The sequence below is a fragment of the Schistosoma haematobium genome, chromosome 1 (genome assembly GCF_000699445.3).
Source record: "Schistosoma haematobium chromosome 1, whole genome shotgun sequence".
Classification (NCBI taxonomy): domain Eukaryota; kingdom Metazoa; phylum Platyhelminthes; class Trematoda; order Strigeidida; family Schistosomatidae; genus Schistosoma; species Schistosoma haematobium.
The window spans coordinates 40,343,187-40,415,275 of NC_067196.1; the positions used below are offsets into that span (position 1 = coordinate 40,343,187).

At 38.4% G+C, this 72,089-nt stretch overlaps 1 protein-coding gene across 2 annotated transcripts; it reads right to left on the reverse strand.

The window, feature by feature from the left end:
- Window positions 1–23,993: 23,993 nt before the first annotated feature.
- Window positions 23,994–52,506, reverse strand: ANAPC10 (Anaphase-promoting complex subunit 10). Of its 2 annotated transcripts, XM_051218201.1 has the most exons (13): window positions 52,305–52,506; window positions 52,222–52,268; window positions 52,072–52,185; window positions 51,964–52,035; window positions 51,654–51,928; window positions 48,849–48,937; window positions 47,985–48,342; window positions 47,358–47,794; window positions 44,560–44,796; window positions 36,440–36,735; window positions 33,115–33,329; window positions 27,746–32,070; window positions 23,994–24,504 (listed from the first exon to the last, which is right to left on the reverse strand). In XM_051218201.1, exons 10-12 carry the CDS (start codon window positions 36,500–36,502, stop codon window positions 31,791–31,793), a joined length of 558 nt encoding a protein of 185 aa, XP_051074042.1. In that variant the 5' UTR covers window positions 36,503–36,735; window positions 44,560–44,796; window positions 47,358–47,794; window positions 47,985–48,342; window positions 48,849–48,937; window positions 51,654–51,928; window positions 51,964–52,035; window positions 52,072–52,185; window positions 52,222–52,268; window positions 52,305–52,506; the 3' UTR covers window positions 23,994–24,504; window positions 27,746–31,790. The 2 variants fall into 2 exon arrangements, with proteins under 2 accessions (XP_051074042.1, XP_051074043.1); XM_051218202.1 differs by lacking the exons at window positions 23,994–24,504; window positions 27,746–32,070; window positions 33,115–33,329; ... (3 more) ...; window positions 47,985–48,342; window positions 48,849–48,937 and adding an exon at window positions 51,411–51,607.
- Between the last annotated feature and the right edge of the window lie 19,583 nt (window positions 52,507–72,089).

The following is a 72,089-nucleotide window of genomic DNA, read 5'->3' on the forward strand; positions in this document are numbered from 1 at the left end:
CTCAAAAGAAACACCGATCGTTTTACTCATGAAGATTTTGTTCCTACTTGATGTGGTGTTATACACTATTACTGCAGACGTTCAGAAAGCCGCTGGACAACACTAAACGTCAATTGTTACTCACATAATTTTTCTCTGATACGTTAAATAATTATGTCACTTCAGTACAAAACAATGGTACCTCTAATGGATATAACTTTTTATGGCTAAATACAAACAAGTTATATAATATTCACAATTAGGTTAACGCTTGATTGCTTCTACTTACATTTTATAAACAACTACCGACATCCATGTTCACCGTCACCGCAATCAAGGAGGTGAAGCATATGTAAAAGATTTTACGGCTCATTTTCGTGAAAACTCAATCTGTGATGTATTTTTTGACTAGAAACACGGTGAACTTTACTTGCTTGAGTTTGTATTGTTACAAATAACTATATTAAGCTAACTTCAGATTTACTTACGTGGTGAGCAAGAAATACGTCAAACTGCCAATAAATTGGAATAAAAACTATGTTACAAGCACTAGCAATACAGAAATTGATGTGTGATGGAAAAAGCCTGTTAATAGCTGATAAATAACGACACAAAAATCCACGACAATATGTAACGTGTGCGCGAAAATCCCTGGCTTACCCGCCAGTCCGTGCCAGGTAAAAACGGTAATCCCTTTCAAATCTGTCCGCCGTTTCGTTTCAACGGCCTTGAACGCGCTGACTGGAAGCGGGCATTCCGTATTTCAATTGCCGTGTGTGTGTTGGGTCCTATGAGTATTAAATTTTTCCATATATAAGTCATCTTTTGATGCATAATAAACACTAAATAACTGCTAAGAGCATTAATTGAGTATTTTCTGTTTTGTAGTGCACACTTTAGCTCTGTTGTTCCTTCAAAACTTGATCTGTGGTCCTAAGTGCTGTAGTGAAAGTCAACAGCTATATATAATTTGTTGATAAGGTCCGGAAAACAACGTAAGAAAGATAAAATAACGTAAAAGGTTATAGATACGCATAGTTTTTGTGAGTTAAGACGAAATGTCAACTGAAGGGTAAGTCCTAAATATTTGTTGTTCTTCCTTCAGTTAATTTTTTCAAGGAATAACCTTTTTTAATAACTATTGCGTGTTGTCTCTAGTGCTTCATGCTCAAGTGAAATTTCAGTGGAAGTAAGCGACGCGTTCCAACGTATTATGCTGAACAAGAGATTCGGAAGCTGGATTGAATTTGATAATGCGCTAAGGGATTTCCATGAAGTGCCTATAAGTCTTTTACAAGTAGTGACATTCATTCATAACTTCCTAAGTAACACAACAACTGTATTACCGAGACGGAGTGAAGAGTATATAATAACTCATTTGTGAACCCTATAACAGACACGTCACAAATCAGTATCAAATAAAAAACATGGTTGTGTCACCATGCTCAAAAGAAACACCGATCGTTTTACTCATGAAGATTTTGTTCCTACTTGATGTGGTGTTATACACTATTACTGCAGACGTTCAGAAAGCCGCTGGACAACACTAAACGTCAATTGTTACTCACATAATTTTTCTCTGATACGTTAAATAATTATGTCACTTCAGTACAAAACAATGGTACCTCTAATGGATATAACTTTTTATGGCTAAATACAAACAAGTTATATAATATTCACAATTAGGTTAACGCTTGATTGCTTCTACTTACATTTTATAAACAACTACCGACATCCATGTTCACCGTCACCGCAATCAAGGAGGTGAAGCATATGTAAAAGATTTTACGGCTCATTTTCGTGAAAACTCAATCTGTGATGTATTTTTGACTAGAAACACGGTGAACTTTACTTGCTTGAGTTTGTATTGTTACAAATAACTATATTAAGCTAACTTCAGATTTACTTACGTGGTGAGCAAGAAATACGTCAAACTGCCAATAAATTGGAATAAAAACTATGTTACAAGCACTAGCAATACAGAAATTGATGTGTGATGGAAAGAAGCCTGTTAATAGCTGATAAATAACGACACAAAAATCCACGACAATATGTAACGTGTGCGCGAAAATCCCTGGCTTACCCGCCAGTCCGTGCCAGGTAAAAACGGTAATCCCTTTCAAATCTGTCCGCCGTTTCGTTTCAACGGCCTTGAACGCGCTGACTGGAAGCGGGCATTCCGTATTTCAATTGCCGTGTGTGTTGGGTCCTATGAGTATTAAATTTTTCCATATATAAGTCATCTTTTGATGCATAATAAACACTAAATAACTGCTAAGAGCATTAATTGAGTATTTTCTGTTTTGTAGTGCACACTTTAGCTCTGTTGTTCCTTCAAAACTTGATCTGTGGTCCTAAGTGCTGTAGTGAAAGTCAACAGCTATATATAATTTGTTGATAAGGTCCGGAAAACAACGTAAGAAAGATAAAATAACGTAAAAGGTTATAGATACGCATAGTTTTTGTGAGTTAAGACGAAATGTCAACTGAAGGGTAAGTCCTAAATATTTGTTGTTCTTCCTTCAGTTAATTTTTTCAAGGAATAACCTTTTTTAATAACTATTGCGTGTTGTCTCTAGTGCTTCATGCTCAAGTGAAATTTCAGTGGAAGTAAGCGACGCGTTCCAACGTATTATGCTGAACAAGAGATTCGGAAGCTGGATTGAATTTGATAATGCGCTAAGGGATTTCCATGAAGTGCCTATAAGTCTTTTACAAGTAGTGACATTCATTCATAACTTCCTAAGTAACACAACAACTGTATTACCGAGACGGAGTGAAGAGTATATAATAACTCATTTGTGAACCCTATAACAGACACGTCACAAATCAGTATCAAATAAAAAACATGGTTGTGTCACCATGCTCAAAAGAAACACCGATCGTTTTACTCATGAAGATTTTGTTCCTACTTGATGTGGTGTTATACACTATTACTGCAGACGTTCAGAAAGCCGCTGGACAACACTAAACGTCAATTGTTACTCACATAATTTTTCTCTGATACGTTAAATAATTATGTCACTTCAGTACAAAACAATGGTACCTCTAATGGATATAACTTTTTATGGCTAAATACAAACAAGTTATATAATATTCACAATTAGGTTAACGCTTGATTGCTTCTACTTACATTTTATAAACAACTACCGACATCCATGTTCACCGTCACCGCAATCAAGGAGGTGAAGCATATGTAAAAGATTTTACGGCTCATTTTCGTGAAAACTCAATCTGTGATGTATTTTTTGACTAGAAACACGGTGAACTTTACTTGCTTGAGTTTGTATTGTTACAAATAACTATATTAAGCTAACTTCAGATTTACTTACGTGGTGAGCAAGAAATACGTCAAACTGCCAATAAATTGGAATAAAAACTATGTTACAAGCACTAGCAATACAGAAATTGATGTGTGATGGAAAAAAGCCTGTTAATAGCTGATAAATAACGACACAAAAAATCCACGACAATATGTAACGTGTGCGCGAAAATCCCTGGCTTACCCGCCAGTCCGTGCCAGGTAAAAACGGTAATCCCTTTCAAATCTGTCCGCCGTTTCGTTTCAACGGCCTTGAACGCGCTGACTGGAAGCGGGCATTCCGTATTTCAATTGCCGTGTGTGTGTTGGGTCCTATGAGTATTAAATTTTTCCATATATAAGTCATCTTTTGATGCATAATAAACACTAAATAACTGCTAAGAGCATTAATTGAGTATTTTCTGTTTTGTAGTGCACACTTTAGCTCTGTTGTTCCTTCAAAACTTGATCTGTGGTCCTAAGTGCTGTAGTGAAAGTCAACAGCTATATATAATTTGTTGATAAGGTCCGGAAAACAACGTAAGAAAGATAAAATAACGTAAAAGGTTATAGATACGCATAGTTTTTGTGAGTTAAGACGAAATGTCAACTGAAGGGTAAGTCCTAAATATTTGTTGTTCTTCCTTCAGTTAATTTTTTCAAGGAATAACCTTTTTTAATAACTATTGCGTGTTGTCTCTAGTGCTTCATGCTCAAGTGAAATTTCAGTGGAAGTAAGCGACGCGTTCCAACGTATTATGCTGAACAAGAGATTCGGAAGCTGGATTGAATTTGATAATGCGCTAAGGGATTTCCATGAAGTGCCTATAAGTCTTTTACAAGTAGTGACATTCATTCATAACTTCCTAAGTAACACAACAACTGTATTACCGAGACGGAGTGAAGAGTATATAATAACTCATTTGTGAACCCTATAACAGACACGTCACAAATCAGTATCAAATAAAAACATGGTTGTGTCACCATGCTCAAAAGAAACACCGATCGTTTTACTCATGAAGATTTTGTTCCTACTTGATGTGGTGTTATACACTATTACTGCAGACGTTCAGAAAGCCGCTGGACAACACTAAACGTCAATTGTTACTCACATAATTTTTCTCTGATACGTTAAATAATTATGTCACTTCAGTACAAAACAATGGTACCTCTAATGGATATAACTTTTTATGGCTAAATACAAACAAGTTATATAATATTCACAATTAGGTTAACGCTTGATTGCTTCTACTTACATTTTATAAACAACTACCGACATCCATGTTCACCGTCACCGCAATCAAGGAGGTGAAGCATATGTAAAAGATTTTACGGCTCATTTTCGTGAAAACTCAATCTGTGATGTATTTTTTGACTAGAAACACGGTGAACTTTACTTGCTTGAGTTTGTATTGTTACAAATAACTATATTAAGCTAACTTCAGATTTACTTACGTGGTGAGCAAGAAATACGTCAAACTGCCAATAAATTGGAATAAAAACTATGTTACAAGCACTAGCAATACAGAAATTGATGTGTGATGGAAAAAGCCTGTTAATAGCTGATAAATAACGACACAAAAATCCACGACAATATGTAACGTGTGCGCGAAAATCCCTGGCTTACCCGCCAGTCCGTGCCAGGTAAAAACGGTAATCCCTTTCAAATCTGTCCGCCGTTTCGTTTCAACGGCCTTGAACGCGCTGACTGGAAGCGGGCATTCCGTATTTCAATTGCCGTGTGTGTGTTGGGTCCTATGAGTATTAAATTTTTCCATATATAAGTCATCTTTTGATGCATAATAAACACTAAATAACTGCTAAGAGCATTAATTGAGTATTTTCTGTTTTGTAGTGCACACTTTAGCTCTGTTGTTCCTTCAAAACTTGATCTGTGGTCCTAAGTGCTGTAGTGAAAGTCAACAGCTATATATAATTTGTTGATAAGGTCCGGAAAACAACGTAAGAAAGATAAAATAACGTAAAAGGTTATAGATACGCATAGTTTTTGTGAGTTAAGACGAAATGTCAACTGAAGGGTAAGTCCTAAATATTTGTTGTTCTTCCTTCAGTTAATTTTTTCAAGGAATAACCTTTTTTAATAACTATTGCGTGTTGTCTCTAGTGCTTCATGCTCAAGTGAAATTTCAGTGGAAGTAAGCGACGCGTTCCAACGTATTATGCTGAACAAGAGATTCGGAAGCTGGATTGAATTTGATAATGCGCTAAGGGATTTCCATGAAGTGCCTATAAGTCTTTTACAAGTAGTGACATTCATTCATAACTTCCTAAGTAACACAACAACTGTATTACCGAGACGGAGTGAAGAGTATATAATAACTCATTTGTGAACCCTATAACAGACACGTCACAAATCAGTATCAAATAAAAACATGGTTGTGTCACCATGCTCAAAAGAAACACCGATCGTTTTACTCATGAAGATTTTGTTCCTACTTGATGTGGTGTTATACACTATTACTGCAGACGTTCAGAAAGCCGCTGGACAACACTAAACGTCAATTGTTACTCACATAATTTTTCTCTGATACGTTAAATAATTATGTCACTTCAGTACAAAACAATGGTACCTCTAATGGATATAACTTTTTATGGCTAAATACAAACAAGTTATATAATATTCACAATTAGGTTAACGCTTGATTGCTTCTACTTACATTTTATAAACAACTACCGACATCCATGTTCACCGTCACCGCAATCAAGGAGGTGAAGCATATGTAAAAGATTTTACGGCTCATTTTCGTGAAAACTCAATCTGTGATGTATTTTTTGACTAGAAACACGGTGAACTTTACTTGCTTGAGTTTGTATTGTTACAAATAACTATATTAAGCTAACTTCAGATTTACTTACGTGGTGAGCAAGAAATACGTCAAACTGCCAATAAATTGGAATAAAAACTATGTTACAAGCACTAGCAATACAGAAATTGATGTGTGATGGAAAGAAGCCTGTTAATAGCTGATAAATAACGACACAAAAATCCACGACAATATGTAACGTGTGCGCGAAAATCCCTGGCTTACCCGCCAGTCCGTGCCAGGTAAAAACGGTAATCCCTTTCAAATCTGTCCGCCGTTTCGTTTCAACGGCCTTGAACGCGCTGACTGGAAGCGGGCATTCCGTATTTCAATTGCCGTGTGTGTGTTGGGTCCTATGAGTATTAAATTTTTCCATATATAAGTCATCTTTTGATGCATAATAAACACTAAATAACTGCTAAGAGCATTAATTGAGTATTTTCTGTTTTGTAGTGCACACTTTAGCTCTGTTGTTCCTTCAAAACTTGATCTGTGGTCCTAAGTGCTGTAGTGAAAGTCAACAGCTATATATAATTTGTTGATAAGGTCCGGAAAACAACGTAAGAAAGATAAAATAACGTAAAAGGTTATAGATACGCATAGTTTTTGTGAGTTAAGACGAAATGTCAACTGAAGGGTAAGTCCTAAATATTTGTTGTTCTTCCTTCAGTTAATTTTTTTCAAGGAATAACCTTTTTTTAATAACTATTGCGTGTTGTCTCTAGTGCTTCATGCTCAAGTGAAATTTCAGTGGAAGTAAGCGACGCGTTCCAACGTATTATGCTGAACAAGAGATTCGGAAGCTGGATTGAATTTGATAATGCGCTAAGGGATTTCCATGAAGTGCCTATAAGTCTTTTACAAGTAGTGACATTCATTCATAACTTCCTAAGTAACACAACAACTGTATTACCGAGACGGAGTGAAGAGTATATAATAACTCATTTGTGAACCCTATAACAGACACGTCACAAATCAGTATCAAATAAAAAACATGGTTGTGTCACCATGCTCAAAAGAAACACCGATCGTTTTACTCATGAAGATTTTGTTCCTACTTGATGTGGTGTTATACACTATTACTGCAGACGTTCAGAAAGCCGCTGGACAACACTAAACGTCAATTGTTACTCACATAATTTTTCTCTGATACGTTAAATAATTATGTCACTTCAGTACAAAACAATGGTACCTCTAATGGATATAACTTTTTATGGCTAAATACAAACAAGTTATATAATATTCACAATTAGGTTAACGCTTGATTGCTTCTACTTACATTTTATAAACAACTACCGACATCCATGTTCACCGTCACCGCAATCAAGGAGGTGAAGCATATGTAAAAGATTTTACGGCTCATTTTCGTGAAAACTCAATCTGTGATGTATTTTTGACTAGAAACACGGTGAACTTTACTTGCTTGAGTTTGTATTGTTACAAATAACTATATTAAGCTAACTTCAGATTTACTTACGTGGTGAGCAAGAAATACGTCAAACTGCCAATAAATTGGAATAAAAACTATGTTACAAGCACTAGCAATACAGAAATTGATGTGTGATGGAAAAAGCCTGTTAATAGCTGATAAATAACGACACAAAAATCCACGACAATATGTAACGTGTGCGCGAAAATCCCTGGCTTACCCGCCAGTCCGTGCCAGGTAAAAACGGTAATCCCTTTCAAATCTGTCCGCCGTTTCGTTTCAACGGCCTTGAACGCGCTGACTGGAAGCGGGCATTCCGTATTTCAATTGCCGTGTGTGTGTTGGGTCCTATGAGTATTAAATTTTTCCATATATAAGTCATCTTTTGATGCATAATAAACACTAAATAACTGCTAAGAGCATTAATTGAGTATTTTCTGTTTTGTAGTGCACACTTTAGCTCTGTTGTTCCTTCAAAACTTGATCTGTGGTCCTAAGTGCTGTAGTGAAAGTCAACAGCTATATATAATTTGTTGATAAGGTCCGGAAAACAACGTAAGAAAGATAAAATAACGTAAAAGGTTATAGATACGCATAGTTTTTGTGAGTTAAGACGAAATGTCAACTGAAGGGTAAGTCCTAAATATTTGTTGTTCTTCCTTCAGTTAATTTTTTCAAGGAATAACCTTTTTTAATAACTATTGCGTGTTGTCTCTAGTGCTTCATGCTCAAGTGAAATTTCAGTGGAAGTAAGCGACGCGTTCCAACGTATTATGCTGAACAAGAGATTCGGAAGCTGGATTGAATTTGATAATGCGCTAAGGGATTTCCATGAAGTGCCTATAAGTCTTTTACAAGTAGTGACATTCATTCATAACTTCCTAAGTAACACAACAACTGTATTACCGAGACGGAGTGAAGAGTATATAATAACTCATTTGTGAACCCTATAACAGACACGTCACAAATCAGTATCAAATAAAAAACATGGTTGTGTCACCATGCTCAAAAGAAACACCGATCGTTTTACTCATGAAGATTTTGTTCCTACTTGATGTGGTGTTATACACTATTACTGCAGACGTTCAGAAAGCCGCTGGACAACACTAAACGTCAATTGTTACTCACATAATTTTTCTCTGATACGTTAAATAATTATGTCACTTCAGTACAAAACAATGGTACCTCTAATGGATATAACTTTTTATGGCTAAATACAAACAAGTTATATAATATTCACAATTAGGTTAACGCTTGATTGCTTCTACTTACATTTTATAAACAACTACCGACATCCATGTTCACCGTCACCGCAATCAAGGAGGTGAAGCATATGTAAAAGATTTTACGGCTCATTTTCGTGAAAACTCAATCTGTGATGTATTTTTTGACTAGAAACACGGTGAACTTTACTTGCTTGAGTTTGTATTGTTACAAATAACTATATTAAGCTAACTTCAGATTTACTTACGTGGTGAGCAAGAAATACGTCAAACTGCCAATAAATTGGAATAAAAACTATGTTACAAGCACTAGCAATACAGAAATTGATGTGTGATGGAAAAAGCCTGTTAATAGCTGATAAATAACGACACAAAAATCCACGACAATATGTAACGTGTGCGCGAAAATCCCTGGCTTACCCGCCAGTCCGTGCCAGGTAAAAACGGTAATCCCTTTCAAATCTGTCCGCCGTTTCGTTTCAACGGCCTTGAACGCGCTGACTGGAAGCGGGCATTCCGTATTTCAATTGCCGTGTGTGTGTTGGGTCCTATGAGTATTAAATTTTTCCATATATAAGTCATCTTTTGATGCATAATAAACACTAAATAACTGCTAAGAGCATTAATTGAGTATTTTCTGTTTTGTAGTGCACACTTTAGCTCTGTTGTTCCTTCAAAACTTGATCTGTGGTCCTAAGTGCTGTAGTGAAAGTCAACAGCTATATATAATTTGTTGATAAGGTCCGGAAAACAACGTAAGAAAGATAAAATAACGTAAAAGGTTATAGATACGCATAGTTTTTGTGAGTTAAGACGAAATGTCAACTGAAGGGTAAGTCCTAAATATTTGTTGTTCTTCCTTCAGTTAATTTTTTTCAAGGAATAACCTTTTTTTAATAACTATTGCGTGTTGTCTCTAGTGCTTCATGCTCAAGTGAAATTTCAGTGGAAGTAAGCGACGCGTTCCAACGTATTATGCTGAACAAGAGATTCGGAAGCTGGATTGAATTTGATAATGCGCTAAGGGATTTCCATGAAGTGCCTATAAGTCTTTTACAAGTAGTGACATTCATTCATAACTTCCTAAGTAACACAACAACTGTATTACCGAGACGGAGTGAAGAGTATATAATAACTCATTTGTGAACCCTATAACAGACACGTCACAAATCAGTATCAAATAAAAACATGGTTGTGTCACCATGCTCAAAAGAAACACCGATCGTTTTACTCATGAAGATTTTGTTCCTACTTGATGTGGTGTTATACACTATTACTGCAGACGTTCAGAAAGCCGCTGGACAACACTAAACGTCAATTGTTACTCACATAATTTTTCTCTGATACGTTAAATAATTATGTCACTTCAGTACAAAACAATGGTACCTCTAATGGATATAACTTTTTATGGCTAAATACAAACAAGTTATATAATATTCACAATTAGGTTAACGCTTGATTGCTTCTACTTACATTTTATAAACAACTACCGACATCCATGTTCACCGTCACCGCAATCAAGGAGGTGAAGCATATGTAAAAGATTTTACGGCTCATTTTCGTGAAAACTCAATCTGTGATGTATTTTTTGACTAGAAACACGGTGAACTTTACTTGCTTGAGTTTGTATTGTTACAAATAACTATATTAAGCTAACTTCAGATTTACTTACGTGGTGAGCAAGAAATACGTCAAACTGCCAATAAATTGGAATAAAAACTATGTTACAAGCACTAGCAATACAGAAATTGATGTGTGATGGAAAGAAGCCTGTTAATAGCTGATAAATAACGACACAAAAATCCACGACAATATGTAACGTGTGCGCGAAAATCCCTGGCTTACCCGCCAGTCCGTGCCAGGTAAAAACGGTAATCCCTTTCAAATCTGTCCGCCGTTTCGTTTCAACGGCCTTGAACGCGCTGACTGGAAGCGGGCATTCCGTATTTCAATTGCCGTGTGTGTGTTGGGTCCTATGAGTATTAAATTTTTCCATATATAAGTCATCTTTTGATGCATAATAAACACTAAATAACTGCTAAGAGCATTAATTGAGTATTTTCTGTTTTGTAGTGCACACTTTAGCTCTGTTGTTCCTTCAAAACTTGATCTGTGGTCCTAAGTGCTGTAGTGAAAGTCAACAGCTATATATAATTTGTTGATAAGGTCCGGAAAACAACGTAAGAAAGATAAAATAACGTAAAAGGTTATAGATACGCATAGTTTTTGTGAGTTAAGACGAAATGTCAACTGAAGGGTAAGTCCTAAATATTTGTTGTTCTTCCTTCAGTTAATTTTTTTCAAGGAATAACCTTTTTTTAATAACTATTGCGTGTTGTCTCTAGTGCTTCATGCTCAAGTGAAATTTCAGTGGAAGTAAGCGACGCGTTCCAACGTATTATGCTGAACAAGAGATTCGGAAGCTGGATTGAATTTGATAATGCGCTAAGGGATTTCCATGAAGTGCCTATAAGTCTTTTACAAGTAGTGACATTCATTCATAACTTCCTAAGTAACACAACAACTGTATTACCGAGACGGAGTGAAGAGTATATAATAACTCATTTGTGAACCCTATAACAGACACGTCACAAATCAGTATCAAATAAAAAACATGGTTGTGTCACCATGCTCAAAAGAAACACCGATCGTTTTACTCATGAAGATTTTGTTCCTACTTGATGTGGTGTTATACACTATTACTGCAGACGTTCAGAAAGCCGCTGGACAACACTAAACGTCAATTGTTACTCACATAATTTTTCTCTGATACGTTAAATAATTATGTCACTTCAGTACAAAACAATGGTACCTCTAATGGATATAACTTTTTATGGCTAAATACAAACAAGTTATATAATATTCACAATTAGGTTAACGCTTGATTGCTTCTACTTACATTTTATAAACAACTACCGACATCCATGTTCACCGTCACCGCAATCAAGGAGGTGAAGCATATGTAAAAGATTTTACGGCTCATTTTCGTGAAAACTCAATCTGTGATGTATTTTTTGACTAGAAACACGGTGAACTTTACTTGCTTGAGTTTGTATTGTTACAAATAACTATATTAAGCTAACTTCAGATTTACTTACGTGGTGAGCAAGAAATACGTCAAACTGCCAATAAATTGGAATAAAAACTATGTTACAAGCACTAGCAATACAGAAATTGATGTGTGATGGAAAAAGCCTGTTAATAGCTGATAAATAACGACACAAAAATCCACGACAATATGTAACGTGTGCGCGAAAATCCCTGGCTTACCCGCTAGTCCGTGCCAGGTAAAAACGGTAATCCCTTTCAAATCTGTCCGCCGTTTCGTTTCAACGGCCTTGAACGCGCTGACTGGAAGCGGGCATTCCGTATTTCAATTGCCGTGTGTGTGTTGGGTCCTATGAGTATTAAATTTTTCCATATATAAGTCATCTTTTGATGCATAATAAACACTAAATAACTGCTAAGAGCATTAATTGAGTATTTTCTGTTTTGTAGTGCACACTTTAGCTCTGTTGTTCCTTCAAAACTTGATCTGTGGTCCTAAGTGCTGTAGTGAAAGTCAACAGCTATATATAATTTGTTGATAAGGTCCGGAAAACAACGTAAGAAAGATAAAATAACGTAAAAGGTTATAGATACGCATAGTTTTTGTGAGTTAAGACGAAATGTCAACTGAAGGGTAAGTCCTAAATATTTGTTGTTCTTCCTTCAGTTAATTTTTTCAAGGAATAACCTTTTTTAATAACTATTGCGTGTTGTCTCTAGTGCTTCATGCTCAAGTGAAATTTCAGTGGAAGTAAGCGACGCGTTCCAACGTATTATGCTGAACAAGAGATTCGAAAGCTGGATTGAATTTGATAATGCGCTAAGGGATTTCCATGAAGTGCCTATAAGTCTTTTACAAGTAGTGACATTCATTCATAACTTCCTAAGTAACACAACAACTGTATTACCGAGACGGAGTGAAGAGTATATAATAACTCATTTGTGAACCCTATAACAGACACGTCACAAATCAGTATCAAATAAAAACATGGTTGTGTCACCATGCTCAAAAGAAACACCGATCGTTTTACTCATGAAGATTTTGTTCCTACTTGATGTGGTGTTATACACTATTACTGCAGACGTTCAGAAAGCCGCTGGACAACACTAAACGTCAATTGTTACTCACATAATTTTTCTCTGATACGTTAAATAATTATGTCACTTCAGTACAAAACAATGGTACCTCTAATGGATATAACTTTTTATGGCTAAATACAAACAAGTTATATAATATTCACAATTAGGTTAACGCTTGATTGCTTCTACTTACATTTTATAAACAACTACCGACATCCATGTTCACCGTCACCGCAATCAAGGAGGTGAAGCATATGTAAAAGATTTTACGGCTCATTTTCGTGAAAACTCAATCTGTGATGTATTTTTTGACTAGAAACACGGTGAACTTTACTTGCTTGAGTTTGTATTGTTACAAATAACTATATTAAGCTAACTTCAGATTAACTTACGTGGTGAGCAAGAAATACGTCAAACTGCCAATAAATTGGGATAAAAACTATGTTACAAGCACTAGCAATACAGAAATTGATGTGTGATGGAAAAAAGCCTTTTAATAGCTGATAAATAACGACACAAAAAATCCACGACAATATGTAACGTGTGCGCGAAAATCCCTGGCTTACCCGCTAGTCCGTGCCAGGTAAAAACGGTAATCCCTTTCAAATCTGTCCGCCGTTTCGTTTCAACGGCCTTGAACGCGCTGACTGGAAGCGGGCATTCCGTATTTCAATTGCCGTGTGTGTGTTGGGTCCTATGAGTATTAAATTTTTCCATATATAAGTCATCTTTTGATGCATAATAAACACTAAATAACTGCTAAGAGCATTGATTGAGTATTTTCTGTTTTGTAGTGCACACTTTAGCTCTGTTGTTCCTTCAAAACTTGATCTGTGGTCCTAAGTGCTGTAGTGAAAGTCAACAGCTATATATAATTTGTTGATAAGGTCCGGAAAACAACGTAAGAAAGATAAAATAACGTAAAAGGTTATAGATACGCATAGTTTTTGTGAGTTAAGACGAAATGTCAACTGAAGGGTAAGTCCTAAATATTTGTTGTTCTTCCTTCAGTTAATTTTTTCAAGGAATAACCTTTTTTTAATAACTATTGCGTGTTGTCTCTAGTGCTTCATGCTCAAGTGAAATTTCAGTGGAAGTAAGCGACGCGTTCCAACGTATTATGCTGAACAAGAGATTCGGAAGCTGGATTGAATTTGATAATGCGCTAAGGGATTTCCATGAAGTGCCTATAAGTCTTTTACAAGTAGTGACATTCATTCATAACTTCCTAAGTAACACAACAACTGTATTACCGAGACGGAGTGAAGAGTATATAATAACTCATTTGTGAACCCTATAACAGACACGTCACAAATCAGTATCAAATAAAAAACATGGTTGTGTCACCATGCTCAAAAGAAACACCGATCGTTTTACTCATGAAGAATTTGTTCCTACTTGATGTGGTGTTATACACTATTACTGCAGACGTTCAGAAAGCCGCTGGACAACACTAAACGTCAATTGTTACTCACATAATTTTTCTCTGATACGTTAAATAATTATGTCACTTCAGTACAAAACAATGGTACCTCTAATGGATATAACTTTTTATGGCTAAATACAAACAAGTTATATAATATTCACAATTAGGTTAACGCTTGATTGCTTCTACTTACATTTTATAAACAACTACCGACATCCATGTTCACCGTCACCGCAATCAAGGAGGTGAAGCATATGTAAAAGATTTTACGGCTCATTTTCGTGAAAACTCAATCTGTGATGTATTTTTTGACTAGAAACACGGTGAACTTTACTTGCTTGAGTTTGTATTGTTACAAATAACTATATTAAGCTAACTTCAGATTAACTTACGTGGTGAGCAAGAAATACGTCAAACTGCCAATAAATTGGAATAAAAACTATGTTACAAGCACTAGCAATACAGAAATTGATGTGTGATGGAAAAAAGCCTGTTAATAGCTGATAAATAACGACACAAAAAATCCACGACAATATGTAACGTGTGCGCGAAAATCCCTGGCTTACCTGCCAGTCGGTGCCAGCGGCGAGATCAAATTTTTGGACGAACTTCGAAGGAATCCTAAATGACGTTGACAATGATTAGTCAATCAGAAGACAAATAGTATAAGGCAAAAATATATTATAAGAAACTAATGAATTACAGTGGATATTCGGCGAAACTTTTATTTATGGTTTGTTTATTTATTTATTTGAACACATGAATATTGGTGCAAGAGAGCGACAATATATATGCGCCACACAAAACAATGAAAATTCGAAGAGACGTACAAAAAAAACTAAGGAGCGCAAAAGAAAAAGAGAACAATAACGAAGAGTTTGGTGTAAGGTAGTGTGGTAGTAACGAGGGAACGAAAAGGTACAATCAGAAAAAATCTTTCAGGTAAGGGAGACACAACCACTTTTTATGAAGAAAGTAAAAGAAGATTACAGCAGGATCGCCACTGGCTTCTAGTCTGAGCCATATCTGATAACGTCTCTAGCCACTGTGTTGCACCATCTCTCAGACCCCAACCAGGGAGTCGTGAAGGACCGACAGAAGCCAGTCCTTTGCAGCTTTCTTTCATGCCACGACACCATGTCATGCACTGACCACCTCTCCGCTCTTCCCAACTAGTCCCAGGGTCGGCAAATAATGCACGACGTGGAATTCTCTGGGACGACATTCGTAGAACATGTCCAAGCCACCGAAGTCGGTGTTTCAAGATGGTGACACCAATTGGATTATGGTCACCGAGCCCGAACACACGATGCCGAACCTCTGCATTACTGACATAGTGTTGCCACTGGATGTCAGCAATCCTTCGGAGACAACGATGATCGAACACAGAGAGTCGTTTAACGTCCTCAACTCGGAGAGGCCAGGTTTCACAAGCATAGAGCAAAACTGCTCTCACCGATGCGTTGTAGATCCGAAGTTTTACAGCCAGACTAACATCACGAAAGCAGCGAAGATGGCCGAGATTGGCATAAGCCGCTCTGGCTTTCACTATTCGTGCATTGATCTCATCACTCACACCCCCACCAGCACTTATGCAGCTACCCAGATACACGAACTTGTCAACTACTTCTATCTGCTCACCATCCAGGGTGAGTGCAGGATTGGAATCCTGCCAGTCTTGTAGAAGTACTTTGCACTTCGAAGATGCAAAGCACATACCATACCTACGGACACTGATTGCCAACTGATTAAGTGCGGATTGCATGGCTTGGGCATTATCGCACAGTAAGACAATATCGTCCGCATACTCAAGGTCGAGAAGTCTTTCTCCAGGCAACAGATCCACACCACCATTACTTGCATCCATCAGAGCTGTTTCCAGAATGCCATCGATGGCAAAGTTGAAGAGGAATGGTGAGATTGGGCAACCCTGCCTAACCCCACTGCTCGAATAGAACAATGGAGAAAGGTGGTTGTATCCCCTCACTCTGCCTGAGGTGTTTGTATATACGGCTTTTAGGATGTTAATAAACTTCTCAGGCACACCCTTCTTCAACAGACAATCCCAGAGAACAGTCCTATCCAACGAATCGAAGGCAGCCCTGATGTCAAGAAACACTACGATTGTTGGCCTTTGAAAAGTATGACGGTGTTCTAACATTTGGCGGAGGGTGAAGATATGATCAATACATCCTCGACCAGAACGAAACCCAGCCTGCTCCTCGCGAGTCAATCTTTCTCGGGTTTTGAACAACCTACGAAGTATGACGGAAGCCAATAGCTTGGACGCAATCGGAAGTAGACTTGCCCCCGATAGTTGTTACGGGAACGACGTGAACCCTTTTTAAAGATAGGGACAACTATCGACTCATTCCATGACGTTGGTACACTCTCTAGTTCCCAAACCTTTGTAAACAACGTCGTCAATTCCTTAGTCAGAAAGTCACCTTCATCTTTAGAAAGAGCCGGAGGTAAGTCATCTGGGCCTGGTGATTTGTAACGCGTCAAGAGTTGAAGTTCCCGTTGAACTGCCTTTCGAAAAGCTCTGCCTATCGTCCAAGACGTCGATGGATGTTAATGATTGGCATCCCATCATCCTCGCAGATTGTTTCACTCACACCAGACTTCTTGCTGCCAGTGACTCGGATGAGCTGGAAGAGCTTCCGGTAGTTACCAGATGCAGCTGCTGCTTCCAGCTCATTAGCACGCTTCGACCACCAGGCTTCTCGGTCCTTACGCAAGCTTTGCCCAATTTCATTACGTAACATCCTTCGTTTATGGTCAAACTCACGGTCACCCGGAGTAGACCGACGGGCTTCAATGAGTTGCAAGGAACCAGAAGAAACTCAGTGCTTAAAAGCGGAACGTTTCGCAAACCCACAACTGACTGTTCCCGCCATTTTCATGGCGTCATGCAATTGCAACCAATGCTCATCTATACTTTTCGGTGGAGTGGTAGCTAGCCTAGAGGCTAGCTCGGTTCGATACTTACTTGCAACAGAAGTTGCAACCAGCTTGCTAACATCAGTCCGTTGATGTTGGTCACTTCGTTGTCCACTGAAAAGTAAGGCAAGATTGGCGCAGACCAAGGCATGATCAGAGTCCAGGTAGGTACTCCAAAAGGAGCGGCAGTCTTGTACACAACCACGCCAGCGGTAGCTGATCGCGATGTGACCAATCTGAGTCCAGGCTTGAGATGCAGAGGGAGGACGCCAGGTGGCACATCGGCGATGACTGTGCCGAAAGTTAGTGCTAGCCAGAAACAGGTTGTGGTCTGTGCAAAGTTGCGGTACACGGTCCCCGTTATCTGACCTGCGACCGACGAGTCCCCATCGGCCACCTAAACGACTCTCTCCTGTGCCTAGACGCTCGACCTGAGCATTCAAGTCTCCGGCTAGTACTACAATATCTGTGGAACGCACTTTCTGGAGAAGAACAGATAACTGGTGGTAAAACTCATCCTTGACTGCATCTGGGCTGCAATCTGTCGGGGCATAGGCGGAGATGACTAAAAGACATCGTTTCTCACGCCGATTTCTTCTCACACTGATGGAACTTTCTAATCTAACAGCACATAACCGACTGTTAATGGGGATCCAATCGACTAGTGCTGCCTCAACTCTAGCGCTTAGTGCGACACCAACGCCAGCAAGACCAGACGAAGATGCCACAGGGTCCCCGGATAAGCGCACGTAAAACAAGCTTTTTGAAGCGACAGTTGTAGAGCGAATTTGTAGTACTTCACCAGAGTCTTGAATACGGGTCTCGGATAGGCAGCAAACATCGATATTAAGACTTTGCAAAGACATAGCCAGCCATATCTGTTGTCCGACCTGCATAAATGTGCGAACGTTGAAGGCAGCCAGTTTGAATGGTAGCACGTGGTTTCAGAAAAACTGCTTCAGTTCTCGTATTCGATGGTAACATACAATTTTCAACCGGACAGTGACTCGAGAACGTTTAGATAGAGCCAAAGACGAGCCGCTGTATAAGTACAAAAGAGGGTGAATAATGTGGAAAATATTAATAATAATAATAATAATAATGACAATAATAGTAATAATAATAATAGTATTAATAATGACAATAATTGTAATGATAATAATTTGAATCAATTGGTTGTTTTTCGAAGCGAGAAAAGTAATTTCCATAGACATGAAGAGTTCATCATATGTGTGTGGGCTATGATACAGCCCGGGTGCCCAAACCGAAACAGGTGGTTATCTTAGGGGCCACACCCCGAGCCTTTGACCTAAAGGTCTAACCCACAAGGCAGTGGAGCATCGTAAGGAGATGCAATCCCATGGTAGCCGGTGACCAACGATTGGTTCATACGCCATTTGTTCCCTCAGGATACTGGAGCTCATGTGCACCATTGGTTTGGAATCCGGTTAAAGCGCCGGATATTCGCTTTTCGTCCTCTCATTTTCGTAAACAACAGCCCCGCCACGAGAAGGCAATGAGTAGGACTTCCCTGGCAGAGGCTGTATACGCGTGGCCGTGTGAGAGTATTTCGAGAGGGAGAGCGGACACTCCCACTCTCGGCCGTACCAGGGCATTCAGGGGGCCTAATTTATGGACGAGCCAATCAGAAGCATCTGAGCAATTTCAAGGTCACGGAGTCAAGTTCAACACCTGATGCTCACATACGATCGGTTTACAGGGGATTTTAGAGAAGAGGTGATTATTGAGAGGCTACAAGATATGCGACTACTAAGAAGTTCTTGTACCTGTGACTGCGGTTATCAAATGACTGTAGTAAAGCGTGCAGACTACCGTGATGAGATTGTATTTCGTTGTTCTTCATGTTGGAGGAAAAAGTCTGCTCGAACGGGGACTTTCTTCGCTCGATCGCGACTGAAACTGAGGCAGGTCATGATAATAGTTGCAAATTGGATAATAAAGTCACCAGTAACACTGGCTGCGGCGTTTGGAGATGTTACTGAAACTTTAGCAGTCCAGTGGTATGAGTATTGCCGTGACATATGTGCAATTAAAATGACACGTCTACACCAATCATTCGAAGGAGTAGGATGTATTGTGGAGATAGATGAAACAGTAGTGGGAAAGTGAAAATACAACAGGGGACGTATTATCAAGGAAGATAGGGTAAGTAGCACTGTAATTCATTAGTTCCTTATAATATATTTCTAATTTACACTAATTGTCTTCTGATTGGCTAATGATTGTCAAGGTCATTTCAGATTCCTTCAAGGTTCATCCATAAATTGGAGTCTCGCCGGATATTTTTCTTTTACATGATTTAAAAACTGTTTAAGGTTTTATAAAAGTTCAGATGTTCTGAAATCATAATGCATACAGTATAGGAGCTCGTCCATATGGCGCCATAATAATCGTCCTCTAGAGCCGTGGTACGGTCTTAAAAATTCCTTCAGTCTCGACTACATAGCTTCAATATTATTAGTATGAACGCCGGTTGTAGGGTCGACGAAATGGCGCTTGTGCACCGCGACATGATGCACATACCCAAGTCTATATAAGCATCTATAAGCTCTCCAGCCATCCGTATATACTGTAGTGCCCGGCTGCACGTATTCCCGTATAATTGGTATTATTGTGCCTGTTTGCCGGTTTTTGACCCTCTGAAAATGTCACTTTTGCGCTGATCGATCATAAATTCCAAGTACCTGTCAAGTATATTTACGGAAGTGCTACTTACCCTATCTTCCTTGATAATACGTCCCCTGTTGTATTTTCACTTTCCCACTACTGTTTCATCTATCTCCACAATACATCCTACTCCTCCGAATGATTGGTGTAGACGTGTCATTTTAATTGCACATATGTCACGGCAATACTCATACCACTGGACTGCTAAAGTTTCAGTAACATCTCCAAACGCCGCAGCCAGTGTTACTGGTGACTTTATTATCCAATTTGCAACTATTATCATGACCTGCCTCAGTTTCAGTCGCGATCGAGCGAAGAAAGTCCCCGTTCGAGCAGACTTTTTCCTCCAACATGAAGAACAACGAAATACAATCTCATCACGGTAGTCTGCACGCTTTACTACAGTCATTTAATAACCGCAGTCACAGGTACAAGAACTTCTTAGTAGTCGCATATCTTGTAGCCTCTCAATAATCACCTCTTCTCTAAAATCCCCTGTAAACCGATCGTATGTGAGCATCAGGTGTTGAACTTGGCTCCGTGACCTTGAAATTGCTCAAACGCTTCTGATTGGCTCGTCCATGAATTAGTCTCGACGCAAAAACATAGAAGCGTGAGTATAATATAATCACACCTCAAACTGAGTAACATAGGACACGCTTTATTTTTAACAAAGACGGTGCAAACAGAAACGATAATTATACGAATGACTAAAATTAACAAACTTCTTACAGACGCACATATTACACTTGCATCTTACCTTGACCTTCAGTAACAAAAGTAAAAAAGCGCGATTCCAATTAGAGAATTAAAACTGTTCATCGGGTGTTTATACGTAAGGAAGAATAGACAATCAAACCATATTTAAACGGTTGTTTTCGATCTCAAGAGATGAATAGTTACAACTTTCACTTTAATTCTAACACAATGTTTAGCACAAATAAATTTGTTGATCTCCTGTGTTCGTAATACCTTTCGTTAATTGCTATAAGCGTTGTCATTTTAAAGTACTCCCGAATTCCGAGAAGTAACAATAAGTGTTTTGCAGAGATATGTATCTTGACAGCACTGCTCATTTTCCTAGGTCCTCATCTGAATAATATGCGAAGTGTTCAAACGAAGAAAATACGACAACGCCAAACACTTTGATCCATATAGCGGTCGAAGTTCTGGAAAATGTAGTTAAATATCCGGCATGATTTTTCTAAAGACAGGTAAGAACTCTTGTTCCAGTGAAATTTTTTAATTCGCTGTTTTCGAGAGACTTCGTAGTAACTTGGCTCCAAAATTTAAAGTCACATCTCATCCAAGAACTCACATCATGGCTTAGCAGAGAAGTCCGACTTCAGGAACGACTTCTGTTAACGGAAGTTTCCACTTGAATCTGCGTATTTCAAGTTATCAGATATTAGATTGAAGATGCCTCAGATATTGATAGTTTGACAACGCTTTAACCAGTAACACCTAATGTGAATCGTACCCACCAAGTGAAACCAAAAAACAGAATCGGGGAGAATGGAAGGTATATTTGATGACTATCAGTATATCAAGAATCGTCTGATCTAATCTGGCTAGCGATTGCAGTAGATGTTGAGCACGGCGTTCCCACTCGCGATCTGGTGCGGATGCATGACCGAGCGCCCTCAGCTAGGTGAGTCCATTAAAACTAATGCGGTCAGCATCCAATGTCGAAAATTTACAGAACTATTTTTTGGGGGATTTATTCACCGCTTCAGATCACTCCCCCTCCTAGTGGGGCAGTGATGACTATAAGACGTGACCAGCCAGAAGTTTAACCCCAACGAGTTTTGTCGTTGGTAAACACTCTTCTGATAGCTTGCTAGGTTTAGCAGCTCCTGGTCGTCTTTCCTTACTATTAGTGACCATGAAGTACAATATCGTAAGAAAGTAATGTACAATCAAAATTTTGGTTCCTCGTTAACCTCATCGTTCTTTTTATCGTCTTTTCCAGCCGTTCTGGAAAAGAAAAAAAAGAATATGTAACTGCATGTCGAAAAAAGCTCGTACGCGCTTTAAGACACAAAATGGGCGAAGAAGTGTAAATAATGTAAAATTTTTTGTTATATATAATGCCATGGAAAATCGAGATGAAACTAAATTTTGACTGGTGTCTTTCGTGCAATGGTCGTTCAAATGTTCTAGAAATCTTACCTTTCTTCCAGAACGCGTCGTTTTAAGTTTATTTTCAGATACTGTCAAAGTATCATCGTGCATGTTGGTTGTCGGATGAGGTATTGTAAGTGTCGGAGTCGTGTCGTTCGATTGTACCGAAGGAAAATCGACGTGGATAGGATTTCCTTCTAAATACGCTGCTTTGAGGCAATCGATGTTGATGCTATCGTTTGTTCCGTTCTTATCGATCATATAGTACTTAGATTCACGTTGAAGAACTTTGAAAGGTCGTTCGTATGCTGATTCGAATGGTCGTCGATGTGAGTCTCGACGAATGAAAACGTGTGTACTATATCGTAAGTCAAGTTGAACGAAAACATCGGTTGATTGTGGTCGAGTGGAAGCAGGTTTAACTGAACGCATTGCGTTTGTAAGCCTGTTCGTGTAGGAGGTTAGATCCATGTTCATTGAAGAGGATGAAGGATCCACGAATTCTCCTGGAAGTCGAAGTGTCGTTCCATAAACGAGTTGAGACGCAGTGTATCCAATGTCAGCTTTCACTGCATTGCGGATACCTAGTAAGACGAGTGGAAGAGCGTCTGTCCACTGTGAAACGTTTGCAGCTGATAGTGAAGCTTTCAGTTGTCAATGAAAGCGTTCTACCAATCCGTTTGCTTGTGGGTGGTAGGAAGCGAGTGATTCCTAAAAGTGTGGTCAGACGACGGAAGAGTTCAGATTCGAACTGACGTCCGCGATCTGTAGTGATGGTTGAAGGGCAGCGGAAGTTTGCTACCCATCGTTCGACGAAGGTGCGGGCCACTGTTTCAGCAGTGATGTCCTTGATAGGTACTACTTCTGGCCATCGAGTGAAACGGTCAACGTAGGTTAAGAGATGAGAGTATCCATTTGAATCTGGTTAAGGTCCTACCAAATCCAGATGAACATGGTCGAAACGAGCATCGGGAGTTTTAAACGAGCCTAGGGGACATTTATTGTGTCTGATAACCTTAGATTTTTGGCAGCTTACACAGGAGCATGCCCACTCCCTCACGTCTTTATTCATACCAGGCCAGCAAAACCGTTCTGCTATAAGCTTGATGGTTGCACGAACACCTGGATGAGAAAGTTTGTGCAATGTGTTGAAGACATTGCGTCGATAATGTTCCGGCACGATTGGGCGATCCCTACCTGTAGTTGTGTCACAAAGTAAGGTTTCCTTACCTGTTCCCATCTGTTTGATGCGTAGTTTAAGTGTTGTGAACGATAACTCGTGCTGAAGATCACTGTCTTCTTTTTAAACTCGGCGAGTTTAAGAAGGTCGATGCTTTGGAAACTGTTCAAGGAAGTTATGCGAGATAAGGCGTCTGCAACTACATTGTTTGCTCCAGAGATGTGTTGAATGTCTGAAAAAAAAAACTGCGAAATGTAGTCCAGTTGTCGAGACTCACGAGGTGAGTGCTTGTCTGAAGATGAGCCTAAAGAGAAAATAATCGGTTTATGGTCAGTGAAAAGGGTGAATTCATGGCCTTCGATATAGTGTTGAAAATGTCGTGCAGCACAGCACATAGCTAGGAGTTCCCTACCGAATGTGCTGTACCTCGATTCGGTGTCTAGCAACCGTCTAGAGAAAAATGCCAAAGGTTGCCAGGAATTGTTAACCCATTGTTGTAAGACTCCTCCGACTGCTGAGCCCGATGCGTCTACCACGATACTAATGGGTGCTTCGGTGTCCTTATATGCAAGCATGGTTGCTTTTGCGACAAGTTCTTTAATTGTGGAGAATGCTTTTCGAGCGATATCTTTCAAATTGATGGATTTCGCATTTCCACGAAGTTGGTCAGTTAGTGGTTTCATAAGTGACACGCAGTTTAGCATGAACGTCTATAGAAATTTACAAGGCCGTTAAACGTGCGTAATTGCTTGACGGTGGTAGGTTCTGGGTAATCCCGAATGGCCGCCACTTTGGTTCTAAGGTGTCGAATTCCTTGAGCATCGATAGTGTGTCCAAGAAAGTCTAATGAGTCAGTTCCAACCTGGCATCTCTGAATGTTTACAGTAATGCCATGTTTTTGCAGTCGGTCGAAAACAAGATCCAGATGCTTGAGATGTGATTCTCTGTCCGGACTTGCTATTAGGTAGTCGTCAACATACGCATAAAGTCCAAAGAGAGTAATGATAGCTGTTGATGATGTCACAGGTATTCAGTGTTTGACAACGCTTCTACCAGTAACACCTAATATATTTCGTTCCCACCAAGAGAAATCAAAAGACAGAGTCGAGGAGATCGGAAGAGTATATTTGGCGATGACCAATATATCGGAATTCTCTGATCTAATCTGGCTAGCGATTGCGGTTGATGTTGAGCACGGCGTTACCACACGTGATCTGGTGCGGATGCCTGACCGAGCGCCTTCAGCTAGGTGAGTCCACTAAAACATATGGTCAGCATCCAATGTCGAAAACTTAATGCTATTTATTTTGGGGATTTATTTACCGCTACAGATCACTCCCCCCCTAGTGGGGCAGTGACGACCCTCAGACGTGGCCAGCCAGAAGTTTAAACCCAACGAGTTTGTCGTTGGTAAACACTCTTCTGATAGCTTACTAAATTTAGCAGCGTCTGGTCGTCTTTCCTTACTATATGGGACGGAGGTACAACATAGTAAAAAGAAAATGTACAATGAAAATTTCGGATCCTCATAAACGTCATCGTTCTTTTCCAGCCGTCCTGGAAAAGAAAATGTAAGTGCATGTCGAAATACACTCGTATGTGCGTAAAAACACAATGTCGGCGGAAAAAAATGGAAAATAAACTCATGAACACGTAATAGCATTAAAAAAATTGTTTTTTTTGTTTTGTTTTTTTTAAATAGAAATAAAAATATATAAGCATATTAAAATTGTTTTTTTTTTTAAAATAATATAAAATGTCGAGAAGTGCCTTACGTGCAATAGTCGTTTAAATGTTCTGGAAATCTCACCCTTCTTCCAGAACGCGTCGTTTTAAGTTTATTTTCGGATACTGTCGAAGTATCATCGTGTGTGTTGGTTGTCGGATGAGGTATTGTAAGTGTCGGAGTCGTGTCGTTCGATTGTACCGAAGGAAAATCGACGTGGATAGGATTTCCTTCTAAATACGCTGCTTTTAAGCGATCGATGCTGATGCTATCGTTTGTTCCGTTCTTATCGATCATATAGTACTTAGATTCACGTTGAAGAACTTTGAAAGGTCGTTCGTATGCTGATTCGAATGGTCGTCGATGCGAGTCTCGACGAATGAAAACGTGTGTACTATATCGTAAGTCAAGTTGAACGAAAACATCGGTTGATTGTGGTCGAGTGGAAGCAGGTTTAACTGAACGCATTGCGTTTGTAAGCCTGTTCGTGTAGGAGGTTAGATCCATGTTCATTGAAGAGGATGAAGGATCCACGAATTCTCCTGGAAGTCGAAGTGTCGTTCCATAAACGAGTTGAGACGCAGTGTATCCAATGTCAGCTTTCACTGCATTGCGGATACCTAGTAAGACGAGTGGAAGAGCGTCGGTCCATTGTGAAACGTTTGCAGTTGATAGCGAAGCTTTCAGTTGTCGGTGAAAACGTTGTACCTTTCAAGGTAGCTGTCAAATCGTGAATGTGAGGCAACGGGTAACAATCGGGAATGGTTTTCGCGTTCAATCGCCGATAGTCACCAGTTGGACGCCAATCGTTGCTGTCCTTTTTAGGGACCATGTGCAACGGAGATGCATATAGGCTACTTGACGGTCGTATGATTCCTAAGTCCATCATGTGATCGAATTCGTTTTTCGCTAACCTTAGCTTTTCAGGAGCTAGTCGTCGTGCTTTAGAGAATACAGGTGGTCCTGTAGTCGTGATGTGATGTGTAACGTTGCTGGTTACACACGGTAGTTTCGGTTGAGTTTGTTGTATCCCGGGATACTTATCGAGTAGTGGTTGATAGAGTGGGTCTATCATATGTTTAACTGTGACTGGGGATACTCTACAACCAGTAAAAGAAGTTACGCAAACGGACAAATTAGTGTTCCCGTCTACTAGCCACTGTTTGCGCGTGTCGATGATCAGATTATTGTGTTGTAGAAGATCCATACCAATGATTGGCATAGAAACATCTGCAACAACGAAAATCCAGTGTATGGGTTTGCGTAAACCCACGTTAAGGTAAACGTACATTTTGCCATACGTAGCGATCGGTTTTCCGTTTGCCGCCTGTAAGTTTAGGGTCGATTCGTGAAGCCGGTCGTTAGGATTTGCTGGGAGAACGCTAACTTCTGCGCCAGTGTCGACGAGGTAGCGAACTCTCGTTGTCACATCTGTGACGAATAACAGACGGCTTTGTTCGCCGGCTACGGTTGCCGTTAACGCGTGCCGGCTTGGAAGTTTCCCGAATTGTTTTTCGAATCAGTCGGTTTCGTGTTGGGAAAATTGCAGGGTTTTCTGCAATTTCTGGAAAGCTTTCCATACTGGTTATGATACCAACACCAGTCGGGGTTATCTGTCTCTCGTGGTCTAGAGACAGATCGCTTACGAGAAATGCTTCCACGTGGTGTGCGCGATCTCTTACGGTCGGTACGAAGACTAAGATAACGCGTGAGTGTATGACATAAGTCGGTTATATCATTCTGAGTCGTGTGAGGCTTTTCGTTGACTGAAAATACCTCGGTAGTAGAAGGTTTCGTAATTTCTAGAATGCGGTCGGCAGATGCAGCTAGCTCGTCTAAGGCGTTGTTCTGGAACGAGACCAGAACTGCTTGCACCTGTTGGGGAAGTTTTGACAAGAGTTGTTTGAATAGACCTTCGTCGAAAGTTCTTGGGCCTATTACCTCTCTCATCCGTTGCAACATGTCCGTCGCAGAACCGTGTTGCAGGTCGATGTTATTGAAGAGTTGACCTAACCTTTGTCGATCGGTTAGGTCTCCTCGTTTAAGAATCGAGCGTTTTAAGTTTTCGTAAGGATCGGAAACATCACTAGTAAACATACCAGGTGTTACGTACCTGTTGAATTCGCGCGGTAGTGCCTTGACTACTGCGAGGAATTGTGCACGTGTGTCGATCACGCCGTGCTCGTGGAAGTCGGCTTCTGCGTAGCAAAACCAGGCTTCGATGTTGTCGGGCCAGAAAGGCATCAGTTGAAACGAAGGTGGGGACAAAGTCTTAAGCTTGAGTACTTTAGGTGTCTGTTCAGTCATGATGAAGTATGAAGTACGATAATGAACGAGGGGAAAATATATATATATCCAAGAAAAAACACGAAAAAAAAATCACAATGTTCAAAAAAAAATAAAAAATAAGGCAATGATATACAAAAATCCCAAAAAGGAACAGACTCACAGTTGCAATAAGGTGTACCAGATCACGTCGGTTTCACCAATGATGATGTCACAGGTATTCAGTGTTTGACAACGCTTCTACCAGTAACACCTAATATATTTCGTTCCCACCAAGAGAAATCAAAAGACAGAGTCGAGGAGATCGGAAGAGTATATTTGGCGATGACCAATATATCGGAATTCTCTGATCTAATCTGGCTAGCGATTGCGGTTGATGTTGAGCACGGCGTTACCACACGTGATCTGGTGCGGATGCCTGACCGAGCGCCTTCAGCTAGGTGAGTCCACTAAAACATATGGTCAGCATCCAATGTCGAAAACTTACAGAGCTATTTATTTTGGGGATTTATTTACCGCTACACTGTTTTCGGTTGCTTTGCAATACGGATCTTAATTATTTTGGTACTTTTGATAATCACACATTAACTCACTTCAAATTCAAAAACGATTGCATTTGTCCACTGATGCTTTCTGCGACTTTATTGTTGACATTAGCAGTATCAAGTCCGTCGTTTCTGTTGGAAAGTCGAAGTCATTAAGAACTCTAAATATAATACGATCAGTAGTGGATTCACATCTATCACAATAATCCAAATACTTCTAACCATCATAAAATTAAATATTGTTTATTCCGCCTCACTTGGAAACTATCTATCCACACTTTAACTTCATTTCACACATCAGTAAATTGAGTCTATTGTGTAGGATTTTGTCACAAATTACATTAAAGTCGATGAAAGAGCCTGTAATAATCTTTAAACCATGATGAATAACCTAATGTTATTGCAGTTTTCATGTTGATGTCTCATACATGTTTTGAAGATAGAACTTACTATCGCGCTACTCCAACCACTTAGTATTATGCAATGGATCCCAGATTTATTAGTTCCATTAAGGTGTTCTCAAGTGAATTTACTAACCTGGAATGCATTTTATTGGTTTTCATATTGAATTTATCTACTGAAGAAACCGATGTGATATGAGGGAAATTATGGATGGAACTATGCATTAAAATCAGTGGAAATAACATAAATCATTCACACCCACGTCTACAGATACATACTTCATGTACTACTATTACGCTCACCAGATACTTTTTTCCTTCCATCAACTCATTTGTTTCTCATTGTGGAAAGGTATCAATAAGTCAGGTGGTATTATACGAAAAGAGCTCCGCTTCTATGCCTTTCGTACATCATGAGAGTTGTCTTAATTCCCAATATCAGAAAGTAATCGTTAAGACATTCATACATCTCAATCAGTACTCGTGCACCCAACTAGAGACAGCCAAATAATCTTAGTATTACACGTGTTACCATATAGATGCATATTAATACCTAGTTCTGTGTGCCCAATTTGTACTGTCGGCAGTTTTCGGTTAGCAAAGAAATTAAACGTAGAAGCTATATCTAAATTACTACGGTAAAATAGAAATAATTTGTAAAACAAAAGATTGGTTTCACAGGATATTTAACAGATCGAACAAATTAAGCGACCGACCCGGTTACAGATGAAATCGTAGAGGTCGGAACAGAGGAATCGATAATACAATTTTACCATTATTACGAAAATATATCTGGAATGTTTACAAACTTTCGTTTGTAGGTAGTTTACAGCATTTGTACACGCAAATGTATTCGAAATTAGACAGATTCTTAAGATAGTCATGAGAAAGTTATTAACAGGCGATAATCTAAACAGCAAATATCAACAGTTATTAAAAAGAATGACTGTCAACAAGTGATATGAGAACAATGGAAATACAAAATTAGGATACATTACAAATCAACAGAAGTTCAATGAACGCGTGAAAATAGAACTGTTACAAACATTAGGAAGTTACAATCATAGTAATAATCAAACTGAATACTAAAATTTTATTCATATACATAGAAGAGAAGAAATTTCATGCTGTGCTCAAAATAACTGACAATAGAATCAGGAGCCGAATATCAATGAGTATAATAAATAGGGATGAAATGTGAATGAGAATCATGAAAGGACTTGAATCCACCTGCACAAAAACACCATGCTTTTCCTTATTCTAACAACTTGACTGATATTACATGACAGCACTCAACAACAAAAACGGCAGAATCTACCTGTGCCATGACCGCACCAACGAACATACACTCGAGAACTAATTAAGTGGCTTTTATGCACTGATGCATTTTTGCGACTGAACTAGTGAATACAACTGACTGGAAAAGTTTACCAATCGATTCAGATACAACATTGATTGAAACAGTATTGAGTGCTCTTCTAATCAACCATGACTAAAAGCAAATTATAATGCTTGCTTATCACATAAGGCTAGACAACTTCCGGAAGTCAGTGACTAAATTTCAAACAGCATTTAGATCTGAAGTTACTCAGCTACAGGACTCTAAAGTCTTCTTCTTGAAATATAACATAATTGTCATTAATAAGCATGTATCTAAACGGTGTTTTATAGGCCAAAATTATTGTTTCGTTTGATTCATGTCTCTCTAACCAATAATAAGATCACCAAGTAAATCAGGTTTCAAATTTACACAACTCATGGAACGTGGTCACACCACTTCTGAGCATCGTGAAAATTTGCTCGACTGAACCATCATTGTCAGACATTGCTCTCTTCCGAGAGAATTTCGTCATCGTTACATGTTTATTAAAGCGATAAGACAGAAAGCTACTGTCATATACGAAAAAAATAGTGTATGGATAACTTACAGGAACTATTTACAGACTCTTATTATATATGCATTCCTATTGCACAACTGTTGAGTAACTAGACTACATATATTTACATTTCTTTTGTCATAAACTTCTATTTGACCTGTTTACTACTATTGTACGATTTACTATTCCTAAATCGTTCCAAATTTATTAGTTACAACCACTTCTTAACTTGGTCCTGTATAATGGTTTTTTGTTTTATAGCAAGACGTGGCTAGGTTCACCTGTACATAAACCATGTGCGTCTGAAATATATTATTCATAGAGTGGAGGCTGAGATTACTTTCTGGACTCAACGGTCAGTGCTAGGCAAGAAGGACCAACAGGAGTTCAGAGTTGACACAAGTCTGCTAGTGCTGTTTTGACATATCATTGGTTTAGCATAAGAACAAGGTAATATAAGTCAGTGTTCGGATTGGCGATTTTGTCACATGGTAATTAACAGGACGAAAGTCATAACAGAATTCACATACTCTAACATTTGTTTGACAAAATGGTGTATAAAAGACTAACTAGGTTGTGTTTGGTTGGTGATATATCGTCTAAGTACGTTGGCCCATCAAACAGATCCGACTATTAGATTAACCTGTGTATTCATGAATTCCATAGGACTGATAGGATGTATCATTGGTGAAACATCCTACCCTACAAATCTGTCAGACTGCAATGGATTTACAAAGACTTGAATTATGGATACAGTATGGAGGTTGAGTTAGTTTGAGGGCACTTACATACGTGTTATTTGAGTATCTTTGAAACCGTCATTCCTCACTCTGGAGTGAATGTTGGTTGCTCATAATCAATCTGAGTAACGTGTATGCGTGTTATTGACACTTTATCAAAATCACTTGAACTGTATCTTTATTGTTTTCCTTCATGTAAGATAACGTAAAGTCCAGTTTAATAATGACTCTAGGTTCCTCGTACTGGTCAACACGCCATTGGTTTAGCAGAATACTAAGATTGTATGAATTGTGTTCTGATCGGCGAACTTATCGCGTGCGAATTGACAGACCACATATCTTAACAGCTAGTAGCGAATTATTCGCAAGGGACGAACTTTGTTATATGTGATACCCGATACTTTTAACAGATCTTTGAATAAAAGGTAACTAACGACTAACTTAGGACTCGAAAGGTGTGTTGGATATTAGCTGTTTTTTTAAATAGGGGAAAAAACAAAAAAGAAAAACTTCCAAAACCTGTACAATGCGTCAACGAAAGATCAAATCACTAACTGATAAAAGACCCAGCTTAGTAGATGTAGTTAATGTACTTTCCATAAGATAATTTCGGCGTGAAAGTGTTGATGGATATTTGTCCATATCCTATTAAATGAGACGAAGATCAAAAAGATTTTACTTTCAGAAATGAAAGGTGGAAGAAAAAATTTAATTACTTCACGATAATGGTTCAATAGTCATAAACCACCGTAGATTATTGCCGATATGGTTAAATCTTCACCAAATATAAAATATTCAACAAACCATCTGCTCTAAACCAATACAGTGAAGTGCACAAATATGACAGCCGAAACCACAAAATTAACCAAAGTCACTAGGTATTACTAATAACCTATGACTGCAAATGATTTGAAGTGCAGTTGACAATATAACTTAGTTATAAGTAAACGATAGAAGAAACAGTAAAAACTAACGAATAGTCATGAAAGCACGACCTTCGCGACTGACAAAAGGCGCTAAGGTGTCTAAGCCACGACATTCCACAGGACTATGAAGTCGGATGGCACGCAGATGTGTGTCACGACCATTTTGATGGTTAGCTGAAATGGCAATCTGTAAAAGAAAGGTTCGTAACGGAGATCCATCAGGCCAGTTTAGTGGAATCACTGACCACCCAGTAGGTTCCTGTAGTTCCACCTCTAGAAGTTCGATAAGATCGTGTATAGTATTCCCAACTCGTATGGCCAACCTGGAAAAGGAAATTAAAAAAATCGACAATGTAGTTAGTAATGGTAAGATTCATTATTATATCTTATCAATAGTAACAATAAAATAAAGGCAAAAACGGATCGGAAGATGTGACGATAAGCAACTAACAGAAAGGCTGTAATAAACGAACACTCACGTGGACATAACCAATTTATTATTTCATATGAAATTACAGAAGGTCCTTGTAAAATATGAAAACCATAGATTAAACGCTTCATTTGCAAATCTTCCGTCAATTGTCCTTTACATTCTTTGATTCATCCAATTCACAGTTCCTTTCTATTTCCCTTTCTGTTTTCTTCAATCCAATCTTCTTAGCCTTCTGCTACCAGTCCTTCCACTTTTGATTGGTGCTACATGCTTCATATGTCGACAGAAATAAGTAGCATACACAACGTATTGAGTATGGTAAGGAAGATATTAGGATCACAGTAATGCTACGTTGACGAAAGCAAGCTCGAGAGGAATAAACGTCCTGGGCTCTGATAGATGAATATAAAACATGTTCCCTTTTATTCACAGTTTGCTGGCTGAGTCGAATATCTAATGCATTACAGTTGTAGATTTCACCAGGGTTCTGATACACTAATTATAGTCTATCGCCCCAAAGCCGAGTTAGAGTCCATGCGAACAACCTGAATTGAAATGCAGATATATCCACTCGAAGATTCCTAATATCCAAATATTGATATCTGAACCTAAGTTATTTAAAATCCTGAGTAAATACACTGTTTACAAATTACTGAGACCGAATATAATTCCTCATCTAGTGTTATTGCATGCACAAGTTCCGGTAGCCAATGAATCCCCTGATAAACTGTTAGGAAGGTATTTGAGTGAGATATAGGCGCAAACATCTGTTTTTATGTTTATTTTTTTGATAATTTTAGTGACGTATAGAAGTTATCTACTACATTGACTACGATATTTATTGTCATGAATTATAATGCTCACAATTTATATTATGAACATGTATATTCACAAAAAGTATTATGTGAGATCAGATTTTACTTTAAACACTGACCTACTAGGTGTATAACTTTCATCAACTTTGTAATCAGTGTATAAACATAATTTTGAAAGAACCATTTTTCGGGGAAATTGTATATTAACACAATGTGGTTGTGGACCATCTGATTGCCAAAATGTATCAGTAGATTCACTCAACAATTGGTCGATACCATGACCTGGTTTGCATGAAGAAAGACTCCAAACAGCATGATCACATACATCACGAACCTTGTGAAATTGAGAAATAATTTTATGAGTAAGCTACTGATAATCAAAATAAAGTAGTTATAAAAGTAGTACACCATAATAATTGACAACTACAGAAGTATCAGAAGGGGTTTTGTGGAGATTGTAGTAATTTCCAATAGTTGAGATCATGAGTTAAATGAAGCTAAACCACTATGGAAAACCTAGAGGCGGGGTCGTGGATGCGCAATGCTGAGGAGTCCCACAATACGACGAAACGACCGTTCAGTGTTTCAGGTTTTTCATGGTGGTATAGCTTCAATCGACTCATGATCTCATCTATTGAAATAACTACAGAAGTAACATAACAAGCACAACTACTTTATAACTTTTACAAACCTTTAATTTCTCACTCAATAAAATACGCCGTTTTAGCTATCAAATAATTTCTTCTTACAGGTAAAAAAAGAAAAGATGGTAATTAATTCTCTTTCAATGAATTACATTATACCCGACACCTCAAATAATCGATCTATAAAAGTGATTTACCGAACTTCTATCAGTTACTCAATTCCATCCGCAGCCCTTCAAGATTTAGTCCTGGTTCGAAGCCCGAAATGGACAACAACGGGTATAAAGATACCATGAGATGACATGGACTGGGAGAAAGGAACGAGAATGGTGACAGATTCACAAGTTTATGTGCATTCAACCAAATGATAATAGGCGGCACAATATTCCTACAAAAACGTGTACACACCCTAGACAAGATTAAAGGAAGAACAAGAAGATAGTAGTTAACAACAATCGAACAAGAACAGAGAAAATCAAGGCACAAACCAAATACACAGAAGCAAACAAGAGAGTGAAGAGGGGCATTAAAGCTGACAAGCTGAAATACGTGAAAGACATAGCAGCAACAGCGGAATAAGCTGCAAACGAAGGAAATATGATACAACGAAAAAACTAGCAAGGAAACATAATGAATCAGAGCGACTAGTCAAAAACAAAAAATGCAGGACAGTCACTAAGATTCAAGAACAAGCGCAATAAATAGGTAGAGAACTTTGAAAAACTCCTGAATAGACTAGCCCCAAAGAACCCACCAGACAATGAAACAGCACACACAAGTCTACCTATATATGTCGCACCACCAACAATCGAAATCAGGATGGTCATCAGACAAATAAAGTGTGGGCAAGCAGCAGGACCTGATAATATAGCACCTGAAGCTCTGAAGTCAGACATAGAAGCAACTGCATACGTGCTTCACGCTTTATCCAGGGAGATTTGAGAGGAATAACAAGTGCCACAGATAGACTGGGAAGGACTGTAGAGGCGAATTTCCCTTATATCTGACTGCAATAAATGATATCCCGTTAACTAAGTATTTAACGCTGGCTAAATCTCCTAGTAGAGTTATGGATTTACTCGAGATTATTCAGAAGCCTGAACACCAGTTGTAGAGATATTTTATTGTTAAAGATTAATAAGATCCGCAAGCGTACAGAAAGCAAGCACACAGTGAAACCAAGAATGTGTGTGTATCTGAGTGTTAAAAATCTATATATATTTATGAGTCATAATCAAGTGTGGATAAATTATTGATTGTCTGTGTATTACAACCAATGCGAGAATAGATTAAAGTTGATGTGCAACATGTGTTCAATCAGACGCACACAGAAATTTACATAGTGGATTAAGTGTGTAAATTACAGTGAGCACATAAATGATACAGTAGTTGAATGGGCTTACTACAGGACACCTCATCAAGATACCAAAGAAAGGTGATCTGAGCAAATGTGAGAACTACACAGACATCACACTACTGTCAGTACCAGGAAACGTTTTCAAGTGTTGCTAAACCGGATGAAAGACGCAGTAGACATCCAACTTCTAGATCAACAGGCTGGATTCCGTAAGGATTAGTCGTGCACAGACCAAACCGCGATAGTACGGATCATTGTTGAACAATCGGTTGAATGGAACTCGTCACTATACATAAACTTCAATGACCATGAGAAGGAAGTTGACAGCGCGGATAGGAGAACCGTATGAAAACTTCCTCGACACTATGGTGTACCTGAGATTTTCAATTTCATACGACGGACTGCAGTGTAAAGTAAGGCATGCAGGAAAGTTGGCAGATGCATTTCAAGTGAGGGTTGGAGTAAGGCAAGGCTGCTTACTCTCTCCCTCTCCTTCCCTTTCTTCCAATGGTTGACTGGATTACGAAAATCTCTACATCAAAAAGGAAGCACGAAATACAATAGACAAATTAGATACAACTAGACGATTTGGAATTCGTACGTAACCCAGCTCTTCTATCTTATACACACGAACAAATACAGATGAAAACAACTAGCATGGCAGCGTTCTGTGCATCAGTAAACCTCAAAATACACAACACATAAAGCAAGATCCTGAAATACCACCCAACCTCATCGCACTTAATGCAGAAACAATGGAAAAGGCGGAAACTCAGCATCATAGAAAAACAAGGAGGAGCTGATACACATGTAAAGGTACGGATTGATAAAGCGAGGGCACCATTCCTACAATTGAAGAACATATGGAACTCAAAAAAACTGTCAAACAAAATCAAACTCAGAATCTCCAACACGAGCATCACGACAATTCCAGTGTACGAAGCTGAAACTATGAGAATACCACAACCATCGTCAAAAAGTACAAGTATTTATAAACAGTTGTCTACGCAAGATACCCAAAATCCGTTGACCAGATATCATTAGCAACAACCTACTGTGGGAGCGAACAAACCAACTTTCAGATGAAGAGGAAATCGGGAAATGACGCTGGAAGTGCATAGGACATACATTGCTGAAATCACCAAACTACGTAACGAGACAAGCGCTAACTTGGAATCCTGAAGGGGAAAGGAAAAGAGGAAGCCTAAAGAACACATTACATCGAGAATCAGAGGCAGATATCAAAGGAATGAACAGTGATTGAAATAAACTGGAAAGGAGAGCCCAGGATAGAGTTGGTTGGATAATCCTGACCGGCGGCCTATGTTTCACGAGGAGTATGTAACTAAATATCGGTTACCCAACTTTTTATTTCTCTTAATCCATTAATTGCACCGCATACAAATGATTTTAGGTTAGTTAACAAGGAATAAAAACACTCACTTTTCCATCGCGTTCATCTTTCGTCACATCGAAATTGGATATGGCTTTCAGCTTAAAAGGCATTCATAAATTCTAGAAGATAAAACATATAAAGTGTTTACGTAACTGTAAGATTAAAAAACCGAATATACAAAAAACCAACTAAGAAATAATATTATATTTTACAATAACTTTAATAACGTAGATACAAAATGACATGAACTTTATTTAGATCGCGTTGTAATAGCTCCGACTGCAGAATCACTTCCAGACGAATGACGATGTTTACGAGGCAGTGGACTAGAAGGAGACGAACCCTGAAAAAAAATGAAACAGAAATATAGAGCTTCATAAACAAAAGAAAACATATGTTCTAAAAATACGAATAAAAACATTGATTTCATCCATACTTTATAGGGACACTGAGAGATCTGTAAGAACAGCTTCACGAAAATTGGACATCACGTATACAGACGCGAAATTGTTAGGATAACTCATACTCTCACTATATACAAAATCAAGACAAACACAATTGAAGAACTTTTTGGCACAAAATTGTTTACGAATCTAATAATCTTGATTATTTGGTGAAGCTTGGGTTAGATTGACAAGCCAAAAGCCTGTACTGTTTAAATTTTAATTTCTCAGATAATTACAAAACTAATAAAATCCTGAAATTTGTTACAAGAATGGTGAATGAGGACGAGTCAGCTCAAGATGAGAATTCAAGTGAATTCCTGATTATCATAAACTAACTTTCTCATCGTTAATAAATATGATTCATGTGTCATGAGAATTTATTTCGTACAGATTTAGTCAAATGGTGATCAAAATATCAACATATGTGAAAAGTTTAAATAAATAACTAAAACTTAAGTTTCTTAATAGCACCTTTTAGCAACAAATTTTTGTACATGAAATTGAATTCAGTATACTAGTGAAGATGAAGCTTTTACAACCGTTTATTTAGGAAGTAAGCTCTATGGTGCAATAATTATTTCTGTCCGGACATCTTGAGTACATAACTTCACGATCCTATTGAAGTGACTGCGAAATATTAGCTATACTAGATTAATGCCAAAAAATACAACTGCAGAGTCCTTACGTAAGAATAATGTGAAATTGATATTTCAAATGTTAATTGTATGTATCGCAAATGATCTTTCGATAGGGTGCAATGTACCTGAGGCACATGAGATAAAAGAGGAAAGAGCGGGGAAGTCTAACGAACCATACGCTATTAAAACTCCTTTAGGGTGGACGTTATTCGGACCTTACAGTGAGATCACAAGAAATATGAGTATTATAAATTATCTATCGTCCAAAGATAAACTAGTAACTAGATTAGATCAATTATATAAATAGCCTAACTTAGAAAAGTTTGCGAACACTGTAGCCCACGTATTAACAGAAGATTTCGGAACCCCAAGGTGCAATGAGTTTCTAGATCGAATTCGTATGTGTAAGTCGTGGCCCAGATTACTAAGGTACCCTATCAGTCCTTTGACATCTTCGTTTCGAACACTTGGAAGGATCATACCGCGCAAATGAGACCATGATACCATCTGAGATGTCGTTGGTACCGTCCGACGCAACATAGGAAGTCTCTTAACTGTCCATACATTTGGGATTCTAAATGATGAAGATGAATCTAAGGAGGAAATTCCTAGTCGGACCTCCTTACAATGAAATGTGGACTGACTATCCAGCATTTTCAATAAAATCGTCTTGGAATCTCCTTCTAAACCCAACCTTCTAGCTAAATCTTCTGTAATAAGCGAAGCGTCTGAGCCACTATTTAGGAAAGCGCAAGTCTGTACTGCTTTTTCTCCATTTTTTACCAATAAAGGCACTATTGCAAATGCTACTTGTTTCTGTACACACTCAACACTTTCCTCCGTACATAGTTGGGTATTAATGTGGGCATTAATATTACTATCTCTCTACTCTTCCCGCTTCTCGTGTAACAGAGTATGGTGTCTCCAGCCACACCCTTCAACAGCACGTGACCTCGGTGATCGACAATTTTTCGCCGCATGGTTTGCCTTCAGACAAACGTTACATAACTTATGCCTAAAGACGAATTCTTTCCTTTCTCTAACATTTCTGTCGTTGAACTTCTGGCATTGATCTAAAGAAGGATTGCTTGAGCACTCCAAACAAGATGAACTACATAAGGGGACGTTGCCATCACTAGTACTCGTATATGATATCCTTGCTGCATTGTAATTTGCACTAATTTTCCCTTTCGAAACGCCAACATCCCTTTTATCACTATTATTACCGCGGATGACAAGTAGGACGTATCTGGTATTAGCTATATCTGACTGTTCCTTTACAAATTCGCAGAGGTCCTTGAATGAAGGTTCTTTACCTCTCTTAAGAATTCTACATGCAACTTTAACCCATTCTCTTTGCGAGTGTAGTAGGAGTTTTAAAAACATGCATTTGACAGTCTTTGTAGAATTAAGATTGGATACATAGTTCATCTGCGCGAGTGTTAGCTCACAAATATGCATCTCACGAGACAGTCTTCTCAAATTATCTGGATCAGTCCCCTTAATAGCAGGGATGTTCAGCATCTTATCAATAAGTGCATGGGCTACCATGTGCTTCTGACCAAATGCTTCCTTGAGAAGCTCTAACGCTTTACGATAGCCTTCTTCTGGCTCGAGCAATGAGCAATGAACAATAGTAGCTTTAGCTTCACCATCGCAATACTGGATCAAATAGTTTAACCTAGATCGGAATCCAACGCTCTCATCAAAACAGTCCTCAAAATTCCGTATGAAGCTCCAATAGTTCATAGGGTTGCCATCAAACCTTATGATCTTTTTCTTTGGTAGGTCTAAACCTATAGATATCATTGTTACCCAGTCCTTTCCAGGAGGAACATCAACTGCATGCGAGGCAGATGTAGACTCATACGTTATCGTCTTGTCAACCACAACTTGATTATAATGTTCTCTTCCCTTTTGACGTAACTGTTCTAACTCAATTTCTCTTTCTGTCTGAGCTAAACGTACTTTAGCTAATTCTAACTCTAACAAGGGATCCATTCGGTAGGTATTTCCTCCGAATTGGTTATCACTATGAGTTTCTGAATAGTGGGGAGACAATTCAGGGATATGATCAGTTTTATGATTGTCCGTAGACATTTGAAGGTACTCAATGTACGAATTCTTGATGAGATACTGTTCAGAACCAGATCTTGTCGTTACCGGAGTCTCCTCATTCTGATGCGCTAGCGTCGTTGATTCTTGAGACCCGTGTTTCGTTGGTACGACCGTCTTCGAGGGGTTTGTACTTGTCGATTAAAAATCGCTATCGATGAAAGCTGGTTTCACTCGATCGATGCTGATTACATCTATTTTCCCAGCTTTTTCTACGGTAACCGTCTTCTCTGTCCTCGTAATCAATTTAAATGGAAAGTCGTAATTCGGCTGCAGAGGTGGTTGTACCTTATCTCTTCTAATGAATATGTGAGTACAATTATGTAGTTCCTGCGGTATGAACACTCGTCGTTGTTGTAGTCTAGGGGTATTATTTTAAAATCGTTCATGTGCTTCTTCAAGCGTTGCACGTAGTTGGCTACATCAGTTGGAACACTTTTACATGAAGCGAAAATTTCTCCGGGTAAACGTAGAGTAGTCCCATATACCAACTCAGCTGGACAACATCCCATATCCTGTTTAATTGTTGTTCTTAGACCCAACATAGCTAGAGGAAGCTTATTAGCCCAATCGTTGTTGACAATGACAGATATGAGGAACGGTTTTAACTGCCTATGCAGGTGTTCAACCATTCCGTTTGCGATTGGATGGTAGGATGTCGTTCGAATACGTTTAATTCCGAGGAGATCTATAAGCTGCTGGAAGAGTCGACTTTTAAATTGGGCTCCTCTATCGGTTGTGATAGTTGCTGGTACGCCATTGTAAGAAATCCAATTTTCGACTAGGGCTTTGGCTACAGACTCAACTGAGGCGTCTGTTATCGGTACTGCTATAGGCCATCGTGTAAATCTATCGATGCATGTAAAAGTATAGTTGTATCCATTCGAAACTGGCAGTGGTCCCACGATATCGATGTGTATATATTCGAATCTAGTGTCTGGGTGAGAAAATAAACCGATTGCGGAGCTAGTATCACGATCTACTTTGAATTTTTGACACTTCCTGCATGCTTTTATCCAGTTACGCACATCGCCATTCATGTTCATTCATACGAAGCGTTCGCTAATTAGCTTTTATTCCCGGATGCGATATGTTGTGCATACTTTCAAATATTTTCTGTCGCAATGGTTTCGGGATGAATGGTTGCGGTCGGCCTGTCGATAAATGACTTATTACTTTCGTGCTACCGAACTGAACCTCTTCGAATAATAATGATGTCGTGTCATCGGATATTAGCTTGTTTAATTCGATGTCTCTATCTTTCAAATTTGCCAGACCGTGATAATCGATTCCACTTGTAATGAGCGCGTTTATCGTTGTTTTTGATAGTGCGTCAGCTACTTCGTTTTCTTGGCCTTTAATATATTGTATATCGGATGTGAACTGGGAAATGAATCCCAACTGTCTGGTTTCCCTCGGGGACTAATTATCTTGCTTTGCTCTTAGTGTTTTCGTGAGTGGTTTGTGGTCCGTGTAAACAGTAAAATTTATACCTTCTACCATATGTCGAAATTGTTTTATTGCCAAGTAAATTGCCAGTAATTCTCTCCCGAAAGTACTATATCTCGTTTGAATAGGATTCAATCTCTTCGAAAAAAAGTGAAAGCGGCTCCCACGTGCCATTTACTAACTGTTGTAAAACGGCTTCTGCCGCCACATCCGATGCATCGGTCATGATAGCTAGTGGCGTTTCTTTGTTTAGTGCCTTCTTGGCGTTCTCGAATGCTTGTATCGCCTCCGTTAATAAACGGAATGTCCGGGCATGTCCCCGTAACGGGTCCGTTAGTGGTTGCAGTAGTGCCACACAATTCAGAATAAAGCGTCTGTAATAATTTATTAGTCCTAAAAATCGTCGTAACCTCATCCGTGAGTCGGGTAACGGATAATCTCTGATGACATCGACTTCTGCTGAGATTGACGTAATACCTTGAGAAGTTAGTGTGGCCTAGGAACTGCAAGGATCTCTTTCCGAACTCACACTTCTCAACGTTTATGGAAATGCCATGTCCCCGTAGTCACGTGAAAAATTGTCGTAGCTGCGTCATATGCTCGTCCATAGTAGTGCTAGCTACTAGTAAATCATCGATGTACGCGTATACTCCCGTCAAACCTCTAACAGCTTGATCAATGAATCGCTGGAAGGTTTGAGCTGCATTAGTTAATCCAAAGGGCATTCACAAAAACTCAAATAACCCTAATGGAGTGATTACAGCCGTTTTCGGCATATCTTTTGGCGCCACGGGAATGCGGTAATGAGCCCGAACAAGATCAATTTTCAAAAGGTCGTGGCACCTTCCATATCGGTAGTAATGTCGTGGATGTGCGGTACCGGATATCTATCTGCCATAGTTTGCTTGTTAAGGGCTCTATGATCTCCACATGGCCTGATTTCTCCATTCTTTTTGGGAACCATATGCAGCGGGGATGCACAGGGACTATTAGATGGCCTTATGATACCAAGTTCCACCAATTCTTCGAATTCTCGTCTCGCAATATTCAACCTTATTGGATCTAGCCTTTGTAGTCTTGTGTTAGTCGGTTGACCTTTCGTTACAATTAGGTCAACAATGGTTTTGTGACAATTGTAGAAGAACCAGTTTAATTAATACTATGTCTAAAATATTAGCCCCAATAGCGCTTCGTAGCCTATCTACCGGTCGTGTAAGGCGAACCCGAGAAAATCAGGCTGGTTTCAGATCGCTTGAACGCGGATGTACAGACTAAATATTCACTCTTCGGGAGATTCCGGAACAAAAACACACATTTCGACGCCCGACTATAGTTGTATTACTTAATCTCAAGGCGGCGTTCGACTCTGTACCAAGGTTTCCCAGTGAAAGGTGTACCAAAGATGTACATTAACCTTGTACAAGCTCTACCCGATCATCATTGGTCGAGTTAGAGCTTATGGAGAACTGTCATCTGAGTTCGTTACTCCAAACGGTATTGTCTACTTTCCCATTTTTTGTTTAACTTGATCATAGACATGCTTTTGGAGATAACACACATCATCTGAATTTTAAGGGATTGATCTATCAAGAGATTTACTTGTTGACTTAGAATACGAGATGATATAGTTCTATTTGGTGAAGACGGTAACAAAATGCAGAGTACTCTGACCACCTTAAGCAACAATGCAGGAATGTTTGGGATGCAGCTCTTTCTCTTCGAATGCGGAATGTTGCTTTAGGATTGGCTTGCGTCATCACCTGAATTAATCATAGGAAGTGAAGTAGTTGAACGCATCGACCGCTTTACTTATCATGGGAGTCTCAGCAGTCCTGATGGTCTGGCGTCTGGTGAAACTTCGGCACGGATTCGGAAGGCTCAATTGGCTTTACCAACTTGTGGGGTAGGGGAGATATCTGTTTCCCAACCAAAAAACGAGTTCACTCCGTCCTACTTTATGGATGTAAAACATGGCCATTAAGAAAAGAGGATGTTCGTAGGTTACTGATACTTGGTCAAAAGTGTCTTCAAAGAATTGCTTGTGTAATCTGGTACCACGGAGTAAGCAATCCCTGGGATAGGTATGTGATACCAGATGAGGATGGGAAATCGATTGATGAGGCAGTAAATTTTCACCAACTGAGGTGGTTGGGACATGTGTTTGTATACCGAACTACCACTTACCTTTGTGGGCGATGTTGTTTGTTAAAGGATAGCCAAACCAAAACATGGCATTAGTCAATCCAGTCACTTACAATTGGAATTAGCCATGTCAGTATGTATAGGCTGCCTGGTTGAGGTCTGTGTGCTTATCGTAACTATCGACTACAGACCTTGAATGACATGACTCAAAACCGTTTGGAATGGCTCACGTGCATAAATTCTTTGTTTCAATTCTAAGATTATAAGTTTCTCATACCCTGTTTTGTTGTTTTTATCCCACTAATTTACATCTTTTCAAATCGTATCTTCGATGCTTAAACTTTCCAATTATTAGTATAAAAAGCCAAACGGTAGAGAAACAATCTTTTGAGCCACAATAACGCTTAGTAACTATCAAGGTATAAAACACCTAGTGGTGGACTTCGAAAAACGAACGCAAATGGATCAGAGTCACCAAACTCAACTAAATTATTATGTCCTACTACTGATAAATCTTGATTCCATCTTACCTAGCAGTGATTGGAAAACAATCCTAAGTATTATTCACCCCTAATCTCCAAAACAAGGCAACTCATACGCAACTCTTTTCCAATCAAAACATTTTTATACGTTTTCATTGATGGTATTTACAAAAATGTCTATGAAAGAAAGGAGTAGTAAAGGCATAGGCCTGTGGTAAGGAAGAACACTCAAAAGAATGTTCAGTACTAACAAAGGCGAGTAAGAAGCGGGTAATACGTGAGCAGAATTGTATTTCTGAACTCCAGTGATTGCTGGATCTACGGTCAGACTAGTGCGTAATCCTAATGCAAAGTCTTTATTATTCGAAAAATAGAAGACAAACTATTATGAGAATAAAATCCTAACGGTTTTATGCACAATCCAAAACAAATTCGAATATGGTGATAAGTTTATTTTCAAAAAATCTGTGCTAGAAGGTAAATCCAGCTGCTAGAAGTTCCATATGTACTTTTTACACAAGCTCATGTGCTTTTGCTCATTTCCAAGACTCTTAAAATATATTCTGTTTCTGACCCTTTTGGGTTCATGAGAAGTCAATAGCACTGGAAACACTACGCACGGAACAACATAACACACATTCTCTCAACTGATACTCTTATAACCAAACAAACAAAATTAAATTAGCCAACTCATTTAACAGTTATTTGGGTAAAAGCTACACTCTAATTGAAAGATTTAATGACACTACGCAATCCCCCGGACCGAAGTAGATGTAATGGGGTTTGGACCTTGGTCCTAGTGGCTGAAAATCAAACGACCTAACCATAAAGCCACTGCTTTACTACTGCAAAACAATGAGATTAGAAAACGTAAGATATATGTGCATACGCTTACTTCAGGAGCAGAACGTTTGTTTTGCTTGATGAAAAAACTAGAAGACTGCTTGCTAGCATTCGACTCCTCATCTTTAAGCACACATGAAGCAGGATGTGAAGGACTAGTAGTTGGGGCAGTCGACACTACAATAGATTGCTGTAAGGAACGCGTAGTCTGTGGAGGAGTTAGATTCAATAAAGGCAGAGATGGGAATCCTGGAATATCCTCAGCCATAATAGACCAAAGAGGTTGAAGCTGCAAAGTTTCAAGAGATTTATATGGAAAATCAATCTTTTGGAAAAGTCAGGTTATTAATTATAACTAATTATCACCAACAAAACGCTCTCAAAAAGTTCACAAAACATGGAGTCATGACCAGCAATATGACAAACAAGAGGATAGCACAACCACAAAAATAAATCAATAGGACAATGACAAAACAAACACTCGTCTTTGATGAAGAAAAAGAATACTTATGACTTCACACAATCACAATACAACGGTTATCTGATCTATGAAACAAAGTGCACACTTCAAATGAGCAAAACAATCGTGATATAAAAATCAAGAATAAATCAGAAACCAGGTACAGACCTGCCATACATGTTGTAGGAGGATTTGACTATAAATCCTGGTAGTTGAAAATATGGAACAGGTGCTCGGACTAACTCAAACTAGTATTATTGTGACCTTCCACATCTAGATATTATTACGGATTTTGCAATGTGACAATGTTACGAAACTTAAGTCTATGCCCATTAACCTAGTACAAAACGATAGCATAATACAATAAATACCGTGATAACTACCCATATAATTGTCGTTTCCTGAGAAGTAAATGCTCTTTTCAAAGTTTCAACTCCTTTGTTTTTTCCCTGTAACTGCCATCGTTAAAGTGTTGGTGTGTAAGAATCGTCCACTTTATCTAATCGTATAGACCTGTTCTCACATTGAAGGTATTTTCCGATCGTTGCAATCAAATTATACAAATCATAACTTCGCGAAAAACGAAATATGACAACTATTTTCGAAAATTTGTCTTGCAGATACACCTAATAGCAAAGCATTTTATACGTACTGATTTTTAATAACAGAAAGATATCAATATGTGTTCGGCAAATGAAAAGCACAGTATTCCAGTTTATCCGTAATTTCGAAAAGGAAAATTTCTGATTACAATCATTTAAAAAATCCTGATTTCAATATGCTATTACTAAGTTGCTCAACAAAAGAGAACTGAAAACTTGTTGAGTACATAATTTTACGGGAAATAGAGTGAACTGATGTAAAGAATAGAGAAATATTACTTGAAGCTACTTGAAGTGACACAGAGCTGTGAATGTTAAAGGTTGCAAATAAAATTACTATCTATTAGAACTACCAAAGTCGGCAAAATACTGTGCGCAAAAATAGCATTAAGATAAAATAATAGAAAATGTCATCCAACACTAATCATAAACTATTTACAATTCGAGGATGACATTATAACTAATTATATACCAAAAAGGTTTTGATTAAACCGCATAGCCTCGTTGTTACTTCTTTGTTAGATCACCCTGAACCATTTTTGATGTAACTAACCAGTAGAAACAATTAAAACCGGACATATTTCGTCTTATTTAATGGGACTTAAACACCAGAAAGGATTTAAAATCCAAAAATTTCAAGATGAACCTAGATGTTAGAGCTAATGTATACATCATGCCATGAACGTTAAGATATAACATATTCGGACTCGTGATTACCACAAAATACTAAACTCTCAGAAACGACAAAAGATGGTCAGTGGTACTTTCAGAGTTCGATAGTCTGAAATGACGAGATAAAATCATGTATTCACTCCTGATGTAATCCATAATCTAATATGACTAAATGAAAACACGTCTAGGAAATAATAAATAACTGTTTTTTCTCAGAGGGTCCATTCACAGTAGTAGTCTTCAGTGACACAAACAAAAGACGAGTTGTACTGAAGTGAACAAAAATTGTGGGCAGTAAGTGTCCCACTTATGTCTTCACAATTCTAGCCACATGTGATAAATTCAGTGGGAAACAGGAACTAATTTGGATAATCAGACAAAAAATTTTGATTGGTGCTATATATATATTCCCCTGGGAAAATAAGTAACAACCGGATGTACCAAAGCAAACTAAAAGGACATCAAATATTATCTTACTCAATCTTTACATCCTCTCCCTATAAAAGAATAACTAGAAAGGCTATGATGATATTTTAAGGAACTAACGCATTTTTATATGATTTATACTAACAAGCTAAAAGGAAACATGAAAACTATACACAATAGCTACAAAATAAAATACACAATATTGAAGTAAGTATCCAACTGAAACAAATTAAGGAATGGGTAAGGAATAAGGTAGAACTAGATAGACATCTGAAACCATTTTCGTCATGATGGGCTTATTCCCTAAGTTACAGTCGACGTAGAGCCTGATACAAATGTGTGTTAGCCCAAGTGACCATACTATACCACGACAGAGATGAAATAAAAATACTTAAAAAAACAGTGAAGGGATCAAAATGACGCAGTATCAATGAAAATGACTAAATACTGGGAATGATTCGAGAAGGGATGAAGAGGTATACAAGAAGAGATAATGTAAGAGCTAACAAGAATAACTGCGTCTTAACTACTACGTTAGGTTCTGAGTCATGTTATCCAGAATTTACAACCACTGGTCGAAAATATTACGCATACTCCAACTACCCAATCGGACAGCTAGTTTTAGTTTTTTTAATATGCAATTCCTCACTATGACCGCTTGACAGTAAATGATAAAGATCCACCACTTACTTCACTAATGACGTCATGATACATCTCCCCAGCCATTCGGTGGACTTCGTGATTTTGACTATTGTACATTCTTGCATTCATAAACATTAGCAAAAGATCACGAATGAAACGTCTTGCGATCTCAATGATAACTCGATAAGAAGAAACAGATGGATTTAGAGCAGAAGGCTGCTGAGAACTGATCAAGTAACTGAGTGACGACTCCATACGGCGCCTAAGGGACGTTAAGTCCACTGGCTCATAAACAACAGTACTGTACCCGGGAGCTATATCTTCAGTTACAGGATGCATAAACACATAAGCATGACGATGGCTGTACACCGTAGAAAGTGCTGACAGAAGAGATCTTCTCCATCGTCGAGCCACACAAACTGATGACTGAGATGTATCTGTAAGTTCATCATTATTGAGATTGGTAGATATTGAGGGACTGAGAGCTATTAAATTTGAATATGAAAACGAATGAGTCATTATTAGTAAACGATAAAAGAGACATCAGCGTACGTCAATAAAACCCTCCTGAGATACAAATCTCTCATAATGAGTACAAGATACAAAATTGGATAAATTATGAGTGTATCAGTGTATTGACTGAATAAAATTTATAACAATGAAATAAGATAATACCTGAAGTGAACTCTCCCACTTGGTTTTGATAAACAGGAGCAGGAGTCGATATCTTCCTCTTTGTATGATTATGTTTTCGGTTCAGATTAACGGCTTTAAAGGATGGTGATTGAGTATCCGCAAGACTTAGTGCAGGACTTGAATTAAGGCTCTGAGTAAAGTGCGGAGAAGCTAGTGTTTCTGAGTCACTTACAAGAGCGGAACTACTAGGAGTAATTGGTTCATCCAGGATCTCCAAACACTTGGAAGGGCTTGTTTGTATTCTTATTTTGCTTGAGTCACTATCTAAGTTATTAAGCTGTTCAGAAGCTCTGGGTGACTCTTCCACTTTGACTTCTTGATTATGGCTAGTTGTAACCTTCGAAAGTAAATACGCAAGAAATCGAAATACAAATTACCATAGCGTTTATTCGTAAATAAACTTTCAACAAGTTAAATTATATGTGAACATAATCGGTGTGTTTATTTATTAATGTATTTCATAGTATTCGCAACTTCGTAAAAATATGTACATCAAACAAATGTCACATTATTGATTCTAATCAAGAACAGTAAGTTGAAGCTGACAATAAACATGTTACAAAACGATTTTGGAATGAGTGATAAGCTAACGTAATACACACTTCTGAAAGGTAAAGAAGTGATCTAAATTCTTCAGTACATTATGCCTATATCTAGTTATACATCGCATGTCGATGAAACTAAACATTTTGATGTAAAATATCACTAAAAATAGATACACAAAAAGAATGAATAACTTTGAAGTAAGCAATAATTTTGGTGGCTCTTCGGTATTTATGCAGGATATACTATCAAATCACAATAAACCACAAGAAAAAAACAGGAACGGTTGTATATGTATACCTCTGAGTGAGTCTGGATGGATGATGTAGTATCTAGACTTGAGATTTCATCATCATGTCCTTCGAAACCCAGTCTTTGTGAAATAACAGCTATCAGTAAAATGAGATAAAATAAAATTCAAAGAAAATAGTGAAAGTGATTTGTAAAATAAATGGGTAGAAGTCTAGGACATGTTCACAGAAACCATACTTACCCCAAAGCTAAAGAGCATAACAAGTAGTTCCTAAAGTTTTAGTAGAGAGACATTACCCAACATCTCTTCTCAGTTCTCGTATTACCTTCCGCTTGTTAAGTTACTCTAAAGGTCAATTATTGATCCCACAAGTTCTGGGTTCGATCCTTGGTGTAGTTGTGGGTGTATATTCCACACGAATCCGATATTAGAAAAGAAATGTTCAGTACCTCCTGGTATTTTATGTCATCTCAACAAGTATTCGTCTGACAGAGAACACCTACAAATATCCTGATGAAAACATCTGGTGAACACATAATGTAGGTGTATCAAGTGGGTTAATTTGGGTGATCCACTCGTGTTCTCAAAGACTTGTGACTCGCAATTAATCTCAAAAGAAATGCAACAGTGCCGACTATTCAGCTATAATCATCTCAAGAATGGGGTACTACACATAAAGCACTACATTAAAAATACTTGCCGATTATTGTAAGCGACAACTTAGGACGATAGCATATTGTGATGTGGTCAGTTTCAAAACGCTTTCCTAACACCCTGCGTCCAACCTCACTATTACTTACCCAGTGATCCCAGCAGATGTGAGCAATATTTCCAAGGCATCTGAGGTCGAACAGTAGTAACCTACGAGTATCTTCTACCCTTAATGGCCGTTTCGCAGCCATAAAGTAGAACAGGACGAACAGCTGCGCAGTATACTCGCCCCTTAATTGACAGATGGGTATCTCGCCTTCACCATAAGTGATGTAAGTTAAGAAAAGCTAGACGAGCTTTTCGAGTCCGTGTTGAAATTTCGTCAGACACCAACCCATTAGGGTTGATCAGACTTCCAAGATAAATGCTGTCGAGATGTTCGACTACTTCACTCGCTATCCTTAGTTCAGGTGTTGACGCAGGCCAGTCCTGGAACAACAACTTTCATTTAGAGAGCAAGAAACGCATCCCAAACATCCTAGCACTGTTGCTCAGTGCTAACAAAATACTGAATTTTATCAGTGTTCTCACCAAATAGGACTATGTCATCTGCGTATTCTATGTTGATAAGTGCACCTCTTGAAAGGAGATCAATCCCCGATAATTCAGTCGACAAAAACGTTGCATCCATCACTAAGTCAATGATGGAATTAAACAAAAATGGAGATAATAAACAGTCTTTTCGGACACCTCTTGACGTTGCAAAATTAAATGACAGTTCGCCAAGAGCTTTGACTCGACAGGTAGTGTTCGAGTAAAGAGCCCTCGTAAGGTTTAAGCACTTCTGAGGTACGCCTTTCAGTGACAGACACTGTCACAGCACCTCCTGGTCTACAGAGCCAAATGCTGCTTCTAAGTCAAGAAGACCACCATTGTCGCACGCCTGTGTTCTAGAACCTGACGAATGGTGAATATGTGGTCGATGCAGCCACGAGCAGATTTGAAGCCAGCCTGATTTTCTCGTGTTTGCAGTTCACGAATCTTTGTTAGGCGCTCAGTAATTATTTAGGCTAGTATTTTAGATGCCATGTTAGTTAAACTAATCCCTCTATGGTTATTACAGGATGACTTTGACGCCCTTCACACACATATTGAGACCAATCAGATGTGATTATGTCCAACTCCCAAATTTTAGCTAAAATATTAGTCAACATAACCGCTAGAACTGCACCACCATTCTTAAAGACCTCTGTAGTTAATCCATCTAGAGCAGCTGCTCTTTCTCGTTTCAGAATAGCTATAGCCTTATGAACTTCAGTGAAGTCGAAAGGCCTACTTCAATGTTTCATTAAGGCTGTTTGGAAATGGTGGGTAGTTGTAGAGTAGCTGAAGGCCAGTCGAACTGCCCCTTAAAGTGTTCCGTTCATCATTCTGAACGTCTGGGCTGAAAGTAGATAAGAGCGTCGACTTTTTTCCAAGTCGTTTCACTTACACTTGACTTCTTAATTCGGGTTTCTTTTATTAGTCTGAAAAGCTATCTGGTGTTACCTAAAGCCGCTGCCTTTTATATCTCTTTTGTTTTCGTTACCCACTACTGCTCACGGTCGTTCCTTATACCAATACAGTATATTCGAAAAATTGTCAAGTCTGCATGCATTTTACAATATCTTACAAGAGAATAAAGGGTCTGGATCTTCATGATGGGAAACAATATGCTTGGTTGGTTTCGCACTCTTTCACATATCTTAAGAATGATCACTTTCAATCTCATCATTAGGTTTAAATGTCACATATGGATAGACTCAGCGCAATTCTATTTCTTTCACTCAATAGTTAATGGGTGAAAGTTTTGAAAAAGACAAACAACTGGTTCCTTCGATTAACGCACTTAGGAAACTGGACTTTACAGGAAGTGAGTTACTACGATGCATATCTTTAGTTAAAAATTGAAGGCCATGTATTCATAACACTGCATAAATTAGTGCTTTAGTCCAAATATGTTTGTAAAGGACTTTGAGAGGGAATCACAAAGATGGGTAGTGCTTTAAAAAGACAACAGAGACTCCGACAAATAAGCAATAGAACTCAAAAGTAGGTAGCAGGAGATATTGCTCTAGTGTTTTTTTGATAGGACTTGTACATAAACCCCATGTTTCTACGGGAAAAATGCATTCTTAACGAGTATTCTTGATAAGTGTTACCTTGAGCACGTATGAAGTTGGCTAATGATGATTCCTGAATGTAATCACATCTCTCTTCGAATAGCCCATAAATAAAAGGGGTTCCGACAGGAATCCAGATACCACCATTCTGGTCAATTGTTTCTTTCTCAATTTTAGTATTTGGACGTTGTAGTGTAGTGGGAAGCTTCTTGACAGTTCGGTCATTTTCCTCTGAAACAGGAGACAACGGTTCCATATTTAAACAACGACCTATTTTGTCCGGAATCCCGAGTGCAAGACATCTTTTTCTATAGCTGAAGAGAAATAAATATTAGTAAAGAGAGCTCACGTCAGTAACCGGTCTGGAGGTATTTCAGAATATCGGCCTTGTCGCAACTTTTCTGCATCCTCTTCCTCTATCCTAAGAGTTGACGATAAACCAGCATTTAAGTCTCACTTCATAGCCCGCAAGATCTCCAACCGAGCAGCATGCAACTGCTCACGTCTCAATGTAGTATAATGATCTAATGAAATGTTTAAGAGTTGGCTCTCTGTTAAATCACCTGGATTTCTAAAGAACTTTCAATCAAGCACAAGAGAATAATACCTTTGACGTGCGGATGCAATAATATATTTATATTGAAGCGAACAACTCTGTTCATAACCAATGAATTCAAATATATTAATTACCTGTTTTGAGAGATCCTGTACATTTTCATCTTTCAAGAACGTCTTGCAAGACGTTCTTAATGACTCACTGACAAGGTCCCAGTTTTTTCCATGTGTGAGAACAGCCCGAAGTAGGTAACAATTAGCACCCACAGCCCAATTCATTCGTCATATCTACTTACTGCTATCATGTTAGCCAACCTTGAAAACAAATCGGGTACCTGTTAACAAAACATTCATGATCCAATTTCATGACTTTGTTAACGGGCATTAAAAGTTGTTTGACCAGTAGTATGATTTTCCCTTAGGATTCAGCTTTAAACAGTGAATCTGATGCTACTTGTTGGGGGAGGTTGTTTCAATCAGTAACACCCTGTAGAATACAAATTTTACTGGGTAAAATTCTGCACCTTCAGTATTCAGTAGTAAGGATAGTATGTTGGCGAACCTGTGTTAATCCTGACAGATTGCTTTACAGTGAAGGTCCAGTTTCTTTTTGAAAATATTCACTGATGGGGCTGATACCACTTGTTCGGGTAAGGCGTTCCAATCATTGACTACTCGATGAGAAAAACGGGACCCCACTTTAAGTTTATTAGATCGCGGTTTGTGAACCATCTTCCTATGACCTCGGAAATTATTAGTGCTGGAGGGAGCAAAATGATAAGACATATTAACACCTAAATCATAATTAAAGATACGAAATGCCAGTATAAAGTCACCACGCGTCCCACGATACGACAAGGGGAAAAGGTTTAGGCGTTCTAGACGCTCATCTTAAGGGAGTCTAGAAAGACCCTTCGCTAATTTCGTTCCCACACGCTGCTTGGATACAGTACTCCAAATGTGGTCTTACATATATGGGATATAAAGTCCGAAACGTTTCCTCGTCAAAAGATTTGAACGCTCAGAGAAGTGACCATAACGCACGAAAACCTTTGACAGCGGCTGCTTCGCAATGCGTAGTTGTTTTTAAATCATGACGTATCACTACCCCCAAGTCTTTATGCTCTTGAACACGTGGGAGAGGTTTACCCTCAATAGTATGACGGTAACTATTGCCGTGATCGATGTGCATTAGCACACTCTTCCTAGCATTTATTTCTAAGCCCCACTCTCGAGCCCATCTAACTAAATCATCTAAGTCAGCTTGAAGATCCAGATGATCAGCCTCACTTTTTATTGTTCTCCAGATTTTTACATCATCTGCAAACAATAATGTCGACGACCTAAGCAACAACGGTAACTGATTAACGTAGAGAAGGAAGGGCAGAGGGCCTAAGATGGTGCCTTGGGGTACATCACTTTTGACCGGCTTCCAATCGGATAGCGTCCCATTGACCCTCACTCTCTGTTTACGGTCACACAAGAAGTTTCCTATCCACTCATGTACAGTACCTATTATTCCGAAGCTTGAGAGCTTCTACATAAGTCCCAAGTGTGAAACCTTGTTAAATGCTTTGCTAAAATCTATGAATATCACATCGACAGACAGACCGTTATCTAGGGCTGCTGTCCAATCCTCTCTCGCAATAAGTTAGTCAAGCAAGAACGCCTGTTACAAAATCCATGTTGCTGGGGAGCTAGCAGATTGAGTGAATCTATGTGGCTTAGCAACCTAACCCGAATTATCTTTTCGAGTAACTTAACGACTATGCTAGTTAGACTGACAGGCCGGTAGTTAGATACTATCTGTCTCTGACCATCCCTAAATATAGGACTGACTATAGCGTCTTTCCAATCTTCAGGGAGTTGAGCGAGTGAGAGGGACATGTTGAAGAGTGTCGCGAGCGGTTTTGAAATAATGTCCGCAAGAGATGACAGCAACCGTGGATGTAATCCGTCAGGGCCCGGTATCTTACCAGGTTTGAGGTTAGTTATCAACGGAAGGACAGTTTCCTCAGTCACCTGTACGGATTCAATGGTTGGTATCTCGGTGTGAGTGGGACAAGTACTTGTTACAATAAACGTAGAGAAGACTTCGCTAAAATAATCTGAAAAAGTCTCAGCTTTTGCCCGATCTGATTCAGCTAGTAATTCTGAATTTTCGTGTAACAGCAACGGGGGAATACCATCACTACGTTTCATTTGCCGTTTAACATACGAAAACAATCGTTTCGGACAAGTACGGCTATCATATACTAACTGTCGTTCGTAAGGAGTACGGAATTTCGCTATGGTTTTCTTACAGATATTACGGTATTTTTGATACTCACGCTTAAATGGTGCATGACCTGTCAACAAGAATAAGTCCCAGAAATGTTTCCTACGCTTTAACAGCTTCCGGGTTTCCTTATTAATCCATGGAGGGTAATGTGATAGCTTACGTGCTGACCATGGGATAAACGGCGACATTACGGACTCGAGTGTAGCCTTAAACTTATTCCATTCGTCTTCGATCAATCCATCCACGTCGACCGACCAATCAGTCGAGATAGCACAGTTTCTGATTTCTGAAATATTAGCTCGCCAGATATTGGGACGGGGTGGAGCAGATACAAATCGTATACCATGTGTCTTAAACTTAAAGTGAAATACAACGTGATCGCTGTTCACTGGTGGGGGAAGGTGCTGAATACTAAAAACATCCTCACAGTGGTGGGTGAGGGCGAGGTCCAGCAGTGACGGATCATGTTGCAAATCAATATGTGTCGGTTTTATGATGCATTATACAAGTGCACACTGAATAACGGTTGATAAAAGATCGCTTTCGAAACCACCACCTGGAGCTGTAATCTCTATCTAGTTGATAGGCAGTGCGTTGAAGTCCCCAATGATGAGACAACATTCTTATCACAGATTCCACTAACTGCAAATCGTATGCATGTCTTTTGGCAGGGTCATTGTCTTTCGACTCGTCTAGATTCCGAATAACTAAACTAGGAAGGAGTTCAGCTCTTTTTGAAATCGTGTTCACGGCTTTCGATCGTGATGTTAGATCCTGCATATTAACCACTGGCATCTTACCATCAGTTTTTATTGTAACAGAGTAATGGAATTCGAGCGAGTTACTCACAACAATGTTGGACGAGGCTTTACTTTGGGAATTCGGCGGAGTAGTCTGAGAGTCCACCAAGGACTTCGACATTGCCAAGATGGATTACATATGTAAGTAAGATTTCTCGATGAAACCCTGACTTGTACTGGTACGGTACGCGTGAACACATCTGTGCCCCACTTTGACAGACCCTCCATGTGTCTAAACCATATTAGTCTCTAAGATTAGTTTCCTTTTCTTCTTCGCAGTTGCATTAGGTGTGTCTATGTAGCTGTATGACTCTCCTTACATTTTCCTTGAAGTAAACAGATAACCCACTGGACCTACCGATACCACCCAACCATAGTCCGTCTCACCAAACCAATGTTGTATATTACAGATCATGCCCATGAAAGTGGCGTGTATCTGCTACAGAAGAGACATACATCGTTTTACGGATGCGAAATATGTGGCTTATCAAAGTAACAATTACAGCGGTGTTATGGAAATTTCCGCGTATGTTTGGAGTGCGGGGAGAAAGGTCTTTTAACGTCAATTATCAACTATACATTTACATTTTACGTCAGTTCCGTCAGAAATGACAACACTACAATGGTTAAAATTGATTATAGTTGTATATTAGAAACTTATATAGATTCAAAAATAATTTGAGGTAGTATTGCCCCTATTTGCACTTACTCAGCAACAACCAGGCATCCTTGTTTATCAATATTTTGTGAAGTGGCAGGCCTGATTTCGCTCAAAAATTGAAACAAACCCCTATCTATGACTCGACACATTGTGGATTTTACGTCAGTTATTAACTATAAATTTACACTTTAATATTTCGAATTATGTGCAAGTCAGTTTTTTAAATGATGAATCATGCCTGTCAAAATGTTTGTTGTACTCTGATCATGAAAAAGAAAATGTTCCACACACTCAGGGAGTTGCTCTGATGCTGGGCAAAGAACGACGTAAAGCACTCATAAGATGTGAGTCACATGGACCCAGAATCATCATATTATTTTTCAAAACAACGAAGGATAGAATCACAATAAATGTTGTCTCGTGGTATTCCAAAGAAGCAGTGCGTAACTGGAAACAGCAATACAGAAGTTCAATACAAACTTTCTATTCAAAAATGCTTTTAAAACAATTACATCCTATATCAACAAAAACACCAAGTCCAAGCTGCGAAAACTAAAAGGATGTACCATATATCAAAATACTTCAGTGCCATGCACCAGATATACTCTGTATTTGAAGGGGTGTAAAGTCAACACAACAAACATAAACAGGCAGAGGGAAGTACTGCGCTCACTGCTGCATCTAAAGCCCAGACCTTATGTCGTCTCGTTGAAAAACGCATAAGAAAGAACGCAGATCACAACATTCACTCCTTACTACACGATGATGTGACATATTATGACCAAACCGTCATATTAATACTGTTAAATGAATGGTTTCCCCAAGATGAGAATACATCTCATGCCCCAGATATCAGCATAAAGTGCAACAGTAAAAATTATCTTAGTATCTTAACTTTGATCTTGAGAGAATACATACTGCCATCAAAAACCTTAAGCTGAGTGCGAGTTCTGGTGCCGATGGCATCCAATCAATCCTTTATAAAATGTCAGGACCGGACATACAGACTCTGTGACACAAAATATTCACATCTTTAGAGGAAGGTACACATCCCGAAACCTAGAATGTAAAGTATGCAGTCCCCAAACACAAATCTTGACCAAGAAACCTGATCGAAAACTACAGACCTATAAATATCACTCCAGTTAAAACGCATAATGGAAAAAGTGATAAAAATCCAACTATCTGATCACCTACCTAAGAAAGATCTAGTAGACCCGTTATAGCACGGCTTCATCGGAACAAGGTCCTGCAGCACATGCCTGGTAGACCTCGTTAACGAGATTACTCGCATACGTGACCAAAAGAAACTAGTGGTTATACTAGATTTCGATATTAAGAAAACTTTTGATAAAGTACTTCATAATCTCCTAATCAGCAGACTTTAGTCACGTGGAGTCACGAACCCCCTATTGTAATGGATCAAGTCTTTTCTCACAAACAGGCACCAAATAACCAAGATTAACTCTACAACATCTACACCGACCAATAACCAGTGGTGTAGTCCAGAGTGGTGTCTTGGGTCCACTGCCTTTTACAATCTATATCAACAATATATGTAAGTGCTTTAGCACAGGCAAGACTTACCTCTGAGCTGATGATTTAAAAGTCATCTATAAAACTGACATTTGCGATGTGTGTAGTACTATGCAAACAATCCAACATGGACTCAACATGGTAGACAAATTATAAAAACGTTGAAGGTTGGAGCACAACACAGAGAAATGCGGCTGGCTATATAATGGAGATGCGTCTCTTGAAATAAAACTAGCACTTAACAAGAACACACCGCCTAAACACATCAGTAACTGACCTACGAATACATTACTCAAATAGTCTTCTCTGAACGTATCTCAAGCAAAGCATCTAAAATGCGTGAATTGCTTGGCTTCATTCTTCGTGATTTCTTTCAAAGTGAATCTAAAATCATTCTTTATAAAGTATGTGTAGGACATATCGTTGAATGCTGTTCGTTGATATTTTCCAACCCACGTTCATCCGATATATTTAAGATGGAAGAAATACAATTTGATTTCACCCGCAATACACTTAAGATCGATTCACTTATTGACTACAGTTCCCGATCCCTTATCTTAGGACTAGAACCTCATTGGAAAAGAAGGCTTGGATGCAATTTGATTCACTACTTCAAACTCCACAAACACCTTACTTGTTTCACATGTATTATAGTCCTTGCCCAAGACTCACATGAATATGACCTTCGAGACAAAGTATCTACCGTCAAATTTTAGAAATACAGATCAAAATCTCGGAACAATTTCTTCCTTATCAAGTATGCATTAATATGGAACAGTCTTTCCTCTGGAATACGGAAGGAAAATGAATTACATACATTTGTAAAACTGCTTGATCAAGCTCTTACTTGCACTGATCTGGCACGAATGAACACATCTGCGTCCCAATCAGACATCATGGACTCTGTACATGTATAGACTAAACTAGATTCTAAATTCAGTTTACCTCATTTTCTTACTTTGCGGTTGTATTAGATACATTTTCCTCTCTAATTTAACGCTTGAAATAGACAGATAACTCACTAGGCTTATCGATACGGTTTAAGTAAACTCGGTCACTAAGGAACGCTCACTGCTACCCTGAAAAGTCAAGAGAACCGCACAATCGATTGTCTACTACCAGTGGTCTTGCATCTATGCAGCCTATAACCCATCAGCCGGTTAGCATAGGACAATATAACATCAGCACCAAGTTAATGTGAGTTCCTTCATGACTATTCCTCGTTAGCGCCTTTCTCTCCTGTACACTATGTTGATTTGCCACTAATTTTATTTCACAACTCGTTACCTTATCTATAACTCACATATTTCCATACATTTCCACCCACTTTAATAAACAACTATCATACATTATACCTTCCTAATGCTTGTACTCTGATTGGCAAAGTATGCATCCAAAAATAAGCTTAAATAAGCCTAACATCACAAAAGGAGGGAGGGTGGAGTTACTGACTAGCAAGCAATGATGATGAGGGCGATGACTTCAATCCATCCATGTTTGTGTGACAGAACACTTTGTTTGTATCAGCCTCTTTATGATTGAAAACAAGTCAATCATTCTGTGATATTGAGGTTGTTCCCCTACGCTCAACATTCAGACTCATGTTTCTAATTTTACTCTGGAATATCTATCGTACTAAGATGACCTATAACAGGCTAATTCAGACTTTTACCTAGAACTGTGTGACTGGCATCGGATCAGATAACATTTGAAACAACTAAAACAAATCAGACAATAAAAGATATGGCTATTAGTATTTTTAACACTTTACTGTCTGTATGCACTTCCCTCTCTAATAAACAGCCTTGCTCATTAGAACTTTGACTTCCGTTCCATCATTTGGACCTACTCCGCCTTCATAAATATTACAACTCATTGTTCTTTATTATTGTGTTCTTTCGTCTAAAGCCACTGATCACATTTCACTATAGCAACTAGAGCGAGTACGAATTTAATCTGTTAAATTATCATAACTGTCTGTTCCATTAAAAGTTTTAAACATTTTTCGGCGTTTATATTCAAGTGCCTTGCAGCTCCTCCATTTCTTTTTTTTCCAGAATCTCGCTTTAAGAATACAGCTAGGGAACTTCTGACGTCTGTAACAAACTTGACGTACGCGTTTTTTCAACGTCATAGTTCACATCAAGTGCTCTTCAATTTTACTTTATACCAACTATGAACTTAAAATGTTGCATTGCTTAAATACTTATCGCGACTAGAATTCTAACACAGGTATGTCAAGATTGGATCTAGTTTGTAACGTGGACGCGATGTCATTTTACAAAATATTTTGAAGACTGTATTCAGTGTTATACCAAAGCATAAACGTAGTCATTAACGCTCGAAGACATCTGCACGAATGTACTGATATTCACTTTTATTGACTTTATCTCTTTGACGACCCTGACTGGGAAGCATATAATGAGCCAACAAATGTTGTAAATTGCAGACCATGCCCGTAAAAATGGTGTGAACCTGCTTTTGCAGAAATGTATTTTTATTAATATTATAACCAACAAACTCAACAACAGGCACCAAGCCCTACAAATTCTACTCAAAGAAGGTGAAACTACCATAGAGAACAAGTGGAAACGAATCAGAGAAGCACTAACTTCAACGTGCCAGGAGGTGCTGAATCTCAAAAATCATCGTAAGGATTGGGTCTCTATCAAAACCCTGAATATAATTCAATGAAGGAAAAGACAGTGATCAACAACGGCCGAATAAGAACAGAACAATTCAAGACGCAAAAGGATACACAGTAAAAAGCAAACGAGTCAAGAGAAACATTGGAAAGGAGGAGTAGAAACTCGGGGAAAAATCTGTCAGGACAGCGGAATAAGCTGAAAATAATGGACATATGATACAAGTATATGACACAGTAAAGAACGTAGCAGGGAAACTTAGTTAATCAGAACGACTAGCCAAGAACAAAGAAGGCAAGACAATCACTAATATTCATGAGTAGCGTACCAAGATGGTAGAGAACTTTGGGGAACTCTTGAAAAGACTACCCCCAATGAACCCAGCAGACATTAAAATAGCACATACAAACTTAGATATTCATGTCGCACTAATAACGATCGAAAAAATCAGGGTGGTCACCAAGCAAATGAACGGCGTACAGGCAACCAAACCTGAAAAAAAATTAGCTGGAGCACTGAAGTCAGGCATATAAATAGATGCTCCGCGTTCTATTGTGGACGGTTTGGAGGGATTAACAGTTGCAGACAGAACGAATAGCTACAAAAGACAGATCTCAGGCATGTGCGAGAAACACAGAAGCACCACACCGTTATCGGTGCATCTGAAAGCACGGAATACATTGTGCAGATTAGATACAACTAGACGATTTGAACTTCGTACATAACCCAGCTCTTCTATCTTATACACACGAACAAATACAGGTGAAAACAACTAGCATAGCAGCGATCTGTGCATCAGTAGGCCTCAAAATACACAACAGATAAAGCAAGATCCTGAAATACCACCCAACCTCATCGCACTTAATGCAGAAACAATGGAAAAGGCGGAAACTCAGCATCATAGAAAAACAAGGAGGAGCTGATACACATGTAAAGGTACGGATTGATAAAGCGAGGGCACCATTCCTACAATTGAAGAACATATGGAACTCAAAAAAACTGTCAAACAAAATCAAACTCAGAATCTCCAACACGAGCATCACGACAATTCCAGTGTACGAAGCTGAAACTATGAGAATACCACAACCATCGTCAAAAAGTACAAGTATTTATAAACAGTTGTCTACGCAAGATACCCAAAATCCGTTGACCAGATATCACTAGCAACAACCTACTGTGGGAGCGAACAAACCAACTTTCAGATGAAGAGGAAATCGGGAAATGACGCTGGAAGTGCATAGGACATACATTGCTGAAATCACCAAACTACGTAACGAGACAAGCGCTAACTTGGAATCCTGAAGGGGAAAGGAAAAGAGGAAGCCTAAAGAACACATTACATCGAGAATCAGAGGCAGATATCAAAGGAATGAACAGTGATTGAAATAAACTGGAAAGGAGAGCCCAGGATAGAGTTGGTTGGATAATCGTCTTGAAAGCCCGCATAAACTGCATTATGGATATAGGATGTCTTCACCTCCCCTACGGCTCAGTTTTTCCGTCCTGAAAATTAAATATCAAATAACTCAAATTCACTTTCATGCACTTCTGTCATTAGCCATGTTTATACGCTGATGTCTACATCAATGTATCCATACCTTGAAAAAATTGATTACTGGATGTTGAATGGCGCCAGGGCAGAAAGTCATCAGATGTTAACTACAAGATGAGGCTAAGTACTTCGAGCTGTTACGCCCACCTTACTCAAAACGAGCTTACAAGTTTCCTTAGGAACTAGTGGTATGCAATTAGGCTTGTAAATTTACTGGTGTAATTAGATTAGTCCTTAAGAAAGCAGAATACTGACCGGCTAGCTCTTCGACAACAAAAAGTTTCTAAATGTATATGTGGTTTGAAACAAGTCAATGCTAAATGTTTGCCCGGACGTGTTCAACAGCTAGTGTAAACCGAGTGTAAAAGTCGTCTGATATGGTATGTCCACAAGATGTGCCATGTTAGATATACGTACCTCTATATTATTATTAAACCTAAGTGAAAAGTTGAGACCCCGATAACAAGCAATATTATTGTTCTCGGTAGCCAAAGTCCATGTGACAAAACCGATTACATCGGTGTATGCGGTAACAGAGGATAGCAGTAGAGTGTGTTGTGAAATCAATTAAAATTGGTTTGATATATATGCATCGTATACACATTTAAAGGATTCAACTAATTATTCCCTTCCAATGTTCCTACTGAACACGAAATCAGCATTTGAATATGTTTAGTTAAGCTATTAGTACAATCTATAGACGTTCATCTTACCATTCGTAAGTAGTAATTTACAATGATGCATGAAGGCCTAGAACATCACTCACCTTAATCAATATGGCAGACAATCCATCAGCCCTTAATTCGTGAAGTTTGGACGCGTCCTTTTGTGCGCCTGCGAGCACTCAACAAAGTACTACTCATTTTCTTCTCCATCGTCAGCAACCCAGATCTGTTCTTTCGGAATTGTTTCAATGGACCGAACGACTACTTTACAGCACTTCATTTACACAGGTGAACATAACCACTTCGCAAACTGCCAGCGTATTGTTGGCCACAGCTGGACACACTGATAAGAGAGGTCGTAGGAAAGGGTATTATAGTACCATCGTCACCACTTTCGGCTTCGCCTATCTTTTAAACAAAGAAAAAGGATTCCTCTCTTGAATTATGTGAATATTACCGTCGTCATAATGATATTATGAAATGCGACTTCTTTCCACTTCCGCGAGTTGATGTTACGTTAGACTCCATGAATCTCGCTTCTTAATTATCGACTTTAGATCTTACCGCGTTTGTCATACCAAATAGACCCTATGAACTTCAAGTGATGCCATTCGGATTAACTAATACTTCAGCAACTGTCCAACGATTGATGCAGACAGTTTCACACGGTCTGGTACATTCAAAAGTGCCTGGTGTACCTAGATGATATTATTTTGCATAGCAATACGCCCGAACAGCATAATGGCAATTACAAGCAGTCTTCCAAGGTTTTAAGCAACACAATTTGGGGGTGACACCATCTAAATGTCGACTTTTTCAGAAAGAGGTGCTTTTCTTGGGACACTTTATTATGGCAGAAGGAGTAGGGGCAGACAAGAAAAAACAAGGGCCATTACTAACTGAACACAGCCGAATTTAGCCGATGACCGCAGCTTTCTGGGGCTCGCTTCCTGTTATGGATGTTTTGTACTCCATTTTGTAGCCTTGACAGCACTTTAACACTACCTGGCACATAAAGGTTGGAAACGTTTTCGTGGGCCATGAAATGTCAACAAGCATTTGACACTGAGAAGTGATTTCTAACTTTTCCGAATACTTTGGCCAATCGGGGCAAGTTTATACTTGAAACGGATGCTAGCTTGTCAACTATCGGAGCAGCGCTATCTGAAACATCATGAAACGGATAGGAGTGGGTCAAAGCGTACGCTAGTCGGTGGCTCGATAAGAGAGGAACGGGAAATGCTGGCTCTGATGAAAGGTTTGCAACATTTTAATTAGTATCTCTTCGATCATCTTTTTGTGTATGCATGGACCATAGTGCACTTCATTGATTCTGTTACTTTTGTGAGCCAGAACATCAAGTGGAGCTCTGACAAGAGTTCGATTTGACATGAGAGCATCAACCAGGAAGCCGATACAGAAACTCCAGTTCACCATCCCTATCGCATTATTCTCCTGGCACCACTAGTGCTGTCCTTAGCACAGACCCGATCTGAAACCCATTTATCAAAGACTACTACATGGAAGTGCTAAGCCACCTATGGAAGAGCTGAAAGATTAGACCCTAGCAACCCACCGTCTTTGTTCCGAATAGAGTAACCTGAGATTGTGTGGTGACATGTTAGTTCTAGTCAGTGAGTCGAGATAGCCTCTGCTGATAGTAGCATGTGTAAACGTTCAGAATATTACAGAGCAAGTTCATCATGAACTCGGCCAATCGAAGAAACGGATAACTGAATATACCATTTACCAGAGATTTTGGTGACCATCCATGAACAAAGTATAAGTGAATTTTGCAGAAATCGTAACACGTGTTACGCCATAAGTTCACCTTTAAAATTTTCTCATGCACCGTAAACACCAGTGACGACAGCAGAGCCAAAGCAGCGAGTGAGCCTTGATATTATCGGACCACTTACAACATCAAAGAACGGGTACCGTTACCAGTGATGATGGAAAACTACTTTGGCAAATGGTGTGAAGCCGTTCCCATCCCACAGCAAGACATCTCAACGGTTACACCCGCTTATCGTCGGATTTCTCGTTAAGGTACTCCATTTTGACTCCACGCCTACCAGAGTGAAGCTTTTGAAAGCCATATAATAGCTCAAGTACTCCAGATATTGATAATCCAGAAAACACATAGTACCACGTACCACCCGGAAGGTAATGATCTAGTGGGAAGAATAAATAGGAACACCAAGGCACTTTGACAATCGTTCATCAGTAAGTCGTTGATTGAATGTTGTGACGATACGACACCTCAAAGTATTTTAACCTATCGTGTATCAGTGAATGGGTTCACAGGATTCTCAATCACTACTTTAAGTTTTGGGCATGAACCACGTCTGCCTGGTGAGGTACAAATTCCCTTTTTACCATATGAGGCTCAGGAACATGTCACACATTCTCAATCTTAGTAGCCGTCTTACCGACGTGAACCGCTGTAATGTTTCGAATTATTTGAATTATAGTATGGAATAGGAATCCCAGAAATAACGCAATTGAATCAAGAAGTACTAGACAAGCACGAACGAATGTATTGTATTTGGAATTCGAAATCAAGCATTCAACAAGTACAAAGGAATCATTAGGTCATTCAAACACCATAACCGCCAAGTCAAAACAAACCAACGGAATGTCAGCAAACACCAGAAAGACGTATACGACAGACAAGTGAACGGATAGGAATATAAACCTGGAGTTCTTGTTTGGCTTCATTGACTTGTGACTCTACCAGGAACATGCAGCAAGTTCCACCATCCTTGACAATGGCCCTACGAAACTGTGTTTATTTGATCTTCCGCTCTCTCTGTCTTATGTTACCTTCAACACAAATTTATAAGTGTACAATCTAACCAGCTATTACGAAGTACCATCAGAAGGAGGTATGGCATACCGACGTCCACAACTAGGCACTGAGGAAAGTACCTTACGAAGAGAGGGTAGTGAAACACTATTAAAAACCACTTTATATAGTGGTATTATGGTGAATTCTTTTATATTGCAGGGCAATATAGGAGAAATTTGATGCAAGACGTTGAACGAGCCTTGAGTAAGCTGGACTTGCAAAATAATATATGAGAATATTTTTTAAATAACCTTTCCACTTTGCAACGGGATCGTGTTGTTCTGATTTTGAAAATATACATGTGTTGTTGCTAGCATCTTGTTTTTTCCACCTCAGACATTCACTGATCCTGGTTTGTATGCTGTTGTTTTAGATCTCTTCTCATTTCAACTAAACGACGATAACACGTGTTACAATATGGTTAAATAATAGTATGCTGTTATAGCTGATGTTAGCTTGCGATGAAAACCTCAACTATAATTCTTAATCCTAACTACTAACTGTAAATCTCGATTCTAACTTTTCACATCAATTTATAACCTTGTTTAGACCACAGAAGGTTTGTGAATTTTCTCAAATTCACCTTGGCATCGTTCTAAGGTCGCTCATAAATTATAAATTCAAAGAATTAATTAAAAATAATAGCAAACGCAACATTCTTCACACTCATTATCATACACAAAACTGTATTACGATTATTTATTGGATAGGCCACTGTAGTGAGTTTTTCGTATTTTTATTTAATACGATAGTTGTTTGTCGGATAATCCTAATTTTTTATAATCGGATCTCATAATAAGTTAACTGCTATTAAATTTCCAGAGGTTCCTTTGACATTTCAGGAATATTTGCAGAATTGCCCTTCACAGTGGTTATGCACTTATTAAGTTATTGTGAATGTAAAATAATCTAAAGAAATAATACCAATCGCAATAAGTTTATAAATTCGATAAGACACAAGCAGGAACTCAAATTTGAAGCACGCAGTATGAAATTATATTATGTTGTTACAACAGATTCAAACACAACATAAAATATATAGTTGTAGAGTAATTTTATTACTTATTCACCACAGACACTAATTTTAACTATGGACACCCTTGCTACTTATAAATATAAATGTGAATACCTGACATATAGATAATCACTATACATCTACTAGTCTGCACCGTCTAATAATTCATATTCAATAACAAATGCAGATCAGCTACTTAAAGACGATTGTGAAAATCATTTCAAATCAATATTAAACAGTTGGTGAAATGATACATCTTTAGAATTCACTAATGATTTACTCAACTAAATTTCAGATAGATTAGCCTGTCTACAAAAATTACAAACTGTAGATGAAAAGATGCATTACATTAACTTCCGTAGAAGTTCATACTAGTTATTAAGCAAGTAAACATCATCTTTGTATGCTATATATGATAATCATACAGCAGATAAATAAATAAAGAGCTGTTTCTATCGAAAGCATAAACTGAGTGACGAGAAATAAAGTAAAGATTATAAAGTCAGTTTGTTGGGGACTTCTAAGTGGAGGCCAAGTCATGTTATCTTTGGAAGAACTTTGTTGTCAACAATGAAAAAGATATTATGTATGGCATAGACATACAAAACTCATGATTTCAGACCACCCTCGAAGGTCCTTGCAACATAGATAAGGTGACTTACTGTGCTAAGTTTCGAATATCTTATCTGATCATCGGAACAATTCTCGCTGTTTAGTGGTAACATCTCCAATAAATACAAATACCTTCATCATTAGATCTTTCAGTAAACTCAAGAATTTCATTTTGTAACTGAGTTTATCTGTTCGCTACATCCGTTTCTTCACTGTCATTACTGAACATAATTACATCCAGGCATACATTTAGGGAAGAATCATTTCTGTGTTTATAAAACTTTTACATTTATTGGTCTGTAGAAAAAGGCAGTGTGGTTTTATGATTCCCATAATAATAATTAACTGTATTAAATGGAAAACTCGGGTAAAACTCAGAAACTGGATCTAGATCGTCGGATGCATCGGTGAAAGCATATAGTAAACTTCCCAGTATAATGGGTGATTGTAAAGGTATTTTGCGACCAATTTATTATTTGACAAACCTCAATGGATGTTTTACTCCTGAGTAAATGACATAGTCCTTTAACTCCCAAAATTCCAGATTGCTATAGATCACGACCTATTTATGTACTTTTTTCCTTTGTACATGCAGTCGAAACCTGCTTTCTAAAAATAAGCGGAGTGCACAACACAATGCACGACACATGATTTGAACTGTACATGTTTACTATCCTGTGAATTAGTCCCACGATGTCCATATTATTTTGTATTAACAACATTCCACATGGTTAAAAAGCCTTCATCGACCTTTCTTGTTAACTAAGGTTAATTTATGGATGATGAAAAATTGGAAGGTTGTCATCTTCAATTGTATTTTAGTAGATATCAAACTTACACAGGAGTAAATTTATATTTATCTTTTGGTATATTTCGTATATATCAGACAAAGAAAGAATTGATTTGTTTTAAATGAGGTATCCTATGAGTAAATTATCTGTAAAATTCAGTACATGTTCCCGCTGATAAACATTACGTAGTATGTGTACATGATAAAAAATATAATGTGCTTCCAGAAAGCTGGGTTATAGTACATTGTCTGGGGCTGGGGTATCCTCAGGGACGAAGAATCACACAGATATCCTCACGAAAACAATACCTCGGAAGAACCATAAAAATTTGCAATTACTCAAGAAAATTCCCCCATCATAATTTTAAATTCTATTACCACCCCCTTCATTGTGGCATCTAGTTTCACCATCTCGTATATATATCCTTTTCGTCATGCTTGTAGTTACCATCAATAACTACGATATCTGGGCATCGACGGGCTGAAGATAACACATTGATCTTCCTATATTTTAACTAATACATGCAGGCAAGTGTTTTATTGATAGAAATATGATCTGTCTGGTTCACCGTAGTGTGGTACAGTGAAACCCATGTATCTTTGTGTATGCGTTTAAGTGGAATATTGTGCCCCCTATAATCAATTTGCTGAACACACATCAGTTTGCAAATCTCTCTCCATTCTCAATCCTTTCTGCCAATCAGTGCATGTCGTTCCATGATATCTTCATATCCTGCGTTGTCCATTCCGACTTTGTAGTTTAGGTCTGGCATCAGGATAGTGAAGTCTTTTCTTGAGTGCTGCGCTGTGATTGATTGCAGCGTCTCATAGAACTGATCTTTATTGTCGTCGTTGCTATCATTAGTGGGTGCATAACACTAGATAACAATCATCGTGATTCCTTCCTTATTTGTTTTGAATGATGCTTTGATGTTCATGGATCTGTGAAATTCCCATCATATGAGTGCATTTCGTGCTTGTTCGGACAGCATCAGCGCAACTCCCTGAGTGTGTGGAGCATTTTCCTCTTCGTGACCGGAGTACGGAAGCATCACACTCGTATCTAGCCTTTCCTGTCCAGTTTTTGTCCGATGGCTTTCTTTGATTCCGAATGCTGCCAACTTGTATCCTTTCATTTGATTAGTCCTCACGGTCTCTCACATTGCCCGGACATTCCATGTACCTATATTAACTGTTGCCCTGGTTGTTAGAAGGGGCATCGGCCTCGTGGCTTCCGAAGACCTCGGCATTCAATATAAAGCGTCATAACTCTGCCTTCGACGCTCAGGACAGAGTTCAAGTAGTTTAACTTTTTTATTCTGGTTAGCGTCGCCGACCTCACGTTTAACCCGCCCCTTTAACCCGGGACCGACAGTAACTCTAGGAGAGCTACACATGTAGTCGCTGTTCTTACAAGCCTACAAACAATCTCAAATGCAAGCTCGTCAGTAAAATAACTGCCATTTATTGTGTATATTTAAGCGATATTGAACAAAAAGACAAGAAGTTAGGCCGTCCATAATGAAATTTGTTCATGATCTGTATCTTACAACAAAATTTGATTCTATAGTTCTAAATTATCAAACATTATAATCTAATCGTTTGTTTTCAGAATAGAAATTCCAACTTAATCAAATCAAACGTTAAAATACGGATGGTTAGCTGAATGAAGATTCCTAGTGCGTAAATAAATATCTCGTTAGCAATTCAATCGGTGTTGTTTGCTTGCATCTTCCTATTGTTGTTTAAGACTGCAATTGATCAGTCTCTTGTTGGCATATGTGCATCCCGTGCGGATCGCCCAGACATTGTCTTAAGTCACAAGTTCTCAAGCAAAGATGGATAGTGTCTTGCAGTGGAATCAAGGACACGCGTTTCGTCATATTTGGGACTCGTCAGATGGACTCAGTAGCTAAGTCAATAACGCGGTGGCGTTTGAAGCGAACGGTAAGGGGTTCGAGTTCCGGGTGGAACATCAACTTCGAGATGGAAATACACCCATCTGACGCGTCCCAAATAGAGCGAAACGCGAGTCGTGGATTCCACTGCTTCAACAATCCATTTTTGCTTAAAAACCTCGTTAACAAGTTGTTGTTTGATGCCACATAGTGATAAGAAGCTCCTCTTTTTATACATTTACTGCACATCAGTGATGTCTTCAGGAATTTATTAAATATATCTACAGTCAGTATAATGCGAACATCATTATTTATAATCAACCAATTATTTCTTTCATTTTCCTCTACAGTTTTATGATTATAAGAAGACAGTTCATGTTCTTGTATAATGAAATGTATCACTCTACAAGTATAGTCTATACCGCTTGAATTATTTAGGATGTATCGTAAGTCTGTATCATAGAAATGTCTGCCTAATTTCCATCAGATGGTGAATCTCCGATTATATCTAATATATGTGTTAATAACACTGAACACAAAATCATTGATGAAGTAAGTAATAATGGTATTTAATAGTGATGACAAAAATTGACTGAGAACAGTAACTAAAGATCAGTAAAATATGTACAATAATTTCTGTGCTCTAAAATTCCACAGATCTGTTTTCATTTCCACACACTGCGATCGCGAATGTGTTATTGATATGATGGAAAGAAAAGTCCATTTTCGATTGATTTACTCATTATGAGTTTAGTTCAAGATTACTTCCATTTTGATTCAATGTAATGATTACTCAATTTAGTATTTGGTTTTCTTTTTCTCGTAAGATATTTTATTCTATATAATATGCGGTATTCTTGTATTCCATTGACATGAACTATGCTCAGTATGGGATTCGGTATAACTCTAAGTGTTTTTCATATGTGTGATTTCATTCTAATTATTAATCAAAATGAGTGTACAATCAATATATAAATGAGTGTATTTTCTACTAGAATTGTCGTAGTCGTCTTCGCGTTTTGCGGTTAATAAATCATCACTTATACCAGTCTTTGTGATCTTACTTTCGCGTCGTGGGAATCGCAGAGGTCCCTCATTCCGAGTATAAGTGATAAGCGTTTCCGACATAACAATCATCGACGACCAAATACAAAAGTAGCATTAAAAGAGCCAAGACGATAAGCATTCAAACGACAAATTATAACAGTTACCAACATATTAAGATTTTAGGTAAATTCCAAATACTTGATAACACACTACTGATCTCTTATTTATAAGACAATACATAACAATTAGTCGGTTTAAAAAACTTAAGAATTATTCTGTTTAAAATAACAGACAAGACGGAAACGATAGCTAAACTGACTCACAATCCAAATACACCAAATAACGATAACGTCCGATAAATAAACAAACACAATGACAAACAGTTTGTTCGTAAAAAGCAAACCAAAAGGAAAAAGGATATATAAAATACGTTGACTAAACAATCACATGCCTGAAGCCCATATATGACGGCTTCCACTATCATCAAAACACTGTCCTCAAACATTGTTGTGGTGATTGTTCATGAAATATACAGAAATAATTAAATATTAGATGTCTACGGAATGTAGAATGTGATATGTAGATAGAAGTGAGTATAGTCCGTTCAACAGATTATGTTGTTAAAGCGGATGCACAAACAAGATAAATTTATCACACATGTAAATTTACTCACAAACAGATGAATTTATACATTCTGTTTCATTTCCAAATCGATATTTGAACTTTTAGGCCGATATCGCTTCTTGATCGTCTTATATTTCCAAATAGTTTTATTTGATTATTTTTTGCGGAATTAGTATAATCAATCTCCTGCGCATACATTCCACGTACTAGGTGAGAAAATGCGTCTCAGTGGTTCCATTGAACGTGTGGTTCATGAAACGCATCGCATGATGTTAGCAACATGCGAAATATAAAGAGTTTGTTGATGAAATCCAACATTTCATCAAATCCGGATTTGATAATCAGCTGTGAAGTTAGTCGTATATTTCCAAGTAAACATCTCAATTTTGAAATCTATCTTAATTTCAAATCAGTAAGGAATCTAAGGAATCATTCTGACATATTAAGCATGTTGAATTCTAATTAAATTATCCCTATCGAGCTAGTCAATAATTCCATTTTGGCTCAAGTTATTTATGATACACAATTAACAATTTTCAATTATGAGGTTGTAAGTAGTATATCAGTTTGCATATTTGAAGATTGTTTTCGTGTTTGTTCAACTTTCGACTTCTAACATGTCTTCTATGATGATTGCAAAACCTTAACGTTCGCCTCAGTTTCCTTATTCGACTTTATCAAATACCACTAAAATTAACCATGTAAATGGACCTACTATAATCAAAGAGACTTGGTATTAATGCGTCGTTAAAGTTCCATCATATCCGTCAGCCTTATATTGCAAATTTATGATATTACTGTAATTTACAAAACATATGATATAACCTAAGCGAAACCTATTGTAGACGTAATGTTATATCATGTCGTCAGTGATTGGAAGATATCTGTCAAATAATTCTGATATGAAGGATGTTTACACTTTGCATCTTATCTTCATTCAATA

Bases quoted from the DNA above. Each gene is read 5' to 3' on its own strand.
- ANAPC10 (XM_051218202.1), bottom strand. From the start codon at position 52,448: ATGAATTGGGCTGTGGGTGCTAATTGTTACCTACTTCGGGCTGTTCTC. The intron at 52,186-52,221 runs GTATTATTCTCT...AAAGTTCTTTAG, and splicing joins ATTGCATCCGCACGTCAAAG to AAATCCAGGTGATTTAACAG. The intron at 51,929-51,963 runs GTGAGCTCTCTT...ATTTCTCTTCAG, and splicing joins CCTCCAGACCGGTTACTGAC to CTATAGAAAAAGATGTCTTG.